This window comes from Temnothorax nylanderi, unplaced genomic scaffold, assembly GCF_030848795.1.
Source record: "Temnothorax nylanderi isolate EJ_2023f unplaced genomic scaffold, tnyl_v1.0 TNYL_tig0460_pilon, whole genome shotgun sequence".
NCBI classification, from domain to species: domain Eukaryota; kingdom Metazoa; phylum Arthropoda; class Insecta; order Hymenoptera; family Formicidae; genus Temnothorax; species Temnothorax nylanderi.
This window is the reverse complement of record NW_027249522.1, coordinates 84262-146233: the sequence shown is the minus strand read 5'-3', so window position 1 is coordinate 146233 and position 61972 is coordinate 84262. Positions and strand designations below refer to the sequence as shown.

At 37.7% G+C, this 61972-nt stretch overlaps 3 protein-coding genes across 5 annotated transcripts; 1 reads left to right on the top strand and 2 right to left on the bottom strand.

Annotated features, from left to right (window-relative positions):
* Positions 1–1227: 1227 nt before the first annotated feature.
* LOC139782998 (uncharacterized protein KIAA0513-like) lies at positions 1228–15915 on the bottom strand. Of its 3 annotated transcripts, none has more exons than XM_071722113.1 (10): positions 15762–15915; positions 10180–10454; positions 9283–9560; positions 9078–9119; positions 5769–5870; positions 5458–5618; positions 5066–5252; positions 4465–4687; positions 4255–4349; positions 1228–2586 (listed from the first exon to the last, which is right to left on the bottom strand). In XM_071722113.1, exons 2-10 carry the CDS (start codon positions 10449–10451, stop codon positions 2522–2524), a joined length of 1425 nt encoding a protein of 474 aa, XP_071578214.1. In that variant the 5' UTR covers positions 10452–10454; positions 15762–15915; the 3' UTR covers positions 1228–2521. The 3 variants fall into 3 exon arrangements, with proteins under 3 accessions (XP_071578214.1, XP_071578215.1, XP_071578216.1); XM_071722114.1 differs by lacking the exon at positions 15762–15915 and adding an exon at positions 11363–11604; XM_071722115.1 differs by lacking the exon at positions 9078–9119.
* Positions 15916–16534: 619 nt separating this feature from the next.
* On the bottom strand, positions 16535–24575 carry LOC139783001 (maltase 1-like). Its single transcript, XM_071722119.1, has 8 exons — positions 24381–24575; positions 23973–24160; positions 23524–23793; positions 19340–19582; positions 19050–19232; positions 17591–17846; positions 17149–17488; positions 16535–16703 (listed from the first exon to the last, which is right to left on the bottom strand). Exons 1-8 carry the CDS (start codon positions 24550–24552, stop codon positions 16637–16639), a joined length of 1719 nt encoding a protein of 572 aa, XP_071578220.1. The 5' UTR covers positions 24553–24575; the 3' UTR covers positions 16535–16636.
* Positions 24576–38260: 13685 nt separating this feature from the next.
* Positions 38261–39217, top strand: LOC139783000 (uncharacterized). Its single transcript, XM_071722118.1, has one exon. The coding sequence runs from the start codon at positions 38372–38374 to the stop codon at positions 39215–39217; it is 846 nt and encodes a 281-aa protein (XP_071578219.1). The 5' UTR covers positions 38261–38371.
* Positions 39218–61972: the final 22755 nt, after the last annotated feature.

Here is a 61972-nt window from a genome sequence, read left to right as displayed (position 1 = left end):
CCAGAGACAAAAAAGCCAATATTAGCTTAGAAGAGCGGGAAAAAATTGTAGTCTGTGGTTGGAAGAAATTGTATAGAGACAAACAAATGCAGGCATCAATCAAAGATCAAAGGGTACGAAATAGTAAACGGAAATATTTAACAAAAAATTTGTACTTGATAAAAATATATAGTAAATATATATTTTTTAGAATCTTCGAATTCCTTCATCAATTACAAATAATAAAAAAATTTACAAATTATTAATGAGACCTATCAGTGATGCATCAAAATCTGTCTCAAACAAAACGAAGAAACGCTCAGAATCTTCGATTGCGGATCTCGTAACAATCTCACTTTCCAAAATAATGTCTAATACTCGATTTCGCACATCTACAAAGAACGAGAAGTTGCTTTTGCAAAAAATGATATAAAAAATACTAGCTTTACATGCAACATGAATGAAAAGAATATCAAAAAAGATGTAATTATGTTAAAAACAACCATAAAACAAGAAACTGGTAGTGTTTCTAAACGTAAAAGAATACCTAACAAACAAATAAATCGGACGATAAAATCGGACGAAAAATACTCGAATATAATTAACAATATCACTATGAAATCAACGACATCAAGACAAGAAAGTAAATTAAAATCTAAAACACAAACTGCTTCTAAAACGTCTATTTCCAAAAATATTGTAGGAAATATCGAATCGTCCCCAGTTTTAACACAAAATTTGCATAGCAAGACTCAATCAAAAGTAAAGAGCAAACCTAAGAAAAAAGTAATTGCGATCCAGTCTGAAATATTTAATACTGATAAGGCGTCGTCCGAGAATCCTTTTATAGTTGGAAATAACAATTTCGACCTGGCTGACATAATCGAAGCAAACTTGAAGAACATTCGAAATCCGCGAAGCATATTTGATTATGATTTCAGCTGCGTACAACAATCGAGCAGGACAAGGGACATTTTAGATATTAGAAACGAAATTCAGAATATCGATAAGTTGAAACAACTAAAACCTACCAAAAGCAATGTCACGAATAGCTTTTCCCCCAAAATGATTCCAGATGACAGAATTCTGGAGAAGTTTTCGGAGAAATCTAAACCGTTTAGTGAAGTATCCACTGAGTCCCTTATAAACGATAAACAGTCATTTTACTTTAATATACATATATCTGTATATGCATATAATAGAAGGGATTATTAAATTATTATATTTAAAGATTCTGAAATGCGGTAATGAAATTTATTTATCTTTATTTATCTTCAGCATTTTCTGAGTTTATCATTCTTTTGCAGATATATCGCAGGTAGTATATATAAAATAAAATAGAGCGTATTAATTTGCATTTGATGATATGTGTTTAGGTACAAGCTTTTCCCTAAAAATTATTTACATTGCATGATGTGTGTGATAACAATTAAGGCGTCGGAATGCACAAATTGCACGATTATATTTGTTGACATTTGCTATTAGAAAAAAAACTTCTGCTAAACACTTCTGCCTAATAATAAAGATTAAACTTGTTATTTATATATGTTTATAAGCCTCATTTACAAAATGCATCACAATTTTCAGAAATTGCTAAACTAGCGCAAAATTACGCATGTAACGCAATAAGACTTCTATGTGTGTTTACCAGGAAAGATGCAATATAAAGTAGTGGCTACTTATAATTCGTATTTCTGTTGTTATTAATTTCAGAGTAATAAAAACAGTAAATTTAATTATAAACAATGCTACAAACTTTAATCTTATGTTAAAACTAGTTTTTAACGCATCAAAGCTATTTATTACACTTTGTAATGACATAAAGTAATATAGAAAAAAGATTATAGATTTTTCGCTTAAAATGTGACAGTAGACTTTCTTAACAAAACATTTGTGTAAAATTTTCTTTGAGAATTTAATAAAATAAATTTTGGCGTGTATGTATCAAAAATTACCTATGTATATGTATGTATTGAATTACGTGCTTTTTACTATTAAGAACATTTCTTCTCAATATAATAAATTACACTCAACAAATCACTTTTTCAATCAAACTGTCAATAATACAGTTCCATTTTCGCCTTATTGTCATTTCTATTATATTCTTAACCCTCTATCATCGCTATGTAATTTTTAATATTTTATTTTAAAACTTAAAGTTATATTCTAAATCCCAATTTTCAAATTTTAACTTTTTATTTCTGTCAGCGTTATAAGTTTAATTCCTTAACGCAGTTTTGTAAAAATTTTTTTATATCAGAAACGTAAAATACAAAATACTTTTCACAATTTAAGGCGCGAAATTTGTGCAGTGTTTGCATTAGGAATTGACGTGTCCAGCGTCGAATATCGCGAAAAATTTGACAAATATCGATTTACATCAACGGTATTAACAAGATTGTTTTCATAATTGACTTCTCCGCTTTCTCGGCGCTCGAAGACAATTTGATTTTGTCGGAAATATTTTTAAGACGAAACATTGCAAAACGTTTCTTTAAAGTGATTTTCAAAAAATTGGTTCTATTTTTTCTCTCAAACTAAACTACCGCCATGGCTCGGTCTCATCGAACATTCGATCTATGTTATCTCGCAGCATTTTCTCTTGTTCTGAAAAATCGAAATATAAATATTTTCAGCATTTTAAACTTATTGTTAGAGTTTTTTAATTAGAAAAGTATTATAGTAGGGGAGCCCAATTCCTGGGATTTTGGGATTTACTCGAGCGCGACAGATTAACATATAGGGGGATACCTTGCACCCTGTTGAGTACCCCAACTATATATAAGCCCTTAATATAGGATCACGCGTCTAGGGCAGCCGATCAGAATAGTAAAAAAAAATCGATCGTTAGAAATACTCGAGCGCGTCAGATTAAGGTAAGGTGGGTTAATAACATGCTGAAAAGTGTGCATTTCAATAATCTGACGATTTGAGCGTGACGTAAGAGAGTGGGAGGGTCACAAACTTGCAAAAAAAAACGTCACCTTGACATTCTCGAGCGCGGTCGAATTTTTTTTATTTTGAAGGAAATAATTCAAGAATAATGGAAAAAATATAATCTGCCGATTTCCACAAGCCGAAGTAGCACAAATCGTCAGAAAAGTTTAGTGCGTGCAGCTGCAGTGAAGCATGTATTCCCCACTCCGCGCCTCTATTTCCCTTTCACTTTTTATCGATCTCTTACTTTGGTCTGTTCTTTACAGCTGAACTAGCTGCACTAGTTCAGAGTTCATCCTTTTCCTTCCAATGTGGTGTAAAAAAGGTAAACTCTGAACTAGTGCAGCCAGTTCAGCTGCAAAGAACAGACCTACTCTCTCGCACCGTCCCCACTCCCCACACTACTTTCCGTCGCCATGACGCCATCACACGCCAGCTGATCACACGCGTTCGTGGCATTATAAATTATATGTACAATGCTCTAGCTTGTTTGTTTGTGTTTTAATATTATAATATTTGTGTTTTGTGACTTTAATTCGTTTACTTTTTTCGTTTTACGACGATAATTCCACGGATGAAGATGAAGATTAAAAAAAAATATTTTTAAAGTTTTTTTTTATTTTACTATTTTTTTCTGCATATATTATAATTGAAAGAAATAGATTTTTTTATTTGCATTCTATTTTCCATGCATTTTATTTGTCACATTTAGTAATTAAAAAAAAAATTTTTTTTAATTTAAAAAATTTTTTTTTCAATTCGTCAGATTAAGAAAATCCCTCCAAATAATCGTCAGATTATGGGTCAGCACGACTAGGACATCAAGCTGAATCACCTGTATAATAATCTGACGCGCTCGAGTATTTCAAAATGGCGATTTTTTTTTGCATTATCAAGAAGCCGCCATGAGCTTGCGTCATGTCCGAATCGTCAGTCTTTTGAATGGGAGCTTCTTTCGGGTTCACTTAACATTCCCTCTGAATATCTGACGCGCTCGAATAATTTTTTTTTCCCGTTTTCAACCCTTCCGTACAGCCACCCTCACCATGCAAACCGGCAGATTAACATACCTCCAATATCAGAGACACGTGGGGCATATACACTATCTTTATCTGACGCGCTCGAGTATTTTCATGTGACTATTTTTTTTTACATTTTTGAAAACCTGTAGACGCTTCCCCCACCGGTGAAAGGGTGTACATTATATAACCTTTTTTTCTTTCTACCATCTAATCTTCAAAATCCAATAGGTTCCTACGACGCTCGAATCCCCATTTAGCCTTCTGGGCTCCCCTACTATTACGTCAATATTAATTAAATATGGATATATATAATCACCTTTAGTTAAATTCGCAATAATACATTGTTTCCGGAGAAACTCTGTGCATAAAGCTCGTGACAGGCCGAAAGCATGCATGTTACAAGTAAAAGTCCTAAAAGAAATCATTAAAAATTGTTATCGTTAAAATAAAAAAAAATTTATAAATGATTAATTATATTATAGATTTCATTTAATTGATTATGAAGTATTAATTATGGAGTATTTACCCTAACTGTCCGAAGACAATGTTTGCTTGAAACTTTCTATCTTCGGCAGCGAGACTTTCCTGATCTAAGGATTTCGGTCGAGGTGGTACCGGTCTTGACGCTCGCTCACATTGTACTGCGTCAAAAAAAGCAGCCGTCCAAAATCTCATGGACGTCCATATTGGTTGTACGCGTAAATGCGTGTACAGATATTCACGATAGGGCTCTAATCCAGGAACTTCCACTAAAATCACATAATGTACAATCTTAACCATAAGTACTCAGTGCATTAATATAAATAGTAGGTAAGCAGTAAAAATGAGCAAGAATCACGAATTAAAAGGTACATAATTTTTTAACAGTTTAATAGTAATCATGCATATGTCTTAGTGTTTATTATAATTCAGCTTAAAGATTATTATTGTGTCTCTTAAATATTTAATTAATAACATAATGGTATTATAAAAGATTATTATAATACGTGTTATATTAGTCATCAATGTTTAATATAATTTTTCTTTTTGCAATATTTCTGTATTATTCTAAAATTATCATCTCAACATTAATAATATAATTAATTTAATGTTTTTCAGGATTTTTACTTTGAATAGCTTCTTGTTACCTTCGTGATAGAAAGTGAAACACATATTCATGAGGCTTTTAGCGGGCGCAAAATCGTCCGCTTCGTGGCATTCAAATAGCGCGACTGCAAAATGCTGCGCCAAAGAATAAAATGAAGCTTCTGTGACACACGCACGTGCTCTTCTCGCGTTTACCACCCTGGAGAACCATATTCTTCCCGATTCTGTCTGCAAATTTATTATTACATTAAATCAAGTGTCAAAATAAATATATTCTTTTACTAATTATTCTTTTACTAATTATTCTTTTACTTTACATTATTCATAGAAGAGTTACATCTATTTTGCAATTTGTTTAATATTTTTATCCATTTTGTTATAAAAAGTAACTATAATGTTGCAATTAAAATGTTTTATAACATTTGATAAGTACCAAAACCATCTGCCCAAAATTAGCCTTTTGCTCTTGATCGATAGTATTAGGCGCGTCGAATAGTAAAGGTACAAAAGCTTTCATGAAGTCCGCGGCAGCTTCCTCCGATTGACTATCAGCCGATAAGCTCGAAGCCCAAGACTGAACGGAACCCGATGATCCTGAGCAACAATGTTATTAAACACGTTGCAGTACTTTTATTTATGGTATTGTTATATACACATTCTTATTTAGACAAAAACTTCAATTGGTAAACAGTTTAAAATTGTTTCTCAATAAGTGAATACATATACAAAAATTATAATCGATACCTGATCTTTGCCACATTCTGCGACCATCCATGTTGGAATCTAAACTAGTACTGGGTCCGTATCCATCTTGATCGCTCGTAGAATCACTACTGCACGGCATGTCTAAAATAGAAAAAATACCTTGTGCCAAATATACATATATCTGAGTGTAATCGTTAACATGATTGTAATTAATGTAAAGCAATGGTGCGTCACGGTCGACACCTAAACTTGCAGTCGAATCTAATCTAATGATTCGTCGGACAAAAATAAATGACAAAGAGATAACAGTTAACTAAACTATGCAACTAAAGTGTCCGTCACTATTACATAATTATATTCCGGTTGCATTAGTTCTGAATTAATATTAAGAATTTCCGCAATAAAATATGTAAATAAAAGAAACATAAATAGATAAACCCGAAATTAAAAAGCGTGTCTTATGATATACACTAAATTATATTTTAATTGAAGCAATATTTTTTTCCAGATTTATTAAAAAATATATATAAATATAATCAATAATCTTTAATTTTAATGCACTATTATAATATGAATTTTATGCAAATAAATATTTTATGCTAAGGATTACTTGCCTAGAGCTACTATTCATATCCCATCAACGAGACGTAAAATTACCGCAGTCACTTGTTGACTTGTGTCACTAAATGTTTCAAAGTAAAATAATCCACAGTATAGCGACGCACACTCGTAAGTGGTCAGTGTTATATATGATATCAATAGTTACATATTTACATCCGCGATATTACTTAACTGTCTACATATCCTTGCAATGTATCGCTCAATGTTGCGGAAATAACTGAGCATCCAGTAGACGATAAGTGTGACTATTTATCGCGAGACTGTTAGGTACTGCACGCAATGGAATTTTTCCAACCCACGTAGAACGGTTCTTCATTCAAACTATGAATAGTATGAATGCAATCGGAGTGTAATAGGCAGTTCGTGTGAAAGTATGCACACATATACACAGGTAACAACATTTTTACCAAAAGGATGCAATGTCTGGTAAGAAACTACAAGTATGACGACGTGTTCGAATATACAAGTGTCGAATTGTATTTTATATATAACACGTCCAAGAAAAGTGATTACATTGAAATAACAAAACAAAGTGTTTAATCGTATCTTCTCCAAAATTTATTTTAAATTTCTTTTAAAAGATACATAAAAGAAACCATGTGTGACTTTTAATTTAAATTTCATGATTTAATACAATTAAATTTAAACATATAATTAAAGGACCCCGGGCCCAGCCATAGGGAAAATGGATCCCGGTCAAACTGGTTGAAACTGTTGTACTTCATAATCTCCTGATCAAAAGTGTTAATGGGCACGAAGTCCGAAAACCATCTACTTTTCGAGTTATCAGACGTTGAACATGGTAAAAATGAGGATATTGGGGATATTCTATTTTAGAGTATCCACGGCAATAATTCTTTAGGGTCGCATTTTTATGTGTGTGTGTGTGTGTGTGTGTGTGTGTGTGTGTGTGTGTGTGTGTGTGTGTGTGTGTGTGTGTGTGTGTGTGTGTGTGTGTACACACGCAAGTACTGCGCCTGTACCACACGTTAGTATCCCACGAGTATTCGATAAGTACTAAAAGAGTACTGGAGGGCGTACTGAAGGGAGTACTGGGGGGAGTACTAGAGGGAGTACTGAGGGGAGTACTGGAGGGAGTACTGGAGGGAGTACACTAGAGGAAGTACTGAAGGGAGTACTGAATGAGTATTGGATGAGTACTGGGAAGGAGTACGGACGAAGTCAGTATGGTCGAATTTAGTAGTACTTTGAGTACTTATGTCTCCAGTACTTTTACCAATACTTTTTCCAGTATTAAAACCAGTACTACTTTTTTATAACGGACCCACACACACACACACACACACACACACACACACACACACACACACACACACACACACACACACACACATGCGTGACACACATAAAAATGCGACCCTAAAGAATTATTGCCGTGGATACTCTAAAATAGAATATCCCCAATATCCTCATTTTTACCATGTTCAACGTCTGATAACTCGAAAAGTAGATGGTTTTCGGACTTCGTGCCCATTAACACTTTTGATCAGGAGATTATGAAGTACAACATACTACAGTTTCAACCAGTTTGACCGGGATCCATTTTCCCTATGGCTGGGCCCGGGGTCCTTTTATACATATAATTAAATTTTGTGCAGTTCTAATTTTAAAGAAATATAAAGATGCAACAATTGCTAATCATAGTTCTCTTTCTGATATTAAAATTTTACTTGATGTGTTATATACATATGTATAATACAAATAATTTATCTCTCTTTTTTTAATATCCTCGTCGTTATTAAAATGTATAAATTTAAGATGCATTTATTTATTCTCGCCGTGTTTATTATTTATTCGTAAAAAAAATGATATTAGATAGAAATCCGGAATAATATAAGTAAACCCGGAATAAAATTTAAAAGCGTGTATATAATATACACATTAAAATTATATTTAAATCAAAAGAATATAATCTGTACGAAAATAAATGTTACAAAATTTAATTAAAAAGGATTTAAAAAGTCTTCTATTTTTTATTTATACATTGTATAACTTAAATATAACGCAAAAGAGACTAAAAAGCAAAGTAGGTTCTGATCCATTTAAATAGCTTGAAGCATCATGAAACGTTTAATTACGAAAATCAATACTTTCAGGTCAAACCACATGAAGCCTCATCGCAATCGACCCACGGATATTCGAACACCAGGTTACGCGAACATATCGATTGCACTAGTATTCGCTAATCACATCTAGCTGAGGAAGAGGGGTCAGAAACTCGAGCATAAGATGTCAATAGCTTCTAAATATCGAGACTTTGTTCGGATAATATATATTTTAAATGTTGATAATTAATTCCATTAGCTGTGCATATCAATATTTGGAAAAAATATATTAAATCGCAGCTGAACATAAAACATCGTTAATATTTTATCGCTATTAGAGACATAATAATCTTTTATGGAATAAACCTTTCTAAAAACTAATTTATATATTTTTATAAAATATAATAATTATTTGCGTTGTTCTTATTTTTTCCTCAATATATCAAAAACTTATATACAAATATATAGAATACTATTGCATTTTAATAGAGTGTCAAATAAAATATCAATTGGTACTTCACGTGTCCTAATGGTTTAGTTTATTGGTAAACATGTAAAAGTATCGATATTTTAAGCTGAAGCATCTCTACGTGTAGTACACTGAGAGGACACGCGGGTGAGATCACAGGGGCAGTCCACACTGACTGACTGTTACATTTACCTAAACGGAAAACAACCGTCTGATAGCGGGTCGGCGCTCTCGCTTCGTGAAAAGAAAGAAGAATACAGCATATTATTTCCATCCTAGTCTCGATAACTGCATGATCGCGACAACCGCGAGTGAGAGAGATATATGTAGCGATCATCGTCAAAGACGAGGAGCGTTCGACGTCTGCCGCGGATAATTGGAGACAAGAGTTAATCACCTGCTTTGTAATTCAATTTCTCATAAGGATCAGGTCCGGTCGCTTTGATGTCCTGTTCCTGAATGGGCTCTATACTTTCCTGGCTGTCGGGACTGATATCGTCCTGCTCAGCTCGATTCTCCTGTTTCTTGCTCGAGACTGATCTGGAGGACGCTATCTCCTCGTAGGTCATCCCAGGCGGGTACTTTCGCGTTCTGGAAAGATTGGCGCTTCCCTGTCGTTCCAATTTATGCCGCGCCATTGCCTCGTAATCTTCATAGGATAATCCCGCGCCAAACCTACGAATGAAATTGCGTGTCGCAGAGTGAATATTCATGAATAGCAAATATCACAATATTATCCTTAGCTGGCAAGGGTAAATTCATGCTGTAGTGCATACGACACGTTAATAGCTTGCTAATAGTTGCGCATACAATTAGAATTTACATTGTAAGAAAATTGTAGTACCTATACGGTTTTATATACATATATTATGTACTGGCTAGCAAATATTTATATGGCAAATTGTATAAAAAATAAAATTATAAAGCTACAACACAATGGAAAATATAAAGAAACTGTAATAAATCTAAAAAAATATGATAATCTTTAACATTTTTATATGTTTTGGATAATTTTTCTAAATATGCTATTTATGAAACGGGAAATATATCTATTTATAATGATAAATTTGAAGAAATATATAGATAATAATTATTCGCGTATATTTAATAATATGGAACTTCGTTTCAATCGCAATTAAAAAAATGTTAGTTTAGACAATAAAAATATTAGAATCCTACCTTAATTGTTGAATCACACTGTCATGTTTACAGTTTCAATATTGTGGTACCTATGCTCTCAACATACATGACATAATTATTATAAGGCATTCGGGATAATAAAACGCTTGCTTACCTCGGGAGCCTGAGTTTCCGTCGTCCTAATTGCTCCTCTAGCTTGATAACCTGTGGTGGTGCTTGCGGTGACAATGACGGCGAAGAAGGGGTTGTAGTCAGTTCGCTTTCCTCTAAGCTGCTGCTAAGAGCGGATCCTATTCTATTCCCTAGGCCCTGAAGGTACTCTCCGCTTCCTCCTAGAGCGGATCGCACAGACCTAAGAGCACCTCTAGTGCGTCCAATTAACGACACTCCTCCATTGGATGGCAAGGCAGTTGTAACGTCTACCATCTCCTGGAACATGCATTACATGCATTGAATCGCAATTAACCCGTGAAAGCCCATATCTTCAAGACTGCTACCGGCACAAAGAACTCTTGTATATCTATGGACAACAAGTTATTTGTAATAATCATCAATTAATATCTGAATTCATAATAGCATGCAAGAGATATAAATGTCAAAAAAGTAAAATTAAAAAATTAAAATGTTACGTACAACAGATGGCAAAGATTAATATGTGCTATGCGTATTTGGAAATACAAATACTTATCATATGTTTGCAATTTTAATTAAAGCAGCGAGTGTTTTGTGACGCAAATGGATTAAGTTCGAGACAACAACATAGAATTAATTAATATGTAGCCAAATACCATATATTAATATACAGCTTTTAAAGATTCGCAGTTTTTGCTTTTTCGAAAGTTTACGTGCGAAATATAAACTCTTGCTCTTACAAAAGTGCAAAAGCAGAAAACATAATGTAAGAATTGTTTTGATGAATAAAAATTATATTTTTACAAATTTTAATTTATATATCCAAAAAAGCAGTCTTCGCATCTCTGAAATCATAAATAGGTAAGTAAAATGGAAAAACATTTTATAAATTTAAAAACAAAAAGTAATAAAAATAAAACAGTAAAAATAGAGAACATACTTTTGTAGACTTTTTCAAAATTTTAAATTGTATCACGTTATTTTCTAACCACAAAGTTAACAATAAAATTTAATAACAATTAATTTATATCTTATGGGTTATGACAATAAGGAGAAATTCTAGCAATATCGGATCTTATTCGATACAACTTCGTTTGAATGTCGATCATGAAAGGGTCTCTAATTCGCTGAAGTAGTTTGCACCGGATTCCGATTACGCATTCCGCCGTTTCAGCAAAGCAATTTGCGAAACTCGCGAGACCTACCTCGTCGGCTGTAGGCTCAATATAGTCCCTGCGAAACGAATAAGGCTGAAAGTAATCTTAGATAAGAGACGTAAGCTTCATTTCCGATGTATATAGGCCACTGCGACCACCTACTCATCTATGCACACGTGTACGCTATGCGTAAAACGATAACGGTGAATCGTAGTAAAGAGAGTTGAAAGAAAGATACGTCGACTGGAAGTGATATTAAAATTTCGAAGCCACCGAAGTTGTTTGAAATCGTATTATTTTAACCATAATAAAAAAAATAGAAAATATTTAGGGTTCTCGAAAAAGTAAGAATAAATTACATATGTAAAAAGATAAATAGTAATTTGCATTGTGCGTACAATTTATTATCACAAATAGCTAATTAATGATGTGAAGCCTACTGTCATATAAAAAATCTTCACGTTATTAGTTACTTGCTCTGTACATAATTATCACTAATTACTTTAAGAATATTTTATCTTTGTTATACTAACTCTGTTACTGTAAATAAGTTAAAATATTATTATTTATTTATCGGCAAAATCATAGACGCCTATTAACTGTAAATTTCCATGAAAAATTATCTATTATTGCGGGTTTTAAAATAATACTACATTAGTAAGAATATGTAAGCTTATTGATTAAGCTTTCAGCGACGTAATCACAATAAATCTAAATGTGTTTGGCGCCCGTTCATCCAATATCATATTACGCTATGTCGCATATACGACCTTTTACATTCATGCTTTACACCAAAAAGTCGAACGTGCGACATGACACTAGGAAAGGGCATTCCATTTATATCGTGCTCCACTTTTTTACTGACAAAGAGACTTTAAAACGATTTATTTATTCTGAGAACTTCTGGAGTAAAGTGAATATATAGATTTATCATAACACTTTACAAACACACAATAATTTCTATTCAATGTTGCATAAAATAACATCTATCTTCAACTGTCAATGGAAAAAGGAATGATAAAATAAGTTGAACTAACAAAAATAAAGTCGCAAAAATCGTATATCAGAACGGTCGTCTCTTATTGACTGAATACATTAGACTGAACAAACTTTTATAATTGGCTTACCATACGTTGTGGTGACCGCAAAAGATATAAAATCAACACGGATATCCTTTATGGCAAGCTATCATTGACTACTGCATACGAATTTTTGGTAAGTCACTCTATTCCGACGCTTGCATTTATAAGAATTTTACTTTCATATTATAACATAATTCATCATTATATAACAATATATAATTACTCAAAGCAACGTACATAATGCGTTTAAAAATATATAATTTTACTTAATAACAATTTAATTTATATATTAATTGTAACGTGTATTAATATAATTAAGATTTTAATAAATAAATAACTAAATTATTGATCTTCAATGTGCTTTAAAAGAGCACAAAATTTCATTATTTTATTATTATTATCTTATTATTAATTTAATTATGTTAAAATTTAATTATCGAAGTATATAATACCAGAATTGGAAAGTTGCAATCAGTTCTAATTTCATCAAGAAATTCTGAAATCTATTTCTTTTTTTTTAACAATAAAAAATTATATAAGGTAGGTAATAAGTTTTGCAAAATGTAACCTACGAAAATGCATTAAACTTTCAAGAAATTTTTTTTTCAAATTTATACAAAAATACATGTGTTTACTTTTATTAATCAGCGTCTTTTTGAATCTCAACTATATATGTGAATATCTTTTATTTATATATTTATTACTGCAGTTAAGACATTCCGTTACAAAAATTCTCAATTGGTCGACATTAAGATAAAATAAAAAAAGTAATAAACTACATTTTTTTAAACGAAAATAATTGTAATAAGAAATAATGAAGAATCACGGGATTTTGTTGATACAAAACCGCAAATATAACTCTTTTCACAGTGTCTAAAGATAGATCATCGATTGGCGTCCACATGTTTACGGCAAGTTCGACGCCGCAAGAATTTCCGTTTAATGTGGGTGATGCGAAACCGAAAGCACGTAATATCTACTGGGTATTCTATGTCAAAGATATATCTCAACATTTAAAATATAGTTTATAGTCAAACGTAATCAAACTTGAGAGAAGAGCATAAATCAATAATCAAAAAATTCATCAATTTTAACAAAAAATGATTAATGTAAAATAAATATAATTCAAAATATTAAGTTTACATAAACTATTAAAAATATATCTTAATGTAAATTAAATATTTTCTTTAGAGCATCAATTCTTTTTAAGGAAATATATATTCAGTAGTAAATAATAAAATAAATAATAGAAAATAAAAGCAAAGTTACTTATATTTAAGAGTGGAACTAAAGCATCTCATAAATACTTTATTAATTTAAATCATTTACTTATTTTTAATTTCAATAATAAAATAAATAATATTGCGTTTACTAGTAAGGTCCGGCCACTATTGACGATGATACATAGAAGATATTTCTCTGATTATATCAGAATAAAACTAGAAGCATATCAACACGTACTGAGAGATATAAAACTTTATATCAGTAACATAAAATTTGTATGTGTGATAAAAGGAAAATATTATAAGGAGCAACGACCGGCATGCACAAACAGCAGATGGCAAACAAATATCAATAAGAAATTTATTATATTAGACAAGCGGATCATGGACGGGAGTGGACGATATCGGACAGCACGTGAACGATTGTATTTCACAGTGGAACCACAACTGCAATGCAGCGTTATCTATATTATGCAGTTCCGCGCTATGCGGGACATACCGACATACGGACATTCTTAAGTATTACAATTACAAGAGAAAAAGAGAGAGGAAGAGAGAACAAAATATTCTTTGGTGTATTCGTGAACGTGGCGTATTGTGGCAGCGACAAATCGAAATTACGAATATTATATAGTATATAGATACAAGTGCGGCAAAATACAATTTGTCACAGGAGAATGTCTTGACAAATGCGTCGAGTCGAAGTAGCGTGACCTAACAGAACTGCATTCGAACAGAACAGACGACGACGGTTTTGTTTCTGGCGAGTGACACATTATTAACGCAAAATATGATGTAATATATTCCGCATACAAAACTAACGTTACAAAAATGTTCAAACAAGAAACATTCGTAATAAATGTTGCAATACTAAATTTGCGTATCAGTGCTACGTGATCGCATTTGTTAAAACGTAAGCTAGAATTTGCATTACTTTGAAATATTTTAAATGCAATTTCATGATAATTTCTTAATTCTTTCGGCTCTTAAAAAATGTGTTTCAACATTCTGCATATTAATCTGTATATGTTTGCATTACTCCATAACTACATACAAGTGTGAAAATAAATCTGTGTAATTGTTATAAAAAAGAACTTTTAACATATATTTCTTTCTAAAGGAACATTACGTTAACATTCAACAGGTTATTACAGTGTTAGTAATTAACAACTGTTGCTAGATTACAGACGCTAATCTACACATTAAATTGACAAATGCTTGCATATTTAAAATTGTCAAATAATTATAATGCCAAACAACCATTATTTTCACTCATAAAATATTATTACAATGTTATAGCAATCGAGTAGTAAAAAAATTTTTTTAATTGGGAAACACATTAAAAACACAAATGTTTTTTATTAAATAGATTTTCAACGTGTAACACGTTATCGACTCTGTTATCGAAACACAGTTTAGTATATAGGTGATTTGCACATTTGCACATTTCTGCAATTGCAAGCATATCAAGTATATTAACAAAACAAAAACATTTCTTAATTTATTATATGTAAAGCTTTTGATATTTTGTAAAGTCTTTGATTTAAGAATTTATGATATTAGTTAAAAATACCCAAAATAATTTACAATACATAAAATGAAAAAATCATAAAACAGTTGCTTAAGCGTTAATTAAAATTTAAAACATACGATATCTTATTATCACATTAACCGTTCTTGTACAATAAAATTGAGAAACATATACAGACCAAAAGTTTTGAATACATACACACATTCGAGAAAAAATAAGTAGCAAAAGTATAAGATATTATTAAATAACTAAACTTAACATTCAATGAAAGAATTATTACAGTCCTAAATTTTTATAAATGTTTCGCGCAAAAAATTGAAAATAAGATAACATTAAGTGAAAAATGTTAAAAGACAGTAATGGGCAATTTTCAAGTGACACGAGCACAGTTGTTAAAACAAACAACACTCTATTATTCTATAAATTGCGTTTTATCGATTAAAGTAAACAGTATCCTGATGGTAGATTCCACAAACTCATAGATCCCCTTTAAAAAAATTGTTATAAGAAACAATATAACCGGGGGGGGGGGAGTAAATAAGTCAATGTATCTGTTGGAGCATATTGTGAATTAATAAATCGAATTTGGATATATTCTTTGAGTTAAATACCGTGCAGGTATGAAGCTCGGGATCAAAAACGATCACTGTCACCCTCGCCGAATGTTCGTACAAACACGTGCAACACTGCTCTTGACATACTACTATGGACTTGCACTATCGCGAGCTTTGCAGCTACCTCGGGGCCCATTGGCACGTAACGTTGCATTACCCCTCCAGTATACGATCGGATTAATAAAGGCGCATGCGTTTATCGCGATCAATACAACGTCTCGATTTACCGGCACGTTGATTAATTCTGGTCGTGAAGAAAAACGCCACCGTATGCATACTGACAGTCGATACCATGCCAACTAACAATAAATTATCCGCGACAAAATAATTCAATATCTACTCTAAATCGAATTAGATGAGCATAATCGGATGTGAGTTAATAAAATAAACGTATTACTGTTAGTTCAAAAAGTCTTATCATGTAAATAAAATAATTATTAAATTTTTTTTATATTTAACTGTCTAAAATTTAACTCTGACTGAATATGCAAAATAATTAAATAATGCAAATATTACCAGAACGATTTCATACCTAAGTTTTTTATATTTACATAATTCGAAATAAGTATCTAATATATTAATAACTCCAGAAACAGAACAGTGGCAGTGATGCAAAACAAAGTTTCAGATGTCCGCAACATTAATATGCAGCAAAATTTTATAATACATACAAATTACAAGTAATTAGATAAAAATTACAATTATAGGTACTTAAATGTACCAAAAATTCTTAATTATTCTTCTAATAAATATGGCCATACTCAACTAAGTTTGTTTTATTTGTTTCTTTTTATTGCAAGAAAGATTACAATTCACAAGTGTAATTAAAAACATTTGTAAGAAAAGTTAGATATACTTCGGAAATAATATATTTATACAGTAATATATACTACAGCAGCTTTCGCAAGTAGAGATATCTTCTTCACGTCGACTAGTTCCCTACACAAAAGAACACAAACGTAATTTATTACATTGTTATTAATTATTATATTAAATCTATATATAATATAAAATTCTCTTTCAATCATAAAATAATATAATATTAGTAATTACTTTGAAAAGTCTAAAAGCAAATTTTTTACGAAAATTGTTTAAACAATTGCATTTTTTACAACATATGTCTTATATGTACACAACCAATTAATTAAAATACAAAAATTTATTTTTATTATTAACAATATCTAAATGTTTCTGTAATTAGATCTTTCATAAAATGTAATTAAAAAAATTAATAATTTCACCAAGAAATTATGAAGAAAATTACAACTGATGTTGACAGAACGCTTATAAAAAAAATCATAATCATTATATGAAAAGTTATACTATTATTTACTTATTTATATGTAAACATCGCAAACAATATCAAAAAATACATAAATCATACCCAGCTTTCACTTTAGAACCCAAACTAGCAACTTGGACTTTTAAATTCGAAGGAAGACCTTCTTGTGACAGATCGACAACTTGAGATTCATCGTCGCTGAAGTTAATCAGAAGCACCACGACGCGGCAACCATTGTTTCGAATTACACACAGAACAGTGTCATTGTTTGTCGTGATCGATTTATAATTTCCTTCGGTAAGAGCCGGCTCCGTACGGTGCAAGAGGGCTAAGGTCTTATAAATCTTGTAGTGTGATTCCTTGGCTTCCATCTGCTTCGCCAGATTCAACTGCTTGTAATTCTGATTTACCGGAAGCCACGTCGACTTTGCCGTGCTAAAACCTGCGTAACAAGAAATAATTAAATAGCAAAGTATATTAGAAATTAAAGTATATTATCCATTCTACTAAACACACTAAAGAGACACAAATGATCATCCTTTACCTGCATTCTTCGTCGCGTCCCATTGGAATGGCGTGCGTTCAGGATCTCGGGTCACACTCAGGTATTGCGCTTGACCCGCGAGGCATGCCTGAGGATCTTTCGTGTCTTCCCAGGATATATCCCTTTTGTCCACCATGCCGATTTCATCACCGTTATACGTCACTGCCAAACCCGGTAAGATCATAGATAACATGGTCATTTGATCCGATCTGTCAGGAAAACGAGAGGCAATACGCGGATTATCGTGATTACCCAACTGAAAAAAATTGTATTACAATACATTTTAACTTTCCTTATGAAATGAAATAAGTAACTGATTTTTTATTTTTATGTAGTGCGAGACAGGCATTCTGTTACAGATTAATCAGCAATTTCAAAAATCTTTATATAAATCCTTATACAGTTAAAAGAAATTAAGGTAATTGTGTAGATGGAGGAGGTCACCTTGGATGACCTTGATTTTTAAGTATGTTGTCAAGGTCACCCTCCTGAGTGACCTTCAGAAGGTTTCAGGCCGCTCTCGTTGTTTATTGAAAAGTTATTAATAAAAAAAATTTGAGAAATGTAGCAGTTATTTTGAATATTAAAAGGCATAAATGACTAATATATATGTCGAAATAGCACATGCATGAACAAAGAAAAGTTATTTAAAGCAGTGAATCGTAAATATATTGAAATCTTTTTGCTTTAATAATACAATATACATTGCCATTATGCAATTAAATGTTTAAAGCAGGTAATAGTTTATATTTTTGGATAGTTCCCCTGCGGAAGGCTCCACTATTGTTGAACTAGACACATAGTGTGCCTTAGTACATGCGTGGGCTTTCCACGCGTGGAAAGTTATAAACCCATGTGGTGTTTTCTGTGAAATTATTATACGATGTTCATAGAACAACAATTATAGACCTCGTTTTGAGCCGAAAGCAACGATTCGCTGCTTTAATGAATATGCTTATTAATGAACGTGCAATTGTATGATTGTTAATAACTTTTCAATAAACAACGAGCGCGGGCTGAAACCTTCTGAAGGTCACTCAGGAGGGTAACTTTGACAACATACTTGAAAATCAAGGTCATCCAAAGTGACCTCCTCCATCTACACAATTACCGAAATCAATTATAATAACTTGGATTCTTTTTATTAAAGTTCTAAAATGATATTTTCCAACTGTAGTACGAATTTAAATAAAAATTGTTCTTAATGCTTTGTAAGTACGACTAATTTTTCATATTGTTATGAAAGAGTATACGTTCCTTTAAAAATGTAATATATGTAAATACATATGATGTATTCAGTTTTACAAAAAAAATAAGACAAACCTCAAAAATCACAATTTACATCAATAAATTTAGACTAACAAACATTTTACTGAATTTTATAAAGAAAAAGCGCAATTTGTTTGTAATGTTTGTAATGTTTTTATCATCATAATAATAATTTCATATAAATACGTACCACCCAATTAGCGACTTCACCTCTTGGCATTGAATTCATCCAAGAATCCATTTCTCGTTTAAAATTTTGCGCGGACGATTTTGAGTTCAAATTTCTAATAAACTTAAAGTTAAAAGGCAGCAAGTTGTAATCATAATATTGTATAGTGTGCTCCAAAGTGGTGTACGCCTCCATCACTACCATCTGAATCAAAAGAGAAACGTACGTTACGTATTGCATCATGCACGAAGATCAAGGAAGCACGATATGGATGGATTTAATATAAGAAAACAGAAAATCAATTCATGTACCTTCTGATCCTGATTATGTTTAGCAGCATACAAATCTACGAATTTTCGCCACTCTCCAAACAGCTTGTAAGTTTCGATTAAATCCATAGTATAAATATGATTCAAATACGTATAATCTCGTGGTGTGGCACCTTCCACAAAACTTCTAGGTTCATCCCGTAACTTTAAGTCTTCATAAATAAATGCGGAGGAATCAATGCGGAATCCGTCTATACCCAAATCCAGCCAAAATATCAAAACTTTCTATAACCAATCAAAAATATGATCAAAAATTTTAAGAATAAGCTTATTTTATAAATAAGTATAATAAAAATGTAAATTTAGTTTTGTAATTAAATTCTTTATTAGAATATTTGCATATATATAATATATTATACCTTTCTAATTATAATATTTAATAGTAGGGTTATGTGGGGTGATGTGCAACACTTTCACGCGTTGCTCGGAAAACATATCCAAAAATCAAATTCTTGAATATATCATGGCTGTATAATGTAGAGGAAGGAAAATACTAAAATTCTGCGTGATTAGATTTTCAAAATTTTAAATTTTTCCTAAAAATTTTTCGAGTTTTCAAAAACGTCTGTTTTAGCATTTTCAAATTTTCTTGGGGTGATGTGCAACACAGGTAAAATTAAGGTAAAAAATGCATGAATATCGACATCAATCGACTTAAATGTTAAATTTGGGCTTCTTAAATACAAATTAATCGAAATCTGGTAAACAAAAAATTTCACTGTGTTGTAATCGACCTGAAAAAAAAATCATTTTTTATTTGATTTCTTATTTATGTATCGCTTAAAAATTAATATAATGAAAGGAAAAACGCAAAAAACTTTATTTTTTATCATCTGAATCGCAGTTGTCACAAGTAAAATAGTTGCGACCTTGCATGTCGACACATTTCACATCATGTTGCACATCACCCCAAACACGCTATTTTGCGCGGACTGGCGTGACACCAACACAATGTAAGAAAATCACAAAATCGCTTTGGATTATCAAAAGTACTTGAAAAACTAACAATATAAAAATATTTACCTATAAGATGACTAAAACCAATTCATGAAATCACTATGAATGTGAAAAGCAAAAATTACATTCAACTCGAGAAATTTAACTCGCTTTTCGTACAGCAAACCAGGGTGCGTGCTATCTCGCGAGTTATTTATCTAAAACAAGGTACTGTCAACACAAACAGATGGCAGTATGCGGTTCTGTCAAATGTCGACATGCAGACCAGGAATAGGAAATGTTGCACATCACCCCATGTTGCACATCACCCCACACAACCCTATATTGTGCACCAAGGAGAGAAAGCAGCGTTTTTCAGACTCGTGTGAAGTTTGCCGCCCTTGCCTTCGGCTCGGGCGGCAAATCACACGAGTCTGAAAAAGCTTTCGACCCGAGGTGCACACGATATTTTTCACAACACTTTTACGGAAAGTTCGACTTCCATGCCTAGAGAGGGGCGAGAGTGGCCATTTCACGCCAGGGTTTACTTTCCTCCCTAGGGAAGAAAATTGATACTTTCCACCCGGTATAGCGGGCGGAAAGTAACCACTTTCCGCCCTAGGGAGGAAAGTGGTTACTTTCCGCCCGCTATGCCGCCCTGGCGTGAAATTGGCCACTTTTACCCCTCTCTACAGGCATGGAAAGTCGAACTTTCCGTGGAGGTGTTGTGAAAATAAATTTAATTTCCAGTTTAATTTACTATTACAAATTTATTACATTATTCGAGAAATATATGCCTTAAATTTAAAAAAAATTATAATTCAGAATACATAATAAATTTAGCAATTAAGAAATATATTATACGTACAAAAATAAAGGCCAACAAATTTTTATAATAATAATAAATTATGTAATTATTTACTTTACTATGTTTGCATAGAGAGGGTCCCGATTGCCTACAAATCGATTGCCTACAGTGTCGTTTGCCAACATCTCATTTGCCGACACTTCGTTTGTGCACAAAAATTATTGCCTACAAGTCGATTGCCTACCCTGGCGAAAATGAGAAGTTTCATAAACGTTTTTTTGATGTTTACGTGAGCGTTTGCGGAAGTTCGTTGAGAGTTTAGAAACGGTCAGTAGAGAGTTCGTAGAGCGGAAATTGCAACGCTGCAGCGTTTGAAAGGCGTTTGTATATAGCGTTTTTGAGAGTTTGCACAGCGTTTACATGACGTATGACGTTTGCTGAGAGTTCTTTAAAACATTTAGAGATCCTCTGTTAAGCGTTTAGGCTGCGTTCGGAAACGTCACCCGGGTACACACGGGTATACTCCCTTCTCCTAACTCGCTGAGATAGAAAGAGAAGGGAGTATACTCGTGTGCACTCGGGTGACGTTTTCGAACGCAGCCCTGATAAGTCGAAAGCGTTTGCTTTCATCATTGAAAACTGCGTGCAGCCTCTATTGAGCTTAACGGGCGTTTACTCTTGTCGTTAGAAGAAACGGCGTAAAGAGCGTTAAATGTTAAAATCTGCTTTTCGCCTCGCAGGGGGTCTGCTTATATACGCGGCTGGATGTATTTTAAATGCGAGAAAGATACGCCGCCTAGCGGCATTGTTAGAAGAACGTTTGCTGAACGGAGGGAAAACGCTTGTGTTACGGAGTCGGGAAAAGCGTTTCTTGGGCGTCTCCAAGCCGTTTGCGTTAACGCCTTACAAATCGTTTACTGCGCCTCTACAATTCACCATCGGAAGAGCGTTTGCTGAACGGATTGAAAACGCTTGTCTTACGGCGTTGGGAAAAGCGTTTGAAAAATCTAACAGCAAACTCTCTGCACGCAGCGTTTACTGAGCGTTCTCTGAAAAGCGTTGCCTCAGCATTTCAGAACTTTCATGAAACGTTATATACAGCGTTTTATAAGCGTTCTGAAAGCGTTCAAAATCCAACGGCGTTGTGTAAGCGTTCTTATAAAGTTTGAAAGCGTATAAACTCTCAAAAAACCCTCATTGAACGGTTGTCAACGCTTTATAAAGCTTCTTAATTTTCGCCAGGGTAGGCAATCGATTTGTAGGCAATTGGGACACTCCCGTTTGCATATAGTGAGAAAAAACAGCGATCACAAACAGCGCGTCAAAGTTCATATTAAGTATTTATATTAACATAAATTGTAATAAATTTAATTATATTAGTAATGTCAGTAAGATATATAAATACGATGTATTCAAGATATAAATTATTATCTAATCGTAACCCAGGTAGCACATATTAGTTTCATATACGTTTTTTGAACGTATACATATAGTTATTTCATAACCGTAAAGAACCATTAAGAAACGTTTGAAGAAAAATGTTTTTGAAACCATGATTTAAGAAACGTATTTTTTACGTTTCTACAGTTAACAAAAATACCTATTTGTTAAATTTTTCCTTTCAAAATTATAATTTGCTTTATCTATATATATAATAGCTTTAATGCTTTAATAGCCTTTTTTGAAACATTTAAATTTATATTGCACTAATTATTGCACAAAATAAATCATTTTATCCATGCACATATATCCACTTATTCACTTAAATTAATTTTGTCCTACCGGTCTTAATCTATTTGTCATCGGACAAATCTGAGCTTAGAAAACTTCCAACAGTTGCAAAATAAACGTTCTGCTGAACGTGGCCATTGAAAGAACATTTATACGTGTGTTCCGTTTTGAAGAACTTTCTGAACTGGTGCCATCAGTAATGCAATTAAGTTAGAGTGAGACAAGTATATTTTGTTTCACTTTAACTTATATTGCACGAATGTGCATCAGTTCAGGAATTTCTTCGAAAAAGAATAGACGTCATAGATGGTATATGCATAAAGCTTCTAGAACATTCTCACGCATGTCTCAAAGACGTCATAAACACGTTCAAAAGACGTGAAAAGTAGGAATTTTAAATGTCTTTATCTAAAATGTCTTTATCATTAAAATAAAACGTTTCTATAATAGTTTTTTAAACGTTATTTTATCGGAAAAGAAACGTTCCATCGAACGTTTTTCGAATGGACATATTTACTCATGAGAAACGTTTCTAGAAATCGGTTATAAAACGTTTCGGAGAAAAACACTCATAAAACATTTCTGAAACGTGTATGTACTACCTGGAAAGCGTCTTGTGTTATAAAAATTTTCCAAGTCTATAACATATGACAACATCTTAGAGAAAATTAAAATTCTTCTTGTTACTTACTTTCATCTCTAATCTTACTGCAAGGTTACGGAAATTTAAGTCAGGTTGTCTATACTCGAACTGATGAAGATACCATTGTTTTTGTGATTCGACATAAGTCCACGCGGAATCACTAAATACGCTGATCCAATTGTTGGGCGGTGTTATGCCGTCTCCATTTCGACCACGTGCCCACACATAATAGTTCTTATACTTCTTGTGACCTTGTAGAGCCTTTTGGAACCATATATGCTTGTCAGATGTATGATTCGGCACAAGATCAAGAACCACCTGTAAGAATGATATTATAAAGTGGCTCTGAAGTTGCAGTGAAAAATAAAAAGTAACGTGTTTTCTGAAATAATAACATAAAGAGAAGTAAGTTTATACATCTTTGACTTATTGTTATATATAATCATAATATAAGAAATTTATTTATAATTGTGCACGATATTGGCAAGACGTCTCACTTTTAAACCGAGTGCCTTAGCGCGCGCTAGAAGAACTTTGAAGTCTTCTAATGAACCGAAGGTCGGATCAATGTTTTTAAAATCGGATATGTCATATCCGAAATCGATCATGGGACTTGGGTATATGGGCGACAACCAGATCGCATTGATGCCAGTGTCCACGATATAGTCCAACTTTGAAATTATCCCTGACAATGTAAAATAACACATCTAAATATCGCCGACATTACGTACCTATTTTTGACTACATTTGCCTCAAAATTTTTGAAGAACAACAGTTTTCAGATTAACTGTATAAAATTATGTAACAATTAATTGAGTGTAACTTGTAATATTATATTATATAACAATTCATTGTTATTTTATTATATAGGACATAATCACAAAGGGCTGTTGGCATACACTTACCTTTCAAGTCGCCTATTCCATCAGCATCCGAGTCATACAAACTTCTCGGATAAACCTGATAGAAGACGGTGTTATTCCACCATGACTTATTAAGAATCTTATTATTCTTATGGTTAGCGAAGGAGCCGCTCGCAAAGAGCAAAAGAGTACACAAGTGCGTTGTCCACGACATAATGCCGTTTGTGCTTGTCAAGTCTCAAAATTGTTTATATATATCAGTGATCTATCAGTCCAATTATCGATTATGCTTAACAAAGATTACGCTATCTCAACGTTGCATTCGAAAAGAAATAAATAAAAATGAAAACTGTTATAGTACTGTAACGATCACAGCATGAAATTTTTCCATCGTGATAATTAATAACATGACAAATAGCTAATGTATCTTTGACAAATTGCAAAATTAATAACCATAGACTTATAAGTCAACCGCGTACGGTGTATTTTTTCGATACGTTTATCGCGTACAAACTAATACATACATTAGAAAATGCACTACATATGATATAATAATTAATGCCAGATTGATAATTTGCATCGAATTAGCACAAAACATATGTCTGTTAACGTATATGTTAATGACATTATTGTTTGAGTCACCCGGAAATAACATGAGAATAACAAATTGTGTTGAGCACGACACATTCTCACGCGTTTCACTTTACTACGAATATATACGTTGCACTTACCTATACGCCAAGTAACAGGAAATATGTCAAAAGTTTCGAAGTGCGCTAATTGCATAATTCTTCAATTTTGTTAGTTAACATCCACCTAGGAACCAACCTAGAAAAATTACGAGACATTGTTTATAAAAAAAATATATATATAAACGTTTAGTATAATAAATTATTTTAAAAAGTACGTTTATCCATATTAATTAATCTTTTATTATTTCTATTTATAATTTTTATAAGATAATATATAGCAATTATTTTTTAAAATATTGTTGACAGAAGCGATAAATATTATAAATTATAAAACACATAAAACATTTTCATATGTTTCAAGAAATTGATATAAACAAACCGGACACAGGATATCGTTGAATATTTCTTTCTTTGGCCAAATTTTTGTTCATTTTTTTTTTACGAATTCTTAATATTAAAATTTAAGGCTATTTTAAAAGTACGGATTTTGTGAGGGTAGGAACATACAAGATATTTAAACATTTAAGGAATATTTATAATATTAAAATAACAAATAATTTTTATTTTTTTTACTTCTACTTTTATTTATATCACCATAGACATTGAGGGCATAAAAGTAAGTTATCAATAAAATTTATATCAACGTTAACATATTTAGAATTATATTATGACTGTAACTACAGCAAGTTGGCTGTTAAGTTTATTTAATATAGAGAGGAATAATAATAAGAGCTAACAAATAATATTATAATTTAAAGCATGATTCCAAGTAATGTATAATACCAAAAATATTCCGCTCAACTTTTGTAGTAAGAACATGGGCAGTTTTAACAGGCAAATTTATTCTTCTCTTATATACTGTGCTTTTAAAATATCAATAATATACGCACAGAAATCAAAAAGTAATATATATCACTAATTAAATACTTCATTCAGTATTAAACATGTCTGTCTATATCAGCAATGAAAGTATTAATTAATACCGATAATTACTATATACATATAATATATTAAATAACTGAAACTAACATTTAATGAAGAAGTTATTACAGTCCTACATTTTTATAAATATTTATTTCAAATAATTGAAAGTATAAAGATAATATTAACCAATAAATATTAATAGAAACAGATAGTGAGCAATTTGCAAGTAACACAAGCACAATTGTTAAAACAAACGACATTCTATCGTCCTGTAAATATCGTCTTATCAATCAAAGTAAAGAGTATCTTGCTGATAGATTTCAAACTCATATAGATCCTCTTTTAAAAAATTATAATAAGAAACAATATGTAATCGGGGGGGGGGGGGCAAAAAAATAAAATAAGTCGATGCATCTGTTAGAGCATATTGCGAGTTAATAAATTGATATATTCTTTGAGTTTAATACCGTGCAGGAATAAAATAACTCAGGCTCAAAGACGATCAGTATCACCCTCATAGAATGTTTGTATATAACGAACACGTGCAACACTATACTCTTGATATAGAATTATGGACTACTATGGACTTGCACTATCGCGAACTTTGCAGCTTCGCATCTCGAATCCATTAGCATGTAACGTTGCATTACCCCTCCAATATACAATCGGATTTATAAAGGCGCATGCATTTATCACAATCAGTACAACAACGTCTCGATTTACTGGCACGTTGATTGATTAATTCTGATCGTGAAGAAATTACCACCTTATACATACTGGCAGTCGATACCTTACCAGCTAAACAATAAATTATGCGACAAAATTAATTTAATATATTATCGAATTAGATGAGCATAATCGGATGTGAGTTAATAAGATGTATTCAGTTATAAACTTCTTATCACGTAAATAAAATAATAATTAAAATTTCTTATTATTTAACTCTCTAAAATTTAACTCTCTCTGATTATGCAAAATAATTAAATAATACAAATTTATAAAAAAAATACTATGGTAAAATCTAGATTTTTTATATTCACATAATTTGAAATAAACATTTAAATATAAGTAATAAAGGCTCAGACGATTAAAGAATCGAATTGAAAATATAAAGAGCATAGAGCCGTAATAACAAGATGTCAGCGTTAATATAATTATACATATATGGTAAAACTTCGGATTAAGGGCGACCTCACCGATTTCAATGACCTTGATATATATGTTGTCAAGGTCTTGACCCCGAGTGATCTTCAGAAGGTTTTAGCCGTCGCTCGTTATTCGTTAAAAAGTTATTAACAAAAAAAAGTTTGGAAAATATAGCAGCTATTTTGAGTAGGGGAGACCGGCTCTAGAACACCGTGACCGCCGGGGCACGAAGCCCTCGGGGCACGCGCTCCGCCTAACCGAGTAAGTAAGGAAACGATGAAAGTAGTGGTATTTCACCGGCGATGTTGCCATCTCCCACTTATGCTACACCTCTCATGTCTCCTTACAGTGCCAGACTAGAGTCAAGCTCAACAGGGTCTTCTTTCCCCGCTAATTTTTCCAAGCCCGTTCCCTTGGCAGTGGTTTCGCTAGATAGTAGATAGGCAATTCGTGACAATACGAAAAATTTCCCGCGCGGATAACTTCTATGCATTTGCTGGTAGAAACCTGTATTACAGACCATAGATGGGTCTAATGGTCCTCTATATTAGAACAAAATTCGGTGTGCGTATCTACTATGTTTCGTTGTCAGTGGCGGAAAAAGTATTTACCTCGTGTAAAAGTAAATTTTTGGATATTTTGTATTCAATATTCAATACGAAGCAATTGCTTCCAGATTTGAAACGGTAAGTTTTACTTGTTCACCTGGCATTTACACACACATGTGTAACGCAGGTTGCATGCATTTATTTCTTGTCTGGGTTTTTCGGACCACGAAAGATAAAAAGTGACGCTGGGGCATTTCGTGACATGACCGCCTGGGGTAATTCGTGACACATTGCGTGAACAATCCTGGGAAAACGATGACGATATATGACATCCCTTCGATCGTCACCGATTCTTTGCCTTTAGCCACAACAAGTACAAACATCAGGGCCGATTCAAAGCAGCAGGAATCTTTCCTTTCAATCTTGACGTTTTTGATGAAATCGATTTTTTACCCGGTCAAGTCACTGATCGAGCATGGAATGGAGATGACCAACCACAGCCAGGTACCTCAACTGAAAATGATGTGTCAAGGGCCTCAAACACAAATGAAAGCGACGATGACATCCCCCTCGCTCAGGTCCTTCAATCTTTTCGATCGTTTCCAAAAGCGGACGAAAGGAAAGTCACGACAAGAGGACGAAAACGAAAGAGAAGTGCAATTTTGACTGACGCTAATAAACTCGATGCACTTGTTGACGAAAATGACGAAAAAGTACAAAATAAAAAAAAGAATATAAGGATCAAGCCCCCCAAGAAACAGCCAGCTTGCAGAGGACGTGGACGCCCGAGAAAGGTCGTTACTCGCAGTTCGGAAGACAACGAAAGCGAAGCCTAACGATTTTTTGCCCTTCCTATTCCATTTAATGTACAATTTGATTAATGAAAACCTTTTTTGAGTGAGTAAGTGTACGTTTTGATATAAATCATAAAAATAGGACGAATTCGGATATTGAAACCCGTTGAAAGAAGAATTGTCACGAATTGCCCCGTGCCTTGTCACGATTTAACCCGGTATTGGGGCAATTCGTGACACGAGACAGAGTGAGGCATTTCGTGTTCTACTTTAAAAGTAATGTGATGAAAAGACACAAATAAATATTTTTTGAAAACTAGAAGGTTGCACGATGAAAAAACCGGCTAAAACGTATTTTTATCTCAAATACTTATCTCAGAAAAAATTCAAAACCAAAAAATGTCACGATTTGCCCCGGTCTCCCCTATTGGAAGGTATAAATGACTAATATATATTTAAATTTATAAGGCTCTCGTGATTAAATCAATTAAAGGGAAAGAGGCAATAAGATTTGATCTGATAGCGGTGAGATTGGTTCTAAATTCAACCTTTTTCACGTTCAATGGTATAATATACCAACAAATTTTCGGCTAACCAATGGGCTCTCCTTTTTCTCCCACAGCTATGGATATGGTTATGCAGGACTTAGAAGCCAAGGCTCTCGCAACATTAAAATACACCCCCCAATTTTTGTACGATACGTTGATGACATTGCTCTCGCAACCCCTTCTTCCTTACTAGACCACACATTGGAGGTCTTCAACTCCTTCCATCCAAGGCTCCAGTTTACTATGGAAGTTAGTGAGGGTGAGAGATTAAACTTTTTGGAAATTACGATGATACGTCAACGTTAACACAATCGGATAATATTCGATTGGTTTCATAAACCAACGTTTTCGGGCAGGTACTTGAATTTCATGTCTCAACATCCTGTTTGCTAGAAAAGAGGTACAGTCATAAGTTTAATTGATAGAGTTTTTCTGTTGTCTCACCCTCTGTTCCATGCGAAGAATTTCGAATTAGCTGTACAGATTTTACTCAACAACTGCTACCCGCTTGATTTCATTTTTAGAATCTTCCACGAGCACATTAAGTCTCTCATTGACAGAGTTCGTTCTGGGACAGATAGATCGACTGAGGTGCAGAGACGGCGCCTTTTTTCACAATACCGTATATTCCGCATATTAACGATCAATGCAGAAATATCATGAAAAATCATAACTTTAAACTATCATACTACAGCTTGAATAAAATGCGGAATTGCATCAAAGTACACAAGGACGCCCTTCCGAAATCTGCACATAACAATGTCGTATATAAAATTAACTGTGGCGATTGCGATGCTTCTTATGTGGGTCAGACTGGTAGGCAACTGCAAACCAGAATTAAAGAACATCAGGCCCACATAAGAAGAAACACAACCAGTCGCTCGGTAATCACAGAGCATAGATTAGAGTTTGATCATGAATTCGAGTGGAATGCGGTTGAAATTTTGGACAGTAAACCATATGTTAGTAAACGTTTGATATCTGAAATGATATGTATTAAAAGACAGAAGAATGGCCTGAATATGCAGACGGACACTGAGGATTTACCCGAGAACTATCTCGACGTGATCGAGGGGCTCCCAAAAATTTGAGAGCTCCGCGGTCGGTTTCTGATGGTTTATTCATGAGAAATTCGTAATACCACGCCTTATTTTATTTTTTAGAAATCTGTTTCTTGTATTATTGTACATAAATTGTTACCGTGGTTACAAGGTCTCTCTGACTGTAGCATCACCTTCATTTATTATTGTTTTTCACCGAGTATTGGGTTAGATTCCGATAACTCTGACGCCTTAATTTGACGATGGTTTCTGGTAGTACTTTTAATGCTGAACAAAAAACTATATAGGTCTTATAGGGCTAACTGCTCTGGTTTTCGAGATATACAGTGTTAAAGTTAAAAATAAATAATATAAATTTTTAAATAATACTTCAATTGTGTGTGTATAAACAGTACATACGTAAGCGAGGGAGGGGCTACCGCATCTCCCCCGAAAGAACACGCATACCTTTTCCACTCGAGACAAAAACGTAAACAACGTAAGATATTTCGAAGTCTACCCTCTCTCCTCTGACTTGAATGTAGGGCGAAACAAGGTTTATCATTGTCACGGTTCGTGTTTTCAACTTTTCACGCGAACCGAGGTTCACCCCTACCTCCCCCCTGCTTTCGGGGGAAGTGCGGTAGCCCCTCCCTCGCTTACGTGTGTACTGTTTATATACACACAACTAAAGTATTATTTAAAAATTCATATTAACTTTCCACGCATGAAAAGTTCACGCATACACTTTTCACGCGAACCGAGGTTCACCCCCACCGTCCCCCTGCTTTCGGGGGAAGTGCGGTAGCCCCTCCCTCGCTTACGTGTGTACTGTTTATACACACACAATTGAAGTATTATTTAAAAATTCATATTAACTTTCCACGCATGAAAAGTTCACGCATACACTTGTCACGCAAACCGAGGTTCACCCCCACCTCCCCCCTGCTTTCGGGGAAAGTGCGGTAGCCCCTCCCTCGCTTACGTGTGTACTGTTTATACATACACAATTGAAGTATTATTTAAAAATTTATATTAACTTTTCACGCATAAAAAGTTCACGCATACACTTTTCACGCAAACCGAGGTTCACCCCCACCGTCCCCCTGCTTTCAGGGGAAGTGCGGTAGCCCCTCCCTTTACACACACAATTGAAGTATTATTTAAAAATTCATATTAACTTTCCACGCATAAAAAGTTCACGCATACACTTTTTACGCGAACCGAGGTTCAGCCCCACCTTTCCCCTGCTTTTGGCGGAAGTGCGGTAGCCCCTCCTTCGCTTACGTGTGTACTGTTTATACATACACAATTGAAGTATTATTTAAAAATTCATATTATTTATTTTTAACTTTAACACTGTGTATCTCGAAAACCAGAGCAGTTAGCCCTATAAGACGTATATAATTTTTTGTTCAGCATTAAAAGTACTACCAGAAACCATCATCAAATTAAGGCGCCAGAATTATCGGAATCTTGCCGAGTATTGTTATACATCGATCTCTTAACCTCGAGGCAGACGAAACATATTAGATCGGTCATTATCTCTCGAAGCGTTGTCGAGACAACTTGCGTCTGTTACTGTTCAATTTGTGCGCTATACCGTTAAGATCAAGTTTCATTGTAAGTAACTCACAATGTTTATTTTTATATCGAGGTGAACCGTAAATTTATTGTGCCGCTCCGTATGTACGCAGGTATCATGTAATATAGTGAAATGTCAAATGCACCATGGTCCTCCTGGCCTTCCACTTGGGAGGAATTTCAAGGTTGCTTGCCTGTAGCACACACACACCTGACCTACCGCAAAACTCATAGAAGAAGGAGCGTGCGAGTATACAATGTAATTTAGCCTCATGACCGTGTTATAGTATATTTTTTAATGTTTAAATTTGTTCCTGTGACTACGTACACATTGCGCTGAAGATGACCACAAAAAATGGTCGAAACGTTCGCGAATTTTTTATGTATTGACGGTTAGAAGAATATATACAACTTTGCGCCCTATTTACCACGCCGGCTCTTATTGCCTCTTTCCCTTTAATTGAACTAATATATATGTCAAAATAGTTCACGCATACACTTTCCACGCGAGACGAGTTGTCACATGGGTTCGTGGCGTGCTTTACAAGCTCGTTTATATATATACATACTAGCTTCTGACCTTGATTATTTACATTCTGTAGTATTCGGTCTATTTGGCGTGTTTGTGCTCATATTCTATCAGTCATCTTTTGTCAATCGTTGTTGCAAGACTGATACGACTTAAAATAAAGCTTTACGAGTTTTTGGGAATATTATTATTATTATTATTATTTATTGACCAGCAAATATTATTTACAATAACACCTAAAGAGGCAAATAAATTGCCTGTACATAGGACTGGTGCTTATAAACTAATAAACCAATAAACCAATAATTAAAATTAAAAGAAACATAACGAAGGAAAAGAAAACAAAATAACAAAAGAAAACAAAATTGAAGAAAATGAAATATAACATTAATTTCACACTATTGTGTTCTCTTCGCTCGCGTTTTTGCGACTGCATTGATGTCACCATTGATCCAGTTGGATAATTTATGTTTCACATTGCCTTTCGTGGTCTTAAGGATTTTTAGTTCAATCGGCAATAAGTTAAATAATTTCAGCGAAGTTATGAAACTGCTTTTAAAGTTTGTAGTTTTATAGATCATAGGCAGCATCAATTCTTTTTTCCTAGTTTTGCTCGCGGAGGATTCGAAGTTTTGCTGATGATAACTATAATAATGGCATAGGGCCTCGACAGCAAATGAACATTTAACGTTTCGCGGCATTTTATTCGTATTGGATTTCATTACAATTTTTATAATTCGGTTCTGCAGGGACATTAATTTATTAATTACGTTATTATACGCCCCTCCCCGCGCTATTATGCCATACGTTGCAATACTATTAAAGAGTGCATGATAAACAATTAACAGCGACTCCCGGGACAGCAGCCTGGATAACTTTGCAAAGACAAACAGTAAATATCTGGTCTTCTTTGTGATATAATTTAAGTGCAATTCCCACTTCATAGCCTGATCTATTATGACTCCAAGATATCTGGCAGAAACAACTCTTTTAACTCTTTGGTTATTAATTTTAACGGAGATCTCATTCGGTACACTATCTGCATATATTCCAAAAGTGATAAACACTGTCTTGCTGATGTTCAGAGAGAGCTGATTCACGCAAAGCCATTGGAAGACAATGTCCAGATATTCACACATCCGTCCTCTAGCCACTTCCCAGGACTCACTTGTTACAACAACCGTATCGTCCGCGTACGAAGTAATTGATTTACCTGGTAATAAAGATAGCAAATCGTTTATGTAAATAATAAAGAGAAGTGGCCCCAGTATTGTTCTTTGCGGAACTCCAATGGTTATTAACCTATCTTCACTGCAAACTCCATTTATTTTTACAGCTTGTTTTCTATTATTTAAATAATTTTTCAACAATGAGTAACAATTTCCCCTTATTCCGTAGTCGTACAGTTTGTCTAGTAGTATTTGGTGATTCACGGTATCAAAAGCCTTTGCTAAGTCAAGGAAAGTTGCAATTGTGCATGTACCATCATTCAATTTTTTGTATATATAATTTGAGATTAATGCCAGAGCATCCTTAGTACCTTTACCTTTCCTGAACCTAAATTGTTTCTCAGAGAGAATATTTGAGTCAGTGAAAAACTTGTACATTCTTTTATGGAGTATTTTCTCGAAAATTTTTGCAAAGTTAGATATCAGCGAGATCGGTCGGTAATTAGTCACATTGCACCTTTCCCCAGCTTTGTAAATAGGTACAACAACGGCATACTTTAAGTTATCTGGCCATTCACCATTTTTCATACATACATTTAAAATATACTCTAGTGGATCCGCAATTTCGCATACAATCGACTTAATAACCTTAGCACTAACCCCATCAGCCCCACCAGCTTTATTTTTTAGACCGTTTATGACATTAGTCATTTCACCAGCTGTACTAGGATAAAGAAAGATCGATTTGTTATTTATTAGAACCTTTTTTAGGTCGGGACGGTTAGGAATGTGTATTTTTTCAGCCAGATTAATGCCTATAGTACAGAAAAAATCATTGAAAGTATTTGCAAGTTCTAGAGGATGTGATGATAAAAATAAACTTATTGATTATCTAATAAATCACAAAGTTCTGCCAAGTTCTGCGTGTTGTCCTCGATGTAATAATTTGATGGATTTTGATCGCAACTCTTTATTGTTTCGGTGTTACAATGTAAAGTATATTCGTAACTGTCATAACGCCCCCCTGCGGTCACATGGGTTCGTGGCGTGCTTTACGAGCTCGTTTAAGTAGAGGTGGTATTAAACAAGATAAGTTAGTTGATCATCTATGTGAAAAGAATTGGAGGAGACCCATTTTATGTATTACTAGATGACATAAAATATGTGTATTCTGGAAATTAATAGAGAATATATAATGTTTCATGGTATCTTTAGGAGGAGTGGGAGTGCTCGGATGGACGGGAGGTGAGGAGCGTGAAAGAAGAGATATTGCAAGGGAGGCGAGGAGGGAGAAGTGGAGCAGAGTGGAGGAATGGACGGAGGAGGCGTGGAGGAGGTCGGGAGAATGGAGGAGGCTTCGAGAGGGAGGCGGATGGTGCAGGAGAGCGGAAATACGGAGAGAGATGTTTAGAGGTTAGGACAGGATAAAGGTAGGGTGAAAGGGAAGGGACGGCAGGGGTGTCGGCCTCTAGATTGCGAACCCTACGGGGATATGCAATAGAGCGGGTTGGCACCACTGCGGGACGTAGAGGGGCAGCACCGGGATTTATTCTGGCGCGTGTGCAAGAGTCGTGGCGGGGGAAGGAGATAGAGCGTGAGAGAAAGAAGGAAGGGACGGGTCCGCATGACAGCGAGGAATGGAAGGATCGAAAGGAAGAATCGATGGAGGAGGTTGTTGAGGAGAAAGTTTGGAAGATGTTAAAGGAGGTGAAAGAGGATGGTAAGAGGAAGGATGAGGAGATAGAGGAGCTGAAGGAGAAGGTAAAGAGACTGAATAGAAGGGTGGAAAGAATGGAGCAAAGCGGTGGTAAAAGGAAGAGGGAGGAGAGCGAGGAGAGTGAAGGTAAGTCGGGGAAGAGGAAGTGGTGGGCAGAGGAGGAGGAAGGAAACGACGACGGAAAAAGAAAGAGAAACGTAATAATAAGGATCGAGAAGGAGAGGTGGAAAGGCAAGGAATCAAATTGGATGAAAGTGAAGGAGCTGTTCGCGGAAGGTTTGAAGGTGAAGGCAGAGGTAAGAAAGGTAAGTGTAGTAGGACAGAGAGGGGACTGGTTGACGATATTAGTAAAGCTGGGAGATGAGGATGAGAAGTGGCGGGTGCTGGAGGCAAGGAGAAAGGCAGGGAACAGGTTAAGGGTAAAAATAGATGAGGATAGGTCGTGGGAGGTGAGGGACAGAGAGAGAAGGGAGAAAGAAAGGAGATTAGAAAGGAGAATGGAGGAAAGCAGGATGGCAGGGAGGTCTGTGGAGGAGGAGATCACGAGAGAGATGGAGGAGAAGCTCCTGATGGACGCGGACGAGGAGAAGGAGGACAAGAGAAAGGAGCTGTAGGCGAAAGAGAGGAGCCGAGACAGGAAGGAGGGAGGCCAAGGACGTCGAGTCGGAGGAAGCGGAGGAGCACAAAGGGGGGGGACGAAGGGGAAAATGTTTGCTGTATTAGATGAAATGTAAGGTCGCAAAATGGCCAGGCTAAGGGGGTGAAAGTATTGTAAGAGGTTTGGGTACGTTCCTCACAAAAACGCCTTATAGATTGTGAACCCTACGGGGATATACAATAAAGCTTACATACATATATAATGTTTCATTATCTATATATATATAAACAAGCTTGTAAAGCACGCCACGAAACCATGTGGCCCCTCGTTTCGCGTGGAAAGTGTATGCGTGAACTATTTCGACATATATTATAAATATGCCTTCCAATACTCAAAATAGCTGCTATATTTTCCAAACTTCTTTTTGTTAATAACTTTTTAACGAATAACGAGCGACGGCTAAAACCTTCTGAAGGCCACTCGGGGTCATGACCTTGACAACATATACCAAGGTCATTGAAATCGGTGAGGTCGCCCTTAATCCGAAGTTTTACCTTATATATTTATATTAAACAGATCTACAGACGTTTCGGTCTGTTATGAGATCATCTTCAATGTATATACAGTTACAAGAATAGTGAATCGGTTAAATAATTATCGCATGGTTATAGTTACAAAATTAGAAGTGTAACGATGCACCCCCAGAAGTTGCATCGTTCCGGCTTAACATCTTGCCGAGCCGCCCGGCCGACCATCCGCCGGGCGAGGAACGGGCACGGTGTGCCCACTTTATTTTGAACGCTTACATGTAACGTTAGGAAGTCCGCGAACGGGCTTACCGCGGCAACCGTCTCGACGCGCCAAGCGGTGCCGACCGCGACCGAAGACCGCCGAACGCAATCGCGGCGTCGGGACGCCGTAATTTCCGACCGTTCCGCCGCACCGTCCCGGCGCTCGCGATTGCCGTCGCTATCCCCGCCACTCCGTAACGCCGTCGCGACGGCTATATAAAGCGAGCGTTTTTAACGCTAAATGCGATTTCCTGATCAATGTTCCGACCGACCGCATCGATCCTGAATTCCCGTATCCGCTTATCCAAGCAAGTCAGAACGAGGGTAGAGGGCCTCCGGCGTACTCTGTCTTCGCCGAGCAGTAGGTAAACAATATATGTTCTAACCCACCGCGGGGGTATCGGGTTACACAAGGGTATCGGATTTCGCGGGGAGGGTCGGGGGGGGGTACCGCGGGGTGAGGGGCGGGGGAGGGGTATACCGCGGGAGAGGGGAGGGGGTACCGCGTTTTCTGGCGCCGCGGGGGAGGGGGAGGGGAGAACCGCGTTTTCGGGCGCCGCGGGGCGAGGGGGAGGGGGTACCGCGTTTTCGGGCGTCGCGGTGGAGGGGGAGGGGGGTACCGCGTTTTCGGGCGCCGCGGGGTAAGGGGATCCGCGTTCGCGTTTTCGCCGCGCCGCGGAGTCCGCGTGCAATGGCCGCGTCGGTCAGCGTGACGTCACACGGCACGCTCCCGCTCGCGTTATCTCCCCCTCGTAGATGTTCTCTCGCCCCCCCCGTCCCCCGTTCGCGCGCGGTCCCTCTCGCTCCCGACTCCCGGCCCCCCCGTTCGCGCGCGTCTTCTCGTTCGCGCGGTTTCTCTCTCCCTCGCGCGTTCTTGCTCGCGGCCCCATTCGCGCGCGTCTTCTCGTTAGCGCGCTCCCGGCCCCGTTCGTGTTCTCGCTCACGATCGCATATCTTTTCTTCGCCAACGATATTTAATCGTTTAGATCTTAATATTTAATTCGTATAATTTATACGAGACAGATGAGAAAACGTTTAATGATCGCGCGACGAATGCGGCACGCGCATTCTTATCGAGAGTTACCGCTCTGTAATTCTAAACTAAACCGCTGACGGTGGACAAGGGAACGGTAGACAGAAGGAAAGATAATTTTAGATACAGTGATATGCATTTTAATATACATTTATTTCTCATATGCGAATCTTGCAAATAGCGCCAATGTACGGCTGCTGCATGGTGACCACCACCACATATATGTTAAATGTGATATCTTTGTCAAGAACATTCGTGATGAGATCACCTCATCGGGCAATAGCATCAAATATGATTTTTTTTCAAGAGCATACGTGTCTCGCGATGATTTCATCGAACACGCGCAAAACTGCAAATTTTGCAATTTCGCATAAGTCAATGGAGCGATACCGTTTTCAAGAACATACATGTCTCGCGATGATTTCATCGAACACGTGCAAAACTGCAAATTTTGCAAATAGCACCGATGTACGGCTGCTGCATTGATACAGATCAAATCACCGAAAGTCAATGGCGCGATATCGTTTTCAAGAACATACGTGTCTCGCAATGATTTCATCGCACACGTGCAAAACTGCAAATCGTAGATTTTTCGAAAGGCGCAAATGTATGGATGCTGAGATCACGATGAAATTAGATATGATAAAAAAGCAAACGATGCATCATTAGTAGAATATAAAATGACAAATCTGGGGGATACGCTCAGCAGTCGAGAATCGGAAGTCGTGAGTGCAACAAAGTGTGTCAGGAAGAGAAACATAGAGCAAGAGTTGTTGGAGCAATCCACCCGTATAAATTCGAGGGAAGACTTTACCGCGTGGGAGCAACGATGCGACGAGTTTATCGAATCGTTGGAAGAACAAAGCCGAATTAAACGGCCACGATTATCGATCGGTCTTAAACAGTCGTTGGTCGCTTGTATGGCACGACTCGAAGGTCTGAAAGACTCGGTCTTTGAAAGTCGTATACTGACTGGTGTGGTAATAAATTCCAAACACATCGACCCTCATCAATTTCTCAAAGATGCGAGAGACATTGTACTCATTCATGTGCGGAACGTCATGCAACGACATGACAATGTAAAGATAAACACAATGTTTAATGGTGAATTTGTTGCGGGTGACAAACGCGCGAATAAAAGTATCGCTACGAGAAACAATGAACTTTTTCGTGAGTCCGATCTGTGTGAGTGGTACAAGCGACACGTCATCGAGCCTACCCTAGCATCGTTGGAGGAATTCCAGGAACGTGATAGCGGATGGGCGTTGTCGCGTATACTTAATTTGACAGTTAACGTAAACAAATACAATCCATTGCACGCGGGGTGTCTTGTGGAAATACCGCGAGAAATTAAATTGAAGAGAGCGGTGATAAACGTGCGATCAATGGACAATGCATGTTTCGCATGGTCAGTGACGGCGGCTCTGCATCCAGCCGAGAGACATGCAGAACGAGAATCGTCGTATCCACATTACGCGTTGGTGCTAAATCTTACAGACATTAAGTTTCCAATGACGTTGGATCAAATTAAACGGTTTGAAGGTCACAACGACATCTCCATCAACGTGTACGGTATCAAGAGAAAAAACAAGGAACTTGCAATCCTGCCAATACGGCTCACCGACCGAAAGATGGATAGACATGTAAATCTGCTGTACGTGCACGACGACAACGTGGGACATTTTGCATGGATCAAGAACCTATCCCGCCTCGTGAGCTCGCAATTGAGCAAGAATACGAACAAAAAATACTTTTGCGATCGGTGAGTATACATCTGAATAAATAATAAAAATAATTTTTACGTAAAAGATATATAAAAAATTTCTTTATTTACAGATGTTTGCACTATTTCTACACGAGCGAGAAATTGGAAGCCCACACCGTCGACTGTCGGGAGATGAACGACTGCGCGATCAAGTTACCGAGCGATAACGACAAGTGGTTGGCTTTCAAGAATCATGGCAGGAAGGAAAGAGTTCCGTTTATCGTATACGCCGACCTTGAATGTACCCTGGAGAAGATGGAAGCGGATCCGGAAACGTCCAGGTACACATATCAACATCATCGCGTGTTTAGCATAGGGTACTACGTGCGCTGCTCGTATGACGACTCATTATCAATGTATCGGTTTCGTCGCGATAAGGATTGCGTCGCGTGGTTCGCCGAGGAGCTAAGACGTTTAGCTCACGACGTAAAGACAATCTTGTCCACTAATATACCCATGGCGGATTTCACGCGAGACGAGTGGGAAAAGTTTAACAGCGCAACGCACTGTCACGTGTGCGAAAAACCGTTCGGGCCAGACGACGTGCGAGTACGCGATCATTGTCATCTGACCGGTTAGTACAGAGGTCCCGCGCACTCAAACTGTAATCTGAACTACAAAGATTCGCATTGCATTCCCATAGTTTTTCATAATTTATCTGGCTACGACGCGCATTTTATTATAACGGAAATAACAACAGCGTACGAAGGACATGTAGACTTACTCCCAATCACAAAAGAGAAATATATTTCATTTACAAAAAACGTTAAAAGCACCGAAGATAAAGATAAGAAAACTTGCGTCAAATTGCGATTTATCGATTTGTACAAGTTTCTCACTGCTAGTCTCGACAAATTGGCATCTTATCTCAGCAAGGATAAACTGCGAATATTGCAACGCGAATTTTGTAAAATATCCGCAGAAAATTTTGATTTGCTGACACGAAAAGGCGTATTTCCGTATGAGTACATTGACTGCGTCGAAAAGTTGGAGGACTCGCGTTTACCACCGCGCAACTCGTTTTATAGTTCATTGACAGGTGACACCGTATCCGAGAGCGATTACGCGCACGCCGTCAACGTCTGGCAGCGGTTCTCCATTCGAACGCTCGGTGACTACAGCGATTTATATCTCAAAACCGATGTCTTGCTGTTGGCCGATATCTTTGAAAATTTTCGCGATAGCTGCGTCGCGAGTTATGGACTCGATCCGGCATATTATTATACACTACCGGGTTTTACGTGGGACGCTATGTTGAAGCATACGCGTATCAATTTTGAATTGCTCACCGACATTGACATGGTCATGTTTATCGAACGCGGTATACGCGGCGGTTTGAGTCAATGTTCAAACAGATACGCGCTGGCCAACAACAAGTACATGCAGTCGTACGATCCATCGAAACCGTCGTCATATCTGATGTATTTCGACGTAAACAACTTATACGGCTGGGCAATATGTCAACCATTGCCTTACGCAGATTTTCAATGGGTCGACGACGTAACCGATTTTAATGTTATGGATGTTGCGGTGGATTCCACGATAGGCTACATTCTCGAAGTCGACTTGGAATATCCACAACATCTTCACGACGCGCACACTGACCTACCGTTTTGCCCGACGCGCGATAAACCACCCGGTAAGCGGCAGGACAAGCTCCTCGCAACATTATACGATAAGAAACGTTATGTCATACATTATCGCAACCTGCAGCAGTGCACTCGTCCGTATATCAAAGATTCACCGCATATTGAAATTCGCGCAATCTCCATGGCTTCGCGATTATATAGAACTTAATACGAAATTTAGAACATTGGCCAAAAATGATTTCGAGAAAAATTTATAGAAATTGATGAACAATGCTGTATTTGGCAAAACCATGGAGAATGTGCGCAATCACGTTGACGTGCGACTCGTGACTCATTGGGAGGGTAGATACGGCGCGGAGGCATTGATCGCGAAACCAAATTTTCATAGCCGAAGCGTCTTTTCGGAGAATCTAGTAGCAATAGAAATGCGAAAACTCGAGGTGAAGTTCGACAAACCAATCTACGTGGGTATGTGCATCCTCGATATATCCAAGATATGTTTGTACGAATTTCATCACGAGTACATGTTACCGTTGTATCGCGACAAGTGTAAAGTCACGTACACCGATACGGACAGTCTCATTTATCACATCGAGTGCGAAGATGTGTATGACACCATGAAGCGCCACATTATTAGATTTGACACTAGCGATTACGCGGTCGATAATGCGTACGGTATCCCACTCGCCAATAAAAAAGTTCCGGGCTTAATGAAAGACGAAAATAACGGTGCGATAATGACCGAATTCGTCGGGCTTAGAGCAAAGATGTACGCCTTGCGAGTAGACGGTAAGAAAGATACGAAAAAAGCTAAAGGTGTTAAGAGTAACGTCGTAGCCAGGTCGATAACGTTCGACGATTACACGCGGTGTCTGCGCGACGAAATTGAAATGACGCGAGAGCAAGCCTGCATAAGATCCAAACAGAACGAGGTATACACCGTGTCCGAAACGAAAATAGCTCTAAGTCCGTACGATGATAAACGATACATTATACCCGGTTCTACCGAGACGCTGCCATGGGGGCATTATAAAATACCATTGTAAAATACAATTGTAAATACATTTAGATATTTATGTAAATAAATGACTCATTTGTATGTATATGTTTTTATATTGTAATAAATTTTTACAATACATTATTCTTGTGTATCCATGAATTGTGTGAATTATCAAATCCTAACCACTTTACATAAACCTCATCCCCCCTTTTGCGCAAAACTTTTTCAACGAGATACACGTCGGGATTGGCAACGCAATGTAACTCGTATTCGTAGAAGCCGCCGACGACGGGTTTTCCGCAGGAATCTTCCAACAGATACGTCACGGGATTAGTTTTCTGCACTTTGACGATTCTAAACACCTCCGTGGTCCAATTTGGCGTGTATCCTTTCTCGAAGATTGTCTTGAATTTACTCACGCGTACCGAGTCGCCCACTTTGAATCGCGCGGGAGCAGCGATATTTACGTGGCTGTACACCGTTGTTAGGAGCTTGTCGGCGATCGCGGGGGTAACATCGATGGGTCGCATGCCGATAGTTCGATGCTTTCGCGCGTTGTAACCCGGCAGCGAGTCGATCCATTTGTAATTTCCGTTGAGCGTAAACATTTTCCACATATCGTTCTTGAGCGTGCGATTGAATCGTTCGACGACCGATGCCTTCATTACGGAATAGGTCGAATAGTGATTGATATTATATTTCTTCAAGAGTTTCTGCACGTTTGCGTTGTAAAATTCTTTGCCCTTGTCAGTCTGCAGATTTTTCGGACATCTTCCGCCGTCTCGAATTATTTTCGCTATCGCCGTAGTAACCTCGGTTCCGCTCTTGGCCTTGAGCGGTACGGCCCATGCGTGCTTGCTCAGCACGTCGATAACGGTGAGTATGTAGTAGTAGCCTCTGTTGAATCGCGTGTATGGACGCATCTCGACCACATCCGCCTGCCACAGGTCATCGTATCCGCGCACTATGACGCGTCTTCGCGGAAAATTTCTTCTCGCAGGAGCGTGTAGTTCTTCCACCAGCCTCCGTTTCTCAGTTGAATGCTTCTTACTAGCCATGACGCTGACGCGCAACTGACGCAGAGATCAGATGTACGTTCTTATCTATTCGCGATGATTCGCAATTACATCTTGAATCATCTTTTGAAGTTCGTTTAGGGTAATTTGCACATTATTCTGGAATGCGGCCATCTTTTTCTCGTTTTCATCCTGCTGATCTTTCAAAATTTGCACGCTCTGCTGCACGTAACGTTTATTGGCTGCATCGCCATCATCTACAGGCGGCGCTATCCGTCGAATCTTGCGCGATTTCGCGTCAAAGTCGGTGGCGACCATGCAAAGAGCGTTATCGCGCACGTAATTAATTTCTGATTAATCCGCTCCATTGATAGTACGGTTCCGCACCGCCTCTTCCGAGCGATATACCAAACTTGTTGATCGGCATTTCGATGTTGATTGAACGACTCGCCGACGCGCGGTTTAATTTATAATAAGTCCAGCCTCGCGAAGTTCCTCGATAATCGACAGGATCTCGTTATTGTGACCGGTGTGACCCGCTAGGCGCGAAGCTTCGAGCAATCGAAGACGATCTACAAGCTCGTTGGGATCGTCCCAATGAACATAGTCGATCTTGTTGTCGTTTAATGTCATGGCACGCGGTATACCTTTTCCAGCTTTTTTACCCGAAATCGACGATGCAATTATATGGTCGATCTTGTTGCCGTTTAATGTCATGGCACGCGGTATACCTTTTCCAGCTTTTTTACCCGAAATCAACGGTGCGATTATTTGTGTGTACTTGTATCCCCTGTTGCCATTTATTCGAGCGTGAGCATCATAATTGCGTTTATGAGCACTCGTCGTCAACAGAATGCTCTTGTATGTTTGCATATCGTCCACCGTGTAGATATCGTCATTGGGAAATTTCTTAAAGATCAACTCGTAAAGACCGCGTGTGCCAGCGTATCGTATGCCGTCGATAATTAGGTTGTCCGCGTTGTTCACGTCAAAACGTTTATTACCGAGCATCATTCCATCGTTGCTGAAATAAACGCCGTATACGGTGTCTATACCGCTTTCTTGATCGCCGCTCAGAACTGCCCCGACGTACTTTTGGCCCAATAGACCAAAGTGATCTCGCAACGTTTCTCGACCTTCAGATGTTTGCAACTGCTGTCGAACGGACGTCACGAGTGAGTCATCCGTGGTTTCGAAAACATCTTCGTTTGCGAGTGATTCGAGCATTGTGGGCTGCACGGAAGGCGCAGAGGTTATCGGTGGTTCATTCAATGGACCTGTCGATCGTTTCGATTTATGCGGTTGTAAAATTTTGGTTATTTCGCTCAAATTAGATGGCACATTTATCGATTGTTTCAACGTAACCGGAGTTGAAGCCATTACAAAGTCGTTAAACGAGGCGTTTGGTCGTTTTCGTTTGAACTTTGGCTCTTCGTCTTCCCACGCAGTTTCATTCTCAAGCTTTGACACGTCAGATTCTTTGCCAACGGTGTTTTCGGCAATCTGTCTTAGAGGCTCGATGATGGGCTTAAAGTGTCTCTCCAACGCGATATCTTCCTCCATTTTGCCAGTTTTCAAGGCGTGATACTTTTTGCGAATCGAATCGCTCGTTTTCGCAATTTGATTTGCTATTCTCTCGCGCTCTCTAATCTCCTCGCCGCTGTCCATGTCGCGATAACGTTGTTCAATCGGCGCGTCGACAACAACTAACCGCGTTTCGGTATCGCAAAGTCGTTAAATCCTTTTCTGTATCGACCATTCGAAATCGCGCTGTCCTTGTCTATCACCACGAATCCATACTTTTGTTGCCAACATGTATGACACAATTTGCTGAAATCATCGTATGACATATCTGTGTTTACGTGATCGTTGAATATGTGTTTCAGATTGGTACCATCCTGTTTAAACAGAATCAATAAATTCGCGTTGTCGCGTATAAGATGCTTCGGTATCTTTGCATACGTCTGACAAAGATAGAAGGAGTCAACGTCGGCGTGCCTGCCCATTGCAAAGTATTCTCTTATCGTATCCTGCTTGTCGCATGCCACGTCATCAAAGATAAAATAGAATTCGGGAGCGCCTCGCTCGGTGGAATGACGTCACTGTTATTTGAGAACGTAAAGTAGCCAATTTCTTCTATCGGTGTCAGTATATTCTCCAAATATCGGTATTTCGACTGTTGCAACGATTTCGAGTACACATACACGTTCTCGAAACGTACACCGTGCGGACTTTCCAGCAAGCTTATCAAGACGTTTGTCTTGCCGCAATTCGACGGACCGCAGATGATACCACGTATAGAAATCGGTAGCATGTCTCCATGTTTGCGTACCTTTTTCGTTAACTGTATCCTATCGTCAAAGTTTGTCACTTTGATCGTCCGCGATTGTCGTACGAACCGCATTTTACCTCCCCTCCACAACGAATGAAAAACAGTATCGAGAAAGCTGGCCTATTTATAGAGGCGCGTAGAGCTGAGATGCTCAGTCTTTAAAATGTTTTTGCTCGTGTCGGATAACAGCGATATTTACGATTTAACCGCCGAGCAGTTAAAGTATATACCAAAGGTCATTCTACTACGGCAGTTTTATAATCATATAGATTATTTGTGGGATAAGCTTCCCGAACATATCAAGGCAGATTCGGAGGTTCAGCAATACCGTCGCTGTTTAATACATTATAATTTGTCGTGTCAGCAAACGCACATCGACGGTCCGCCGCCGTTGATAAAAAACTGTGGCGAATGCCGCCGAAGATAGGTCGAGGTCTGTTGAATTGCGCGATAAACGCGCTTCCGATCGAATTACACATTCCCGGCTATCAATTTTGCGGTCCGGGAACTCATTTAGAAACACGATTGGCAAGAGGTGATCAGGGTATTAATCCATTGGACGCAGCGTGTCGCGAGCACGACATAGCCTACTCGCGTAGCAGCGATCTCGCAGAACGACACGTGGCAGACAATATACTTGCCGCGAAAGCGCGAAAACGTGTCACCGCGAACGATTCGACTCTCGGAGAGAGAGCTGCAGCTACAGCCGTCTGGGCGGCCATAAAGGCTAAAACGAAACTCGGTATGGGTTTGAAAACGAAGAAAAAGAAGAAGAACAAGCGAATACTTCCGATAGCGAAACGCGGTGGTATCCTACCGATCCTGCCGTTATTAGGGGTTCTCGGTTCGTTGGTCGGCGGAGCGGCGGGAGTCGCAAAGGCCGTGAACGATAACAAAGCCGCGCGACGTCAGCTGGAAGAGATGCAACGTCACAATCGCGCCATGGAAGGTCACGGACTTTATCTCGCTCCAAACAAACGCGGACGGGGAGTCTCGAGAAAAAAAAAACGTCGAAGAGACGCTAAAAATTCCCCAGGGCGTAACTACCAACGTACAACTGCAACAATTGGCAAAACGTATGCACATTCCATATTTTCGAGGTATTTTCATGCGCGACTCGTTACCGATCGGCGGTGTACGTCGAAACGAGAGCGGTATCGTGAATTTGGATAATACTGAGGGACCGGGTACTCACTGGGTGGCGTACGCGAAGAGGGAAGATCGTGCCATATATTTCGACAGTTTTGGCAATCTTCGACCACCGAGAGAATTGGCGCAGTATCTAAAGAACAATGTAATAGAGTACAATCGCACGCCATATCAGCGATACGATCAGAGCAATTGTGGACAACTGTGTCTGCGTTTTCTACAGTCGGCTGACAATCAATTTAAAGACCGGCGTTACGCTGTTTAATCTCAGTATTCATTCAAACATGTCACTGACATTTGCGCTCACCGGCAAGAGCAGCATCCTCGCGGTAAGCTACTTTCCCGCCGTGGATTTGAGCGATGGCGATTACGAGCTCGGTCTGACAGATTTTGAAACCTATCACACGATACCGAATGTAAATTCGTCGAACAATAAATTCTACTATGACGACGACAAGGAGATTACCATTCCCGAAGGATCGTACGAACTGCGTGATATAGACATGTATCTGAAACGCGCTCTTTTATGGGATCAATCCAATAATGTCTCGATAAACGAAGATGAATCGCACCCATTGATTATTATTCGGGCTAATAACAATACGATGAAGAGCGAGATCAAGTGCGCTTATCGGATAAATTTCACCAAACCGAACAACATTGGATCGCTGCTGGGATTTTCAGCGAATCGCGTGCTGGAGTCGCGACAATGGCACGAATCGGATGTTCCGATAAATATCATCAACGTAAACATCATTCGCATAGAGTGTAACGTGACCGCGGGTGCGTACAGCAACGACAAGTACGTGCACACGATACACGAGTTTTCACCGAGTGTGCCTCCAGGATATAAGATATCGGAAACGCCGGCACAGATCATTTACCTTCCGATCATCGTACGGAGCATTTCGGACTTGACGCTTCGCGTCGTGGATCAGGACGGCCGATTGATTGATTTTCGTGGAGAGGAGATCACCGTTAGACTGCATGTACGAAGACGACAGCGATAACGTGAGATGCTCGTACTGAACGAAGCTGAGCAGGTGCAACAGACGAGAAACAAAATTAGAGAGACAATCCGATCGCCAAAGAAGAAACTCACTGCGTCGAACGTTGAATTTCTGAAATCATTGGGTTTCGTCGTACGAAATGGCTAATATCTTAAACATTGGAGGTGAACCGATCTTTGACGACAGCGTCGTCAAGATTGAGACACACGTACAATCCGTACGCCAACACAACGTTTGGACATAACGATGAGATAAGAATACCCATACAACAACAGGATTTATACACGTTGCCGTGCGAGAGCTTTCTCTACGTTGAAGGAAGATTGACGATAAAGAAAAGGAATGACGAGTCTCAGGCAACGCTTGCGAATAATTGTGCAGCGTTCATGTTCGATGAGATTCGATACGAGCTCAACGGTGTGGAGATTGATCGCAACAGAAACGTTGGAACAACCAGTACCATCAAGAACTATGTATCGCTATCGTATAATGATTCTCAACTCATGCGGAATGCTGGATGGGACGTTTCATCGAGCATACCGGAAGGATACTTCAACTTTTGCGTACCGCTCAAGAGGTTGCTGGGCTTTTGCGTACCCCATGTTGCAGAGCACGACCAAGCATTCGTGGGCCGTCAAAACGGCGACTCAGCTGGAGAAGCCGCGATACGTTATCTTTGCGCTGCAGACCGGGCGCAAGAATATCATGTCTCAAAATGTTAGCGTATTCGATGACTGTAACTTGACCAACGTGAAACTTTATCTAAACTCTGAATTTTATCCGTACGACGACTTGAATCTGGATTTTGGCAAAAATCGATACGCCGTCCTTTCGATATGTATGCGCGTTTTCGTAAAGCTTATTACGGATACGATTCCAGTGATACGCTTTGCAGCTGTATACATTCCTGATGGAAGGACCTTTTGTTGTCATCGATTGCTCGCGACAAAAACGAATCTGTCAAGAGCGCCACCGTGGATGTGCGAATAGAATTTGACTGCAAAGAGAATGTACCGGCAAATACTACCGCCTATTGTCTCATTTTGCATGATCGCGTAATCGAATACTGTCCATTGTCAAACGTAGTGCGCAAAATCATGTAAATTGCAATATCAGCGGGTATTGCGATATAAGATACACTGATGTACCGCGATAAGATACAGATTGCTCCGTCGTTTCGTCATGATCGTACCAACGTTTGTCGATCTGCAAGGCTTCACCATCGGGATGAAATTTGTCGTAAAGGATGGTGGCGGTTCTGAGAAACGGGACCGTTTTGGCGCATTACATTTTTACATGTCCCATGCCATGGAGTCTCCTCACGAAATCCGACAAATCATGCGCTTCTTGGTTGATTGCAAATCACCATGGACTACGATGGGAGGATGGAAACGTGCCATACAGCATGGCGAAACATTTAATTACATCGGCCGTGCTTGGAGAGGGCGACGAGACGTCGACTCTTGTGTACGTCAAGGGATGCCAGAAACGAGAATGGCTGGTGGATCTACTTGAGAATAAAGCTAGAAAAAATCTAAACATTGAGACTTTGGATGCCGATTACGAAGATATCGAATCTTTAAATAATCTAGATGTTACTAATACTATAAGATGTGAAAAACATGTTAAGAATTGCGCATTACAAAATGTATTAAAAATATGTAACTGGTGGTCGCGACACCAGAAAAAATTATAATTTTTTTAAAATAAACTATATATGTATATATAAAATGTTTTATTTCCTTTTCCCACATAGTTTGTAATATAATATGGATGTTTTAGTTGTTTAAAAGCTATTCAAAAGCTGTTTTAGCTGTTCAAAAGCTGTTTTTAGTTGTTTGATAGTTGTTTGATAGCTGTTTTTAAAGCTGTTTTAGTTGTTTTTAGTTGTTTGATAGCTGTTTGATAGTTGTTTTTAGTTGTTTTTAGTTGTTTCTAAAGATGTTTTTAGTTGTTTGATAGTTGTTTGATAGATGTTTTTAAAGCTGTTTTAGTTGTTTTTAGTTGTTTTTAGTTGTTTGATAGCTGTTTTTAGTTGTTGTTTGATAGCTGTTTTAAAGAAGTTTGATAGCGGTTCAATAGCAGTTATACAGATTAAACCATTGAAAGTTAATGGCGCGATATCGTTTCATGAACATACGTGTCTCGCGGTGACTTCATCGCACACGTGCAAAACTGCACATTGTAGATTTTTCGTAAGGCCCAAATGTATGGATGCTGAGATCATGGTGAAATTAGATATGATAAACAAACGATGTGACAATAGTGGGATATAGAAGGATGAATTTGATGGTACGCTCAGTAGTCGAGGACTAGAAGTCGTGAGTGCAATACCGCGATTTTTTCTTTTTAACGCGATATGAGCGACGAGTACATAAAATTGTGCAAACCGGTGCTCAATTGTAAATTCAAAATCGTGAAAATCAGCGAACCGCGCATGAGAAATTGTTGCAGATTGAAATTGTGGGGAGTCGACGTAGCGCGATATTTGATCCGTCGCGAATTGGGAATCGCCGATCTCCGATCGAACCGGGAGTTTCTCAACAGCGAATTTGATTGGAAAGAAACTTCGGATATTTTCCAAAGTTTATATTTTAGCGCGTGAGTGGAACAGAGTGTATATAAAATGGATTTCGAAGAATTGCAGTTTGAAGGAGAAGAAAGAATGGAAGTTGAAGCAAACGATGAAGAAATGGAAGTGCCTGAAGAAATAGAAGTGAATGAAGAGGAAGGAATGGAAGTTGATGATGATGCTATATTGTCAGACGATTCATGTTATGATAGTGAAATGGCTGATGAGGATATTCCGGATGAAATTTTCAGAGTGTTGAATCAAGCTGAAATTAATGCGTTAAATCCTCTGACAAAGATGTGCTGCACATACTGTATTTCACTCCAGGACAGGTGAAGTTTTGTGCGTCATGCATTGTGAGAATCAGTGGATATTCTCAATGCTGTACGTTTATCGTAACATGACACCAGGCCTTATATACTAATGGACGGTCTCTTCTGTTCGTCATGTGGAGACCCATTATATTTAATTTTACCATGTAATCTGTGTCCTATGTGTGTTTTTGTGTAAATTTAACTGCTTTGAAATAGTATTTTTTTAACTATTTTAAGTGTATATATTATTGTCTAAAATTAAGAGACTATGGCCTATACTGCTAAGAGACTCTACTGCTAACAATAACTGTAACATATATAGACAATACAAAACGTATTCATCAATATTGTGTCACACAGTGCGGAATGTGACTGACTCACGAGCCGGGGGTTTCTGATTCAAATCCAGCGGTGGTAAGCAAATTTTCTATGTATAATATAAATTTATTTAATTCCACGTACCGGCGCGGCGAAAACGCGAACGCAGCCTCCCTCCCCGCGGGCGCGGCGAAAACGCGGTTCCCCCTCCCCCTCCTCGCGGCGCGGCAAACAACGCGGTTCCCCCCCTCCCCCTCCTCGCGGCGCCCGAAAACGCGGGTACCCCCCTCCCCCGCCCGCGGCGCGGCAGACAACGCGGTTCCCCTTTTCCCCCTCCTCGCGGCGCCCGAAAACGCGGTACCCCCCCCCCCGACCCTCCCCGCGAAATCCGATACCCTTGTGTAACCCGATACCCCCGCGGTGGGTTAGAACATATATTGTTTACCTACTACTATCGATCCTGAATTCCCGTATCCGCTTATCCAAGCAAGTCAGAACGAGGGTAGAGGGCCTCCGGCGTACTCTGTCTTCGCCGAGCGAGTCTCAGCACACGACCAGCTTTCTTACACGCAGAGTTATCCGAACGGGGGCAGAGCGCTTCTCTGCCTCCACCGAGCGCTTCTCGCCGGATACCGCTCCATCTCCAGACGCTAGCAGCCTTTCATCGGGGGTAGAGCCGCCGTACTCTTCCTCCACCGAGCGCTTCTCGGTGGTTGGTCTCGCGCCGTTTCCTCGATCTTGCCGCTTGCAGCCGCCCTCGGGGGTAGAGCCCCGTACTCTGCCTCCACCGAGCGCTTCTCGGTGGTCGGACTCGCGCCCAAATCGATCCTGCTCCGCGCGATCTCCTCGCCGCTTCCGCGCTCCGCGCCAGTTTTCCCGCGCTCGATCCGCGACGCCCGGAAAACCGGCCTCGCCCGCGCCGATACATATTGTCACGCGATCGGTCCGCGAGACCGCCGAAAGTACGGGCTCCGCCCGTACGTACCGCGCTTTACCTCGCGCACCCGCGGCACGCCGATCATTGCATCCTGCATCGCGCCGCCCGCGACCAACCGATCATCGTATCCCGCGCAACACGAATCATTGTAAATTTCAGTATCAATCCATTGTAAATATCGCGAGCCTTTATTCTCGAATAAACTCTTGTTATTTGTTACCCACGCCGATACGCTTCATTTTGCCAACCTCGCCCTCGCGTCCGTTCCTCCGCGCCTCCTTCGAACCCAGCCCAGCCGCGAGCTAGATCAGCGTTTCGAAGCCAGGTTGTTTTAGAAGTTACGCATTATAAACATAATAACCGAATTATATCTAATGAAATTAAGAAGCGGCATAGTTACAGCCCGCGTATAAATATAAGTAGGTAATAAAGGCTCAGACGATTAAGAATCAGTTGAAATCTATAGAGCATACACTGTTGGAAAATTTTTGTGGTTTTGTTAAAAAAGGTCCTTGTTTAAAATTTTTGTGTAAAATAATCAACACATACATGTGTAGATTAACATATGCCTGCTATGTTAATTGAAGTTAACAAATTTAAAATGTAAAATTATTAAAATAATTAAAAAATATGTTACCCACTTCGCATGTTATGTTGCTGAAATATTGAAATATTCGGAAATAATGTAGAAATATTTCATAACATTCATTGTAACTATGCATCTAAATATTTCAAAAATGTACCTGCACCATGTTTTTTGTAAATATTGCATTAACAATATGTCTGAAATCTTTCAGAAAGTTGTTTACAATTTATAAGTTTCTGTAATATTGCAAAAAAACTGTAGCAGATGCCATATTTCAGAAACATTTCTAAACCATTTATAAAGTATTATTACGTTTACTTTGCACGAATAATATTCTGACATATCAAACGCAACATTGCCTTTAAAATATTGTGAAAAATTTCTGAAAAATTGCTGTCGGTAATGAAAATGAATTGCAAGCAGGGAATTTTCTACAATATTGCGGACGAAATATGGCAGATGTAAGTGGTTTAGAAACATTTCTGAACATGATAAAACTATTATTACGTTTGCATTGCACGCGTTATATTTTTGAATGTTTCACATACAACATTGCATTTGTAATATTTCCGAAAAGTTGCTGACAGACTTTAGAACTTATAAAAAATTAAATTTATTATTATATAATTATTGCATTTTTTCTTTTATTAGAATTTTCTGATATTCCAAATTTTGTCATATGGCATTTTTAATATAAAATATAAAATATTAAAATATTTAATATAAAATAATATTCGACGCTGACTGGCAAAAAAGATTTATTCGTATATCTGTATTGTTAATATTGTTATGCGATAGCTTTATGCTCACCAAAATAAGCAAGTTAAGAAAGAAAGAAGCGTCAGAGTCATAGGATCACCACTACCCTGTTCGATCTTCGATGTCAAGCGACAAGGCGCCGGTATACTACTTGGATGGGTGACCGGCTGAGAGAGCGGATTTCTTCGGACAAACGCGCGACGGCTATACGCACATATACGGCTAATATATTTTTTTTTGTTCCAGTAATAAAATATTTTATTTTCCACATATCAACAAATAGGTTTTTGCGCAGGAAGGAAAATTTGTTGCTAATACGAAACATTTTTTTTTAGTGTAAATGTATTTGACATATCTCTGAAGTGGTTTCTGCAATAATTTCGTAGATATATTTGGAAATATTTATAATATTGACGAAATCTTTCAGCATGGTCGCATTTGAAATAAATTGCGGACATTGAAACATTGCCGAAATGATGTAGAAACGGTCGTGAAATATTTTCTGAATATTAATGAAAGATGTAATATTTCAAATGGAATTTTGCAGAAATGTTTCTGAACTATTACATGCCGAGTGGGTAAAGTAACACAATTTGGACGTATTTATAAATATGTTAAAATTTACAGAAAAAGAGTGTTGATTTTACTCTATAACAGAAGTGGGAATAAAAATTTACAGAAAAAGAGTGGATTTATCTCACAAGCTTACTTCGACATAAAAGTTATGTTAATTGTACACATAATTAACCTCAAATTACGATCAGAATTACATTCCTTCTGTTGAAATATTTTAACATAGTATCGGTGTTATCATTTAACACATTCATATTATGTTAAATTAACACAAAATTTGAGTGACCGTTTGGGACATGTGATTTATGTTATATTTAACACAAATTTTCCACAGTGTAGAGCCGTAACAAGGTGTCAGCATATTTATATTTATACGCGGGCTTCATTATATGTAATGCGTTTCTTCAATTTTATTACATATAATTTTGGTATTATGTTTATAATGCGTAACTTCTAATTTTGCAACTATAACCATGCGATAATTTTTAACCGATTCACTATTCTTGTAACTCTACACTGAAGATGGTCTCGTAATAGACCGAAACGTCTATAATCTGTTTAAGATGGTTCATGCATGTAGGTCAAATGTAGTTAGCCGGAAAATGTGATATGAAATGAAAGGTTAACGTTCCTAGAGTGTTGTGTATTTATTATAGTTGAGAAGGGGGGCATTACTTTTCGCGAGTACGGTAGTACATATCGGTAAGTACATATAAAAGTTATTAATGTATGTTACAATAACACATGTGAGAAAAGTTGATTTCTTCTCACAAATATTGAAACACTTCTGATCTTCCAGAGGTTGCAGGATTTATACCATCTACAGCCGCGCTGTGTTGTACGTTCCAGATGCATTTTTTACGATGCAGGAAATATTCTCAAATTTATCGACCTCATGTCTAAAAGTTTACCTGATTAGAAACAGCATACTACTACATGTGGTTATTGTTAACATACATTAATAACTTTATATGTACTTATCGATTACAATATAGCAAAACTGCAACCGTGTGTTTGCATTTTTCACTCATCCCTGCTTTGCAACTACATTTGCGGATGATATTTTCCCTGGTTTCAATATCATTATGTTATTTCGTGAGGTGCACCTTTAACATCTGACATTTGAAGGCAATATGCAGTTAAATGCCATTGTCATTATCTTGAGGTTATCCCGCATGTAATAAATGTCCAACGCACAATAAAATTTTCTCCTTCCATGAAATTCCTGAGGAAGGGGTGCACTGTGCAAATGCACATATTTCTTTTATATTTAAATACATATTTTTATCACACGCGTTTAAAAGGCACGATAAACCACCTCAGATCATATGTTTGCGTACAATTTTCAGGAATAGGCCAGCCATCTTGGCCTTGTGACGTCACGGCTACGTCACGAGGTGAAAATCCCAATATTAGAAACCTCCATAATCCTTTTGCAACGAGATCCGGTGTTCTTAGAGGCAATCGATACAAATTTAGTCATAAGTCGGCCATCTTGGATCGCCATTACGTAATTGCAACCTATACACCAGATTTGAGATAAGTGACCTCAAAATTCCTGTCGATCCATTTTCAAACAAATCTGGTGTTTTTTTAAGGCTTTACATCAAATTTTGACGAAAAGTCGGCCATCTTGGATCCGCCATTTTGTGATTTGGAACCTATCACACCAGATTTGAGAGAAGTGACGTTACAAAATCCCTGTACGATAAATTTTCAAACAAATCTGGTGTTTTTAAGGCATTGACATCAAATTTTGACGAAAAGTCGGCCACTCTTGGACCCGGCATCTTGATTTTTGCAAATGTGGCATACGGCTTTTAAAGTTTTCAGTTCGAGCTTCAAAATAAGCCCTTATACGAATTTATTTGTCGCTGAACATTTTGGCGGCAGCACTGAGCCGGTTGATTGATCAAAAATTTTGAGTTTATGGCCGCCCATATTGACGTCGCCATCTTGATTTTTGCTAAGGCGCATATGGCTTTTTGTAGCTCTTTGTTCAAGCTTTAATTGAGAACCTCATACGTATTTTTTCGTCGATTTAAAATTTTGGCCGCAGCACTGATCCGGTTGACGTGGAACGTCCCATATATATATAGGTATATATGATAAAACATTTAATTTCTCGCTTTTACCTCTTCTTACTTTTTTTTCCCATCAAAATATATATTTGCATAAACATGTGCTGTACAATTTAGATTGTATATATATATTGATTATATGATGGAAAATATACAAATAACATTATATATAATTTGTAAATTCTGTACGTTTATTATAACACATATTTTTATTATGTTATAGTAATACATGAACGTAAATATATATACATTTTTATATGACTATAATATATAGGAACTTTGTGCAATATACAATAAAAAAATGACTACAATTACGAAATAAAAATACTTGTTAATTTGCACGTTTATATAAAAATAAGTACCATAAATATTGCTTTATATGACTAATATATATGACTACATACTGTAATATCTGGACTTTAATAAACCAATATATGAACATAAATAATGTAGAAACTTTTGTGCAATATAAAAATAAATGACATTACCATTACAGAACAGAAAATACTTGTTGATTTGCACGTCTACATATAAAAATAAGTAACATAAATATTGCATGTCTGCATAAAAGTAATTAAGTAACATAAATATTGCACTTTATGTGCTAATAATGACTCTTTTTGCGTTTTTAAAATTACTTATCTTCTTTCTTAGCATTTCTTGACTTCGCTTTACAAGCCATGCTTTATGGCTGCTTCAATGTCACATAGTGTGATTGTATTATGTGTTTTTTGCACGGCTTCTATAAAAAATTAATATTAATTATTTACATGTGTGCGTGTATATATATTATAAGTTTTATGCTTAAATTAATATACCCACTTATTATACAAGCTGAAATCTGTAGAAGAGAAAACTTGTTCTTTCCCTTGAATCCTATCCAACTGTAGGTTTGTGCAACCTCATTTGAGAATATATTGCACATGATCCTTTTTATGGTATGCTTGTATGTAGCTCCGCCGATTTTTGTTAACTCTTTCACTTACAATAATCCATTAATAAGAACATGTATATATATATAACTTAATTTTAATCCCTTGTTTATTCATATAAATGATACGTACAAACATGTTAGTATTTGTCTCGTTCTTTAAATGTTCTTCGACGGCATTTACTTCGTCTATGCTTCTTAGAGGAAAATCAAACTTATTAAAAATACTTTCTTCATTATCTGTTATTAACATTCTATCATCTTGTACTTGACTCTTTGTTAGAATGGTTTGCACATCTTCCCATAATTGCGATTGTCTTAAATTAATAATTTGCAACTGACGTAGGACTTGCTTTTTAAATGCAGCATCTAGAAGAATACTTACAAATTATAATCACATATTGCGCAAACTGTTTGTAAAACAATTATAAAATCTCTATATTTCATATTTTATCCATATTTAACGATTCAGCGAGCCGAGAGTCATGGTGCAGCACGGGACACAAATAATTATATAAATTCAATAAAATAATTCTTCGCCCAGTGATCAAATAATAAAACAAGAAATTTCGTCGGCCTAACTGGCAGTAAAGTTAAATAGTTTAAAATTTTTTATTGCGAAAAATATTACCCCAGCCAGGGTTTGAACCTGGAACCTCCCGTATACCGTGCGGGTGTCGTGCCAATTCGACCACTGGGGCTGTGGTAACATTTCATCGCAATAACAATTATAAAACGACCAAGATGTATAACGTCTTTCCGATATGAACATAGAAGGATTTTTCAGATAGACAGCGATTTTAACCCCGCCGAGGCATTGAGGTATCACCGACCAGGCTCCTCCGTAGATTCCGTTGAGAAAGCCGCAGATTCTTCTCACGTTGGTGGAGATACACTGTGACCGGACGTTATTAATTGGCCGCCCGATTCCCGTTATTGGATTCCTTTTCACGGTCGCCACTCGGTTGACCTTATACCACGAGAAGGTAAGTCTCCTACTTCCTCGAAATTCTCAATTTCACTAATTCTCTTTTATTTCAGGTTCCTGCCACCGCTGGATCATCGCCGCTACCGCTTCCAGGATTCTCGCTTCACCGCATACCAGGATCGCTGAGGGACTTCGATGGATCACCGCCGATGGATCAGGTAAGTGAAGGTAAGTAAAATTTGCGAATTCGGGAGTAATTTTACAAACTGATTGAACAATTTATTCAATATTATGTTTTCCCGCAGGAAGCTATTCACAGATCTTTGTTTTACAGGAAATGGCCGACACGCATGTCGCCGGGCACTAACACCCTTTCGCCTCACAGTTCTATGTTCATATCGGAAAGACGTTATACATCTTGGTCGTTTTACCCGCACGGTATACGGGAGGTTCCAGGTTCAAACCCTGGCTGGGGTAATATTTTTTCGCAATAAAAAATTTTAAACTATTTAACTTTACTGCCAGTTAGGCCGACGAAAGGAGGGGTGTCAATAAGGCCGTTTTTTAAACCACGTCAGAATCGCTCCAAACTGTGTATTTTCTTCCTACCGATGTAGCTCACAACCTCCTAGAACCGTTTGCTGTCCGAGCAATTAGAGGCTGAGAACGGGCAACTTGAAATCTCAAAAAATCAATGGAGTTTTTCACATGGTGGTAGTGCCGGTCTCATTTCAGCATGTCATTGTTGGGAGGGAGAGAGGGAGGGAGGGTGGGAGGTAGAGGGGGGAGGAAGGGGGGAGAGAGGGAGAGGGAGGGGAGAGGGGGGAGAGAGAGAAGAAGAGAGGGAGGGTTCGCTCCAAACTGTGGTATTTTCTTTCTACCGATGTAGCTCACAACCTCCTAGAACCGTTGCTGTCCGAGCGTTTGACGAGCAAAAAAAAGGGGAAATGCCGCCCCTCTCGCCCATTCAAAAAGGGAACTTTCTTTTAGCTTTACCCAGAGCTAACGACGTGGACGTAGAAAGTTTTTTGTAGCTCCTTTTTTGTTTTTGTTGTTTTTATATATTTTTTGTTTTTTATATATTTTTCGTTTTTTATATCCATATATATATTTTTGTCTTTTTATATATTTTTTGTTAATAACACCGTTATTTTTAATAACAGTATTTTTTTAGCCGTATTTTTAATTATCGTTTATTTTTAATACCGTTACAATACTCTTCGAATTCACAATGAAGAAGTGAACAGTCAGTAATTGAGAAATTGGGAGTAGGCGCCGGAGAATCTTCAATTAGATTGGTCGCCATCTCCACCTGACTCATTGTCAGACTAGTCTGAAATGTTCTCAGCTGCATCTTGGATATATTGTGCGTAGGATTGGGATGGTCGTTCTTGAAGTCTTTCAGAGTGTCTTGAATACCCCAAATACCAAAGGACGGATGCCACATGTGCACAACAACCAACGGTTCTAGCACCGACCTTGCATTGACAGTACCAGGATATGATGGATTGATTCCTTGACTATATTCAATCCACAGGTTATACACCTTTGATGATGTGTGGCGCGACTGTATCTGAAGACGTAAGATATTTCTCTCTTGCCTATGGACGAACAGTTGATACATCCCATCTCCAGCTGTGTGCTCCTCTGCATACGATTGCGCTTGCTTCAATTGATATGAGCCAATGGTCAGATGAGCCAACTCATGTAAGGTCAATTGAGGGAAATCAGGGAGTGAATCCGCAACTACGGGTTGCCACATCACCCTTTTCCTGGACCAACCTTCTCTTTCAACTCTTTCCTGGAGGAGATTCGGCATTTGCGATAAACGCAACATACGCTCGGCAATTGTTGTATCATTTGGAACGTCACTGATCCTCGGTGGTCTGAAAGCATTGCAAAGAGCGGATACAATGCGCACGTAATCTCCCACATACGGTACTTGAGAATTTGGGAATACATGATCTAGTGCTTTCCACTTCTTGAGGAGACCGTTAACCGCCTCTATCACCCAGCGTATTTTAGTCACGAGGCGTGATTCATTGGCCTCAGATGTAGTATGTTGCGAACCTTCTCGGAGGAAATGGGGCATTTTAGTTATGAGACCTAGATCTTGCAGCATTTCGAGGCAATCTCTGAAACCACGGTCCACCACGAAAACATCGTTAGGTTGCAACCAAGATCGGAGCCTACTCGCGTCAAATCGCATTATGCTGGTCAAAATGTTTGCATCATTATTTTTACCATCCGCGAAGTAAGGTCCGAAAACTTCTAAGATGTATCCTGTTGAACTTACGAGAATCATGGGTTTCACTAGCGGACGTCCTTTGTGGAGTGAGAAAGTTCGTCTCTGGAACTTGTAATTAGAACTTTTCTCTATATACATATACGTACCGTCGGCTACAAGGATACAGACATCCTCTCCACCCGCGAAGAGCGTTTTAGCCATGGTTCTCGTATGCTTTGTGATGAAATCTTCTCGAGAGATATGATTTGTTCCCAAAAAGTTCGGGACAAACATTGAAAGGAGAGCAGTACGAGCTGCAGCTATCGCCCTACCTACTCTCCTCGTTTGGAGAGCGAATAAGGTAGACAAAACTGAAAGCGAAAGACCAGTACGTAGTTTCGTCAAAAGCAAGGCAAGACAAGTCCGAGGAGAACGTCCAGATGTAGATCTAATATGACCAGAGATTGAAGCAAGAACGGAATCGAATTGATCTTCTTCAACCCAGTCAGATTATATAATCGTCATCAGTAAGTGCAGGTGGATAATCAAATCGAGTCCTTTCCGAGAAGCAACCGAACGCAAGTTTTCTAACAATCTACAAAGAGTTTTATCATCTAGAATCGAATAGTTTGACTTTACTTCGATATCATTTGTTGGTGTTTTACTGAGAAAACCATTTTCCAAGTGTCTCATACAACATCGAGTATCTGGCGGAATGATTATACCTCTGTCTATGAATATTTGTGTTCTCGCCATAGGAGAGATACGAGTCAGTTTCTTAGCCTTCTTACATACGATGCATCTCGCCCCGGATACTCTGCAGCCCTGGATGCTGACTCTTATTTTCACCGAAGAAGGGATGTTGCTTGATTCTGAGATGTTGGAGCACTGAGGAGTATCAGTTGTAGCAACAGATTCAGTACTAATAGTACTTGAAGTGCTGCTCGTACGATTGCTCATAATGCGGTCGGATAATGGATATTAACGTAATAGTAACAAGAAAATGGTAATGAGCGATAAAAAGTAGTGAAAACGAGAAACTAAGCTACTGAAGAAGATTAGCGCGCAATACTGTTTATGCTCTGAAAATGCGCTGATCGTTGATGAAAGACGATTCATTTAAACATAAGTGCGATGAGAATAATGTGGTGACAGTTTACCTACAATGCTTTCAGTTCAAGAACACTCTAAAAAGACAACTGTGTATCCAAGTCGATGTTGAATCTGTTGAGAGGAACGAATGCCGGGAAGGAGACAGAACAACTAAGCTACTGGTCAGATGAAGAGTGCACAATACTGTTTGTGCTCTAGGATTGCTTTTATCGTTAATGAGAAACCATTGATTGAATGAGGTGAAGAATTAATGCGTTGGGTCTTGATTTCGTGAAGGCAAACGAATGACGGGAAGAAAAACAAAAGAACAAAGCTACTGGAAGTGTGGATAGTGCACAGTACTGTTCTCGTTTTGGGAATGCATGAATTGTTAATTAAAATGGAACGATTGATTATTTGTTGTACATACTGTGCAGCAAAACACAATAACCTGAATGATACCAATGCTCCGCGAAGCTGAGCATTGCATTCTATGAAAAAGAAGTCCGTTCCGGAAGATATTCTTTACATCTCCTCACTGAGGTTTGGAATTCAAATATTTTTTCACAGTATGTGATTTCGAATATACATTGCATTCGCAAAATGATGTAATTCCTTAACATCAAGTTTGGGCTTATAGTAGTATCGTCCAATTCATTGCAAGGGATGCTATTGCATGATTGTTCAGTAATATAGCAATCCGTTCAAAATACCAGGCTTGATTCTATCTTGAATGCATGAAGGTCTGATGAGCTTCCTTTCGTATTTAAAGCAGCAAATACTCTAGTAGTTTTTGAGAAAATATGGTGATGGAAGCTCAACAATGACATGCTGAAATGAAACCGGCACTACCACCATGTGAAAAACTCCATTGATTTTTGTTCAGGAATCGCGAAATATCTCTCGCCCCATCCGTTGATTTCGAGCGTTAGATTGTATTGCTCGCCGTGTTTTCGTTCCTGTTGTTGATCTGCGAGACCTTGTCGGACCCGACGTATTCCGCGACAGCTACCTGTTACCCGAATTTCTCCTCGGAAATACTCGCGTTATTCGGCGAACCTTCCCTCTCTTCGCGCGCTCGCAATTACCGCCTAGATACCTATTGTGAATACCGCTCGCCTCAGAACTTCTCGATACCTCGACACAGTAACACATTAAATTTTTGATACCACCAATACCGCCTCTCTTCGTCGTCGTTCCTCTCACCAATACCTTGATTGCCGAGTCCTTTTTACAAGGCTGTACCAGCCAACCGCGCTCGCGAATCGAAACCCGATCGCGGAGTGCACAATTTTTGAGATTTCAAGTTGCCTGTTCTCAGCCTCTAATTGCTCGGACAGCA

Excerpts from the sequence above, each read along its gene's own strand:
- LOC139782998 (XM_071722113.1), bottom strand. The coding sequence starts at position 10,451 with ATGGTAGACGTTACAACTGCCTTGCCATCCAATGGAGGAGTGTCGTTA. Across the intron at positions 9,120-9,282 it reads GAAATTGAATTACAAAGCAG|CGAGAGCGCCGACCCGCTAT; the intron begins GTGATTAACTCT and ends CTTTTCACGAAG. Across the intron at positions 5,253-5,457 it reads ATTTTGGGCAGATGGTTTTG|ACAGAATCGGGAAGAATATG; the intron begins GTACTTATCAAA and ends ATAAATTTGCAG.
- LOC139783001 (XM_071722119.1), bottom strand. The coding sequence starts at position 24,552 with ATGTCGTGGACAACGCACTTGTGTACTCTTTTGCTCTTTGCGAGCGGC. Across the intron at positions 23,794-23,972 it reads CTAAGGCACTCGGTTTAAAA|GTGGTTCTTGATCTTGTGCC; the intron begins GTGAGACGTCTT and ends TCATTCTTACAG. Across the intron at positions 17,489-17,590 it reads GGACGCGACGAAGAATGCAG|GTTTTAGCACGGCAAAGTCG; the intron begins GTAAAGGATGAT and ends CTTGTTACGCAG.
- LOC139783000 (XM_071722118.1), top strand. The coding sequence starts at position 38,372 with ATGGCACGACTCGAAGGTCTGAAAGACTCGGTCTTTGAAAGTCGTATA.